This window comes from Primulina eburnea, chromosome 3, assembly GCF_022965805.1.
Source record: "Primulina eburnea isolate SZY01 chromosome 3, ASM2296580v1, whole genome shotgun sequence".
Lineage (NCBI taxonomy): Eukaryota > Viridiplantae > Streptophyta > Magnoliopsida > Lamiales > Gesneriaceae > Primulina > Primulina eburnea.
In genome coordinates, this window is record NC_133103.1 from 16,073,421 (window position 1) to 16,145,509 (window position 72,089).

The window sequence follows — 72,089 nt, forward strand, 5'->3', positions numbered from 1 at the left end:
TTATTTTAAAAGTAAAATATTATTGGAATTTTAAAAGTGATATCGGCCCAACTACATCTCGTTTCATATTATTTTAGGCCCATTCCAGTAGTCATGCTTGTAAACAATGCTGCTTACTTTGCCACACTTGATTCAATTTTAAAAAGTTATGACAGAACATAAAAATTAAAACTTTATTTTATCGACACTTTAAAAAATCAGATTCAGGATGAAATGTTATGAAACATGAGAGAATCAATCTTTTTTTTAAGCTAACAGTATGATATATTGTTAACGAAGATCAGTTACAAGTACATCAGAAGTCGATAATCTCGACCAAGCAAAGAAACAATGGTCCTAGCTAACATATGGATAACCTGATTCTTTGGTCGCTTAATCAAAAAAAGATAAAATTGAATATACTCGTTAGTAGGGGTGTCAAAATCAGATACGACCCACAAACCCGATACGATTCATCCCAAAAAAAATCAGGTATGAGTTTGAGGTTTTCGGGTTCGGTTCAGATCTGGTAACTGACTCGAAAAAAATGATCGGGTTGGGTTGACCCGAAATTTTTACTTTTTTAAAAAAAGACATTATTAATAAATATTTCCTACCTTTTTATATATTGTATGTTTGAAAAAATATTTATTTTATATTTATATAATAAATTTTCATAATTTAATATTTATTTTGAACATTTTTTTTTAAACAATTTTTTTATTTGATTTAGTAAGTATATTTTATTTTTTTACAATTAGATTTTCAAATTTAAATCATATATATGAGAGAGATTTTATTATTATGTGTTTAAATTAAAATATTAGTATTAATTTTTTTGAATTTTATTTAATTTTCATTAAAAAAATTTATAAAAAAATTAAAATCAGGTTATACGGGTTGATTCGGGTTCATGTTCGGGTTGAGAGTTTTTGGTTTGGCTCGGGTTCGGATTGGTTTCAGGTTGAACAATTTTTTAATATTACTATTGTTCAACCCGACTCAATCCACTTGACCCACCCGATTGACACCCCTACTAGCTAGGATTCTACTATCGTTTACTAACAAGCCAACTCCAACAGCACATAGGGAGCTCAGATTCGAGAATGACATCATAAACATATGGATCTTTAAACAAACCCAGTGCTTCCCGAATACCCAATTCTTCCGCAGGTAAAGTATTTGATAAACACGGATTACTCCCATGAATAGCTGCTACCATAGCGCCTTGATCATTCCGAATGAAGCATCAGATCCCGTATGACCACGGCTTGAAAAAACCATTGCGTCAACGTTACATTTCAGGTAGTCTGTTGGTGGAGTCTCCGTCGATTGGGAAATGGTTGTCTGTGGGTTACAGAATGGCTCAAGGATGAGCGATGCACTTCTTGCTATTTCACGATTGCTGAAAACGCGACGAGAAATTACGAACCTTAGCAGAGATTCTCAAGAGGTTGTATTCAATGTAGGAAAATTATTGATTTTAAATGATTTTGTAGATTTTAAAAGTCTAGATGTATTCAATTAAGACTTTTATATACTCTATAGTCTAGTGGTATTCAAAATAGACTTTCATATAATTTTAAAAAGTCAAGTGGTATTCAACGTTGACTTTTTAAAACTCTATAAAAGTCTAGAGGTATTCAACATTGACTTTTTAAACCTCTATAAAAGTCTAAAGGTATTCAAATTTTCATTAACTTTTAATAACTTCATGAAATTCATTAATATACAATCATTAAAGCCTAAAGTACAATCATAAATTGTCAAAAATTGTATTAGGTTCAACCCAAAGATTTGGATGGATTATTAAAACTTCTAACTCGTACACAAGCTATTTATTTTTCCCCTATCGTTTCACATCACATCTCTTCTTATCTTCTCTCATCTTATCTAACTTTATCACTCTCTCAAATTTTCGAAATGTGTCTCAATATATATTTTCATATTTCCTTTCAAATTTTTCTTTTTTTGCTAATTTCATTTAACAATTTTTTATTTTAATATCATGGAAATTTTGAATTGTAGCATTTGTTGAGGATCGAACTTGAGTTTAGAGGGGGGGGTGAATAAACTCTTCTCGTTTTTCGTTCTGATGAGGTACTAAAATCCTGTTAAGGATAGTAGTTGATCTTGTGCGAATACTTTCACCTGATTACAGTAGAACGTGCGGAAACAATCTGATGAAGTAGTTGAAACAACAATAAAGCAGTAGACAGCAGTTGTTTATGGAAGTTCGAAGATAAACTCTTCTACGTCTCCCCTTCTTCTGTTTCCAGAAGGTATAACTAAAAGACTTTGGATATTACAGTACAACACTTGTACACGTCCACTTCAGAAGGACTTACACCCCAGCCTACTGAAACTCTTAGTTTCTCAACTCACAAATATGCGAAACACAAAGTTCTGAAAAGACTCTTTTCAGATTACAGACTCTTCTGATAAAATATTAGTGCAGTAAAGATCGTGAAGAGTGTAAGAATTAGTAGCACAAGATGATCTACAAAAGATCAGATATAAGCTATGAAGCGTGTGCTACTTTTCTTTGTGTTGAACTTTTAAAATGCTCAAGGAAAACTGATATTCGTTTGATAAGAGAGTAGCTTTGTTCCTTGAAAATGATATTATGCGAAGTGTCACTTTAACAAGGATTTGATCCAAGTATATATAATCGACTGAGTTCAACGTTCACAATCAGAGAAGTCTTCAGATAACTTATACAATCAGCTTTATTACCGAAATGGGTTCCTGCAGAAAAGCTATAAAACAATCAGTCTTGTTTTATACTTAATTGGGTAATATGCATTAAATGACTCCGTATAGTATTTAATGCTACAATTAATGCTAGTACTAGGAACTCTTTAACGGTAACAATTAAGATAGCAACGTTAGAAGTCATTCTCTACTGGTTTGTATTGTTATCCTTTTTCTACTGGTTTAGTTTTACTAGAGCAGCAGCTACTGATAATCTATTCTGTTGTTCTGGTCTGCTGGTCTACTGGTTTTAGTTATCATCGCCACAATAAAATTCATATCTAACAATTTCCCCCTTTGTGGTGATGCCAAAACCTAAACAGTTGAAAATCGTTAAGTAAAACAGATAATCATTTAATCAAACGGATAATGTTAATAACGCATTAAAGTAAACAAATCAATCGGTTCCAATGTCCCTGTAAAAGATTTCTTCATTTTGAGGTTCTTGATCTCTTCTGTTAGAAGGTCCAGCCTCATCTTTTGTTTGCCTAACTCCCGCTTGATCTCCTCTATCTTCCCCCTTTTTGGCATCAGCGGCCACTACATGGGTAAAGAGATCATTCAGTCTGGCGGAAATATTTTGAATGCCATCGGTTAGCATCTCCAGATACGGGGTCTGAGAAGAGATGCGATTATCTAAGGCAGTGATAGATTGATTTTGAGAGTCAATCTTGGCATCCAAAAGTTCCACAGAAGTAGACAAGGATCGAAAGATATCATCATGCTCAGTAATTCGAGTGAGTATATCATTTTGAGCAAGCATGATGGCGTTGTGAGTTCTTGAGATAGCTGTTCTGAAAACAGAGGCTTCAGCATACATCTTGTCCGAGGTCTCCTTAGTGAGATAGATGTATTTCCCCATTCGCTCTCGGATTGTAGAAAACAACTCTAAGTTCGGCAGTAAAGAAGTAGTATCTGGTTCTGCTGCTTGTTGTCCTGGGGTAGGAGATCCAGAAGCCGGCAATTCTAAAGTGGTAGAGACAGTAGGGACAATTGATTCAATGACTTCCTCAACTGAAGCCAGTTCATGTACAGACAATAGTGATGAGGACTGAATGGGCCTAGTCGGAGATGCAGGAGTACTAAGAGCAGCAGCCTTTGGGGAGGCGGTAGTCCTTTCCTCAACTGTCTGATTCTGCTGAAAGATCGGGACAAGGCCAACATGATAAGCAGTAGGCTCTCCAAAGCCTTGTTCTTGAGCAAGAAGTTGCTCATTCATCTGTTTTAATCTGTCAGATAGAATTAAAATAACATTTTGATTCTGAACATCAGTAGGAACGGCAGGATCAAAATTCGATTGAAGAACTTTCAAAACTGATTCTAATTTCTGACATTTTAGTTGATCGAGGATGAAGTTCCGTCTGCGCAAGGCCTCGATGACATTCTCTGTTTTTGCCAACTGAAAAGTCTTTCTTTCTGCATTCATCAACTTGCTGTTATTCCCTCTTGTTTTGAAGTAGTCAAAAGAGTGGAACAGTCGGACAGTATGCCATTCATCAAAGAATTTTATGTCCTCGTTTACAGATGTCTCAATCTCTGCTAGATGAAGGTCAACGCCGGTAATGACAGTGGTCTGGTGACCAAAAGTAGGTGGTTCTTCAATCATTTTCCCTTTGTCAGTAGATGAAATGGGTGCAATAGGTCGGAAAGCAGAAGACCCGCTTGCCTGTTCCCGAATAACGATTCCAGATGATGGCTTAAAAGCAGTAGCAGAAGAAGGTGCTGAGATGGACGCAGTAGCGAGTGCAGTTGAGGAAACAGTCGATCGAACAGAAGGAACCGCTTCTGGAAATACCTGTCGAATAGGTACTTTCTCAATCTCAGACAGTGCTGCTGTCTTTTTCATCTTGAGAATGGTGCGCGGTTTCTTCTTGGCTGGGGTCGGTACTGTTGGTCGAACAGCAGCAGAAGATTCTTCTGATGCTGTTTTATCGGAATCCGTCGAAATAATCAATCGTTTCTTCGAAATTTTCTTCTGAGGTTTAGGAGCCTCAGAAGCAGTTTCCCCAATTTCCTTTTTCATCGCAATAAACTCCGCCACTGTTGGCTTAGGCCTTAGAGCCAAAACATTGGCTACATCAATCATGGTAACAGAGGTAGCATCGAGATCACTGGTAGATGCGAAACCAGCATCCTTGAGCAAAACACTGATCTGAACCGTGAAACCAGAACTCTTCCGAATAACCATATCCTTCATGATTCTGAAAATAAAATGACTCTAATCCACCTTAATCCCCTTGGTGATGGCAGTCATGACCTGAACTTTCTCCTTCGTCAATTTATCGAAGGTGCCAGCCTTGATCAAAATAGCTTTGGCCACAATATCGGCCAGAATCTGATACTCTATTTTGAGCAATTTCTTGTGGCAGGAAGAAGACACTTCTTCTCCAGATGCGGAGAAAGAGCTTAGAGCAACAGACATATCTGTCTTGGAAATATCAGAGAGTTCAGAAATACCCGAAGTGGAAGGAGGAAGGTTGCTCCTAGGTGTGCAGCATCAATGGAAATAGAAGCATCTCCTTGGGTATGAACAATTCTTCCTTCATGCACTGTTGCTTTGGCGTAAAATTCCAGGAGAGCATTTTTTTAGATAATTGCCGGTGCTTCCAGGAATTTCCGGAGTCCTGATTTCTCAATATCCTGAAATATTTTCAAGAGATTCTCATCCTTGATGGTGAGAACGGAAGCAAAGTTAACCTGATAAACGTTGAGAGTATATGCGCCAGCTATTTCTGTATGCAGATGAGATCAGAAAAATTTGCAGTAGTTAGTTATGATATAGAGAAAGCAGTAGCTGAATAATGATAGTTATGAAACAGTGAAGGTGAAAATGTGAAATATGAAATAGATATACAGCCGCAAATAAACATAAAGACACGTGTCAGTATGTTCTTGGTTGAGTGTTTGAAAAGCTTTGCAGAAACTGTCAGAAAGACGAATGATTTTGAAAATTTTGAAAAAGCGCGGGCTGTCCAGACGGTTACTAAAAGAAATCAGAAAAGGATTTGTCATTTTATGATAACGTCTGCCGGAAGTTTCAGAGTGCTGAAATATGCGAGCACTTTATCAAAACCAGCAGACTTGTAGATTTATCGAAAAGACAAATATCCTATCTGTTTTCTGAAAAGGTGTCAAATTCTTAGTCTGACTAAGATACTGTTCCCCCTCGGTAAATGCAATTAATAAGTAGTCATAATTGCGACAAGTGACTCTTGGCTATCTCTCAATCTGAGTCGTTGAAAATGAACAGTCGCAATCTTGTGATTCACAAGATTCTTTGTTCCCTCTATAAATACCTGCAAAGCTTGAACGAAGGTAAGCAAGAACAACGACAACTCAAGTAAAAGGAGAGTTAGAGTTAGATTCAGGAGATGAAGCAAAATTGTTCAGAGAGAAGTTTGAGGGTATCAAAAATGCCGTAATGATCCTTGAAATACACTGCTTGAGTTGTAGTTTCCACAGTTATGCAGATCTTTTGCTTCGATTGAGTTTAAAATATAGCATCGATTTCTTCCAGAAGCATGCTAATGCAATAAGAGAGTGCTGGTGGATTGATGATGCTGAAATCCTCTCTGATGCCCTGTAAGGCATCTAAAAATTACATTAGTGCTGGCAAGACCTAAGCTTGCTAGATTCTTTCTAGGCCTTTCTCTTTCGAAGAAGACCATCTTTTTCCTGTTGAAGTAGTTTGCAAGCAATTGTCAGAAAGCTCCTATTTCAGAAGACAAGCACTACATGTAACGCTACTGGTTAAATAGCAAAGAAGATCTACTGTTTTTCATTATGCATTGTGTAAAGTACTGAAATGGTTTCTAATAAAATTCCAGTTTTGCTTATCTGACTTTTCTCTTCTGCTTTTCTGCAAAAAGCTTACTGTTAGTGCAATGCGATAACAAACACGTAATAATAGAAATTTAACTAAGATATCAGAAAACAGTTAAGTTAAATCTATTAAACCAAGAGAATTACGAAAGTAAGAAAACTTATTTTCTGGTAAGAGTTTCGTGAAGATATCTGCTGTTTGTTGATCAGTAGAAACATATTCCAGACGAATGTTCTTCTTCTGCACATGATCTCTAATAAAGTGATGTCTGATGTCTATGTGCTTCGTTCTGGAATGGAGTACTGGATTTTGTGTGATTGCAATTGCACTGGTATTGTCACAGAATATAGGTGATTCGGAGGCTTGAATCCCATAGTCTCTTAACTGTTGTTGAATCCACAGTATTTGAGAGCAGCAGCTTCCAGCAGCTAGATATTCTGCTTCTGCAGTAGATGTGGCTATGGAAGTCTGTTTCTTGCTAAACCAGGATATCAGCCTATCACCAAGAAATTGACAAAAACCACTTGTGCTTTTTCGGTCTAGTTTGCAACCTGCATAATCAGCATCTGAATATCCAATAAAATTTAACGATGAATCATTGGGATACCATAAGCCGACGTTTTGAGTTCCTTTCAAGTACTTCAAAATACGCTTAGCAGCAATATAATGAGATTGTTTGGGGTTAGATTGAAATCGAGCACAAATGCAAACAGCAAACATGATATCTGGTCTACTGGCAGTTAAATATAATAAAGAACCAATAAGACCTCGATACTGAGTTACCTCTACTGAAATACCACTTTCATCTTTATCAAGCTTAATAGATGAGCTCATTGGAGTAGAAGCAGCAGAGCATGCTTCCATTCCAAACTTTTTCAGAAGCTCCTTGGTGTACTTGGCTTGATTTATAAAGATTCCAGTCTCTGATTGCTTAATCTGTAATCCTAGGAAGAATGTTAATTCTCCCATCATACTCATTTCAAATTTATCCTGCATCAATTTTCCAAACTTTGCACATAATTTGGGGTTACTTGACCCAAAAATAATATCATCAACATAGATCTGTACTAAAAGAATGTGTTTATTCTTGACTAAAGTACATAAAGTTTTATCTACTGCTCCGATGGTGAAATCATGATCAATAAGAAATTGTGATAAAGTGTCATACCAAGCTCTAGGTGCCTGTTTTAGACCATATAATGCTTTGTGTAATTTAAATACATGATGCGGAGAGAAATGATCGATAAAACCTGGAGGTTGTTCGACGTATACTTCTTCTTGTAAAAGACCATTTAGAAAAGCACTTTTCACATCCATTTGATATACTTTGAAATTCTTGAAAGCAGCAAAGGCTAAGAATATTCTGATTGCTTCGAGCCTTGCTACTGGTGCATAAGTCTCATCAAAGTCTATGCCTTCTTCTTGTCTGAAGCCTTGAGCTACCAATCTAGCTTTATTTCTCACCATTGTGCCTTCTTCATTGAGTTTGTTTCTGAATACCCACCGAGTTCCAATGACAGCTTGATGAGATGGTCTAGGTAATAGAAACCACACTTCATTACGTTTGAATTGATTCAGCTCCTCTTGCATGGCTTCAATCCAACTAGGATCCAGAAGAGCTTCTTCAATCTTCTTTGGTTCATCCTGAGATATAAAAGCAGCATGCATGTATTAATTAAGCATTTGCCTTCTGGTTCTCAACGGCGCTGCTGGATTACCAATAACCAATGATGGAGGATGAGATTTTCTCCAGATAAACGGATTTGAGTGGACATCTTCCTGATTTGATATGTTAAGATTGTCTTCTACAGAACCAGTAGTAGGTTCTTGAGCATCTTCTGCTGGTATTGGTAGATCCAGAGTCTGTGCTTCTGGTTCCACTATAGGAATGTCTGGTTCTGGATTTTGAAGATCCTTGGTATTTGCTTCTACATCATCTTCACTGTCGATTTCCAAGTGAATCATGTCTAACCTGTTACTTAAATCAGATATGTTAGAAATTTCAGCACTGCTGTCTTCATCGAAGACAACATGAATTGATTCTTCAACATTAAGAGTTCTATTGTTGAAGATTCTAAAGGCTCTGCTTACAGCAGAGTAACCAAGAAATATTCCAGCATCTGATTTTGAGTCAAATGCCGTCAAATGATTTTTGCCATTATTTAGTACAAAACATTTGCAACCAAACACATGAAAATAAGATACATTGGGCTTCTTCCCTTTCCATATTTCATACGGAGTCTGGTTGTGTCTTTTGTTGACCATAGATCTGTTTTGCGTGTAACAAGCAGTATTGATAGCTTCAGCCCAGAAGCGCTGAGAAATGTCTGCATCTGCTAGCATTGTTCTAGCTGCTTCTTTTAGAGTTCTATTTCTTCTCTCAGCCACTCCGTTTTGTTGAGGAGTTCTGGCAGCTGAATATTCATGATGAATTCCCTGCTTATTCAAATATAACTCAAGATTCTTGTTAGTAAATTCAGTACCCCGATCACTTCTGATTTTAATGATGGTAGAAGATTTTTCATTTTGAATCCTTTTCAGAAGCTTGATCAAGAGACTACTGGTTTGATCTTTTCCTGTGAGAAAGATTACCCACGTGAATCTAGAAAAATCATCAATAACAACAAGAGTATATTTCATTCCCCCTAAGCTCATGATGGGGATTGGACCAAATAGATCCATATGCAGTAGTTCCAGACATCTTGAAGTTGATTTGCTATCTTTGGTCTTGAAGCTGGATCTTATCTGTTTCCCAAGCTGACAAGCAGAACAAACGTGATTTTTAACGAAATTAATGTCAGATAATCCATCGACTATATTCTGCTTCTTGAGATAATTGATTGACTTGAAATTCAGATGATTCAGTTTCTTGTGCCATAGCCAATGTTTATTGCTAAGAGAAGCAACTAAGCATGTAGGAGTATAAACATGATTTGAGTTCCAAGAGACTCTGTAAGTATTGCCTTCTCTTTCCTGTTAACACAGTAGTTCCAGCAGAATCTCTAACTATACATGAATGCTTTTGAAAAGCCACAGAATACCCATTATCACATAGTTGGCTAATGCTGATAAGATTGTAACAAAGATTGTCAACTAATAACACATCACTAATAGTTATATTACCATGGATAATCTTACCCTTACCCATGGTTTTACTTTTTGAGTTGTCTCCAAAAGTTATCTTTGGTCCAGTACAGCTCACTATCTCGGAAAGTAGGTTTCTTTGTCCAGTCATGTGTCTGGAACAACCACTGTCCAGATACCATGTACAGTTACTGATTTCTGCTTCCTTCTGCTGTTCCTGCAAACACAAATTTTAGTAACTGGTACCCAAATCTATTTGGGTCCAAGCCTTATCAGTCCTTTGGGAACCCACATTTGTACAATTCTTGGTGACCTTGTACTTCGGGTATCCAAAGATGTGTGTGCAACAGAAGGTCTGTTATTTCTAACAGTATGCATACCAAAATGTTGTTCTTCCCTTCTGTTTCTGTTTTCCAGTCTGTATCTCTTCTGAACAGGTTTAGAGTTGTAGTACTGGTAGTTTTAACCTTCATAGGATGTTGTCTTCCAGAGTTGAATTCTTTTCTGAATCTAGAACTCTGGTCAACTTTTTCCTTAGGTTTAACGTCCCAGACCATAGTGCATTCTTCTGTTCGTCAGATTTACATTTCTTTCAACTGAAGCAGTAGGTACTTCTGGTTCCTGTACCACACTGGATTTCACAAAGTGAATGTATTTCCTTTTGCACATATTCAGTGTTGGCTTAGTATTCGTTTCAGAAGTGCCTTCATTATTACAAAAACCGAGACCACTCCTATCTCCTGATTGTTTTTGTAATTCTTGCATCTTTTCCAATGAAACAGAAGACTTGTTCCAAGCATTTACCAGTAGCGACAACTTCTGGTTTTCAGAAAGCACTTTCTGGTAATCTGCTTTGGCTCTTTCATTCTCAGTTATTAATTTACTCATCTTAACTTGTAAATCATTGAAGCTGTCTACTTGCAAGCAAGTTAACTTACTGTTCTGATTTTTTAAGTTCTGATTTTCAATTTAACTTCTTCAAATGATTGAGAAAGTCTGGAATACTCTTTTACCATTTCATGCAGTGCATCAATCAAGTCACTTCGTGTAAATTCACTAGTGTCAAAATCAAATACCTCTCCAGATGTCGAGGTTGAGTCATTGTCTGCCATTAGACATTTGACTTCTTCTGCATCACTGTCACTGGAATGACTTTCTGAGTCAGATGACTCAGAACTAGAGTCCGCCCACTTAGATTTGCTTTCTTCGGCAATCATCGCTTTTCGATCTCTTCTGGATTTTTTGTCATTCCTCTTGTAATCCTTTCTCTTTTGATCATCCTTCTTTGGTTTAGGACAATCAGCAATGAAGTGACATATCTTTCCACAGTTGAAGCATCCCATATCACCAGATGGTGAATCTTTCTTGAAGTTGCGATTGGGACCTTGATAGGTTCGATGGTTTTTCTTCATAAACCTGGAGAATTTCTTTACAAATAAGGACATAGCATCACTACTGATTTGTTCAGCAGTCTTCTCCATTGTATTGTCAATGATCACGGCAGGTGATACCTGAGGTACAACTGCAGCAGCAGTAGAGGAGGTCGAGGCAGTAGCAGTAAAAGCAGTAGCAGTAGCAGCAAGAGCCTTGGTGGGTAAGCTTGAAGGCTCTTCTCCATTTCTCACTTCCAATTCGAACTCGTAGGCCTTTAGATCTGCAAATAAGTCGTGCAGTTCCAATTTGTTCAAATCTTTGGATACTCTCATAGCCATTGTTTTAACATCCCATTCTCTGGGTAAGGCTCTCATCACCTTGAGGGCTATTTCTCTGTTGCTATGCTCTTTACCCAGAACAGCTAGCTCATTGACCAAGCTACTGAATCTTTCATCAAACTCATTTAGAGTTTCACCAGCTCTCATTTTCAGATTTTCAAACTTCTGCATTGCTACAGACAGTTTATTTTCTTTTGTTTGCTCATTTCCTTCACATATCTGGATGAGCTTTACCCAAATATCCTTTGCAGTAGAGCACATTTTTATCTTGCTGAAAGTGTTCTTGTCAAGAGTTTTATACAGTATATCCTTCGCCACATTATCAAGATTGGCCTTCTTCTTATCTTCACTGGTCCATTCACTTCTTGCCTTTTCGACCATCTGTGGTGCACCGTCAGTAACAACAACAGCTGTGTTAGGCTTTAAGATTTTCAGTGGACCATCTGTGATGACATACCACATGTCATCATCTTGTGCTGCAAGATGAGCTTGCATTCTTATCTTCCAGTCGTCAAAATCTTCCTTAGAGAACATAGGGATCTTGCTGAAGTGTGCCATTTGTTGTAGTTTTTCACAAACAAGAATAACCTGCTCTGATACCAATTGTTGAGGATCGAACTTGAGTTTAGAGGGGGGGTGAATAAACTCTTCTCGTTTTTCGTTCTGATGAGGTACTAAAATCCTGTTAAGGATAGTAGTTGATCTTGTGCGAATACTTTCACCTGATTACAGTAGAACGTGCGGAAACAATCTGATGAAGTAGTTGAAACAACAATAAAGCAGTAGACAACAGTTGTTTATGGAAGTTCGAAGATAAACTCTTCTACGTCTCCCCTTCTTCTGTTTCCAGAAGGTATAACTAAAAGACTTTGGATATTACAGTACAACACTTGTACACGCCCACTTCAGAAGGACTTACACCTCAGCCTACTGAAACTCTTAGTTTCTCAACTCACAAATATGCGAAACACAAAGTTCTGAAAAGACTCTTTTCAGATTACAGACTCTTCTGATAAAATATTAGTGCAGTAAAGATCGTGAAGAGTGTAAGAATTAGTAGCACAAGATGATCTACAAAAGATCAGATATAAGCTATGAAGCGTGTGCTACTTTTCTTTGTGTTGAACTTTTAAAATGCTCAAGGAAAACTGATATTCGTTTGATAAGAGAGTAGCTTTGTTCCTTGAAAATGATATTATGCGAAGTGTCACTTTAACAAGGATTTGATCCAAGTATATATAATCGACTGAGTTCAACGTTCACAATCAGAGAAGTCTTCAGATAACTGATACAATCAGCTTTATTACCGAAATGGGTTCCTGCAGAAAAGCTATAAAACAATCAGTCTTGTTTTATACTTAATTGGGTAATATGCATTAAATGACTCCGTATAGTATTTAATGCTACAATTAATGCTAGTACTAGGAACTCTTTAACGGTAACAATTAAGATAGCAACGTTAGAAGTCATTCTCTACTGGTTTGTACTGTTATCCTTTTTCTACTGGTTTAGTTTTACTAGAGCAGCAGCTACTGATAATCTATTCTGTTGTTCTGGTCTGCTGGTCTACTGGTTTTAGTTATCATCGCAACAATAAAATTCATATATAACAGAATTGATTTTGTGATTTTTTATTTATGATTTATACAAATTAATGTAATATTCAATAATAATAAAAGATGATGCAAAAAAAAGCCGCTTAATTCTTAATAATTGAAGCTCCTCGCAACGACCATGATTTTTTAAATTCTTTTTAGCATTTTAATTTAATATGTAAGCTATAATATTTTTATACAAAATTGTATCCACACAAAGATAAAATAATATTCTTTTCACATGTATATTATCAATTCAAAAAAAAGGGTTACATATTAATCAATTGAGGTATTTTTAAAAAGAATAAGTCTCTTGCGAGACGGTCTCACGAATTTTTATATGTGAGACGGGTCAACCCTAACGATATTCACAATAAAAAGTAATACTATTATCATAAAAAGTAATATTTTTTCATGGATGATCCAAATAAGAGATCCGTCTCAAAAAATACGACCCGTGAGACCGTCTCACACAAGTTTTTGTCTTTTAAAAATTTACAAACATGTGTACAAACCCACATATATATACATGTAAGTATTAAATGATTTTACTTTAAACAAGTGATTCTATTTATTAATATAAATATTGAAAAATTATTTCAAACTGAATATGTTATATATGTCAAATAATTATTAGTTCAAAGAAATTAATAAAAAATAATATTTTATAATTAATTACAAAATTTATAAAATCCTATAAATAAATTTCACAAAAGTCTATAAAAATCTTGTAAAAAAAAAATCTGCATGAATCCTCATAAATTTGTTTATAAATATGTGAGATTCTGTAAAAGTCAATAAAAATCTATCAAATCCATAAAAGTCTATCATTTGAAAAAGTCATTAAAAATCATCAAAACTCTGGATTGAATACACCTCACTTAATGTCCATATTATCTTCCACTGGAATTGTGTGGAATTTGAGATGGACAACAAAATATTTGGTTAAAATCGAACTGGAGTTTTTAAGATTAATTTAACCGAATTTTTTTGACAAACCATTGAACGAACTTTACTACAAAAAATCAAACCGAATTTTTAGGTTTTTCGTTTTAAAAAAATCAAGTTTTAATTAAAAATACAATATAAAATTGAATTAAATAAATTTAAATTTTATTAGAAATTTATATCTTAATAACTTTATTAGAAAATATAAGAATATATTTTTTAAAAATAAAAATTCGATTTATTTGATTAACCGAAGTTTTATATTAAAACATGAAATCGATCCAAACTGAAATAATCGATATTTAAATATCTCAAAACTTTTATAGTGTTTTAAAAAGTCAATGTTGAATATCTCTAGGCTTTAATAGAGTTTTAAAAAGTCAAGGTTGAATACCACTTGATTTTTTAAAACTCTATGAAAGTCTATTTTGAATACCACTAGACTTCTATAGAGTATGCAAAAGTCTTAATTGAATAAATCTGGTGTTTTAAAATCTACAAAAGTTATTAAAAGTCAATAATTCTCCTACATTGAATACACCCCCCTAAAATCGAACTTCCATGTAAACTGAACTTTGGCCGGATATTGTTGTTGAAAGTGAAATTTTGCTCACATCTAGATAGACTGAATTATATTTGCCTTTATCTTGAATCCCAAATGGATTTTTCAATTTTTTTGACTCTTAAGAATCAAATAATCTCAAAATCCAAACTCATTGCATAGATTTGAAATTGAAAAACATCAAATAATAAGATGTACATTAATAAGAAACAAAAATCTTGGTACATCATTCAAATAATTATATTTGAAATTCAAATAATTGATAAATCATATGATAATACATATATTATTATGATATACATCGAAATTTTGAAAATTTATTTATTTTATTTTTCTCAAAATAAATTCTTATAAATATACACTAATTCACACTAAAAATTTAAAATTCTATAAAACTTTTAGTGTTTATATAAATTAAATAAAGGTCTAATAAAATATGTAATAACTTAATATTAACTCAATGGACTAAAAAAATATCTGAAATCAAAAAGCTAATTTTAAAATTTATTTATTTTAAATCCTTCAATTTCTTGATCAAAATATGACAAATTAATACTCAAAAGTTAAAAGTATAGTTTTTTTAAAAAAAATGGGGTGAAGCCAGAACATACAAAGCTTGGGTTGGATCCAATCCGAGCATCTAAAAATGTACCACGAGGCAGGTATCGAACGAATTAGAATTAAAAATTTGAGGGAGGAATTTATATTCCATAACGCTGCCACCTTCAAGTTTCTGACCGATATTTTTGGTAAATTTCTGAGCTAACGTGATAATTTGTAAATCACATTAGTTAAATATTTAAAACACGTTAAGTAAGTTATGTGTGATAATCTTGTTCAAAAAAATAGAAAGAATCGAACTTCTAATAATTAATTAAAGAGTGAGTCTCATGTGAGACCGTCTCACGGATCATAATCCGTGAGACGGATCAACCTTACTCATATTCTCAATAAAAAGTAATATTCTCTTCATAAAAAATAATATTTTTTCATGGGTGACCCAAATAATAGATTCGTCTCACAAATACGACTCATGAGACCGTCTCACACAAGTTTTTGACTTGATTAAATGCTCACCACCTCCGTACTCCACCATTTCGAACATATCTTTGGAACCACCTTCGAGTCTTCTTTGCTAGTGTAATATGAGAAATTACATAACAATTTTCACGCGAAACAACTCGTAGAAAAATTTGATATCGTTTCACTGGTTGGGGAGAAAAATCGTTCTGATACAAATCGAGTTTCTTGGAGTCGTACTTAATCCGAGGACCCCATTTCATGATCCAAACCGGGATTTCAAGTTCAACTTGAGAAACAACCAGATCTCCGTTCAAATGCGACGGCTGCAAGGAAGTCGGGATCGGTTCTCCGTACAGGTGTGCCGCATGCGATTACCATCTCCACGCCCATTCCGCCGTCCCCTCCCCTGCCATCTCCCAACGTTTCTACACCAAGTGCTCGTTCCAGCTCCTCAGCCGGCCGCCTGGACCATGCGTGAAGTAGATGTTAGTGGAGTGCTGGCACGAAATATACGCCGGGGAGGGAATGTACACCGGGAACAGGATTCCGAGCCTAAAAGCTAGGCAGAGTCGGAAAGGGAAAGTGAGCAAGAGACGGGAAATGGCGCTGCAGTTTGTGATTTCCGCCGTTCCAGGGGATCCCACCACCCTCATTGCTAAATGCTAATTAATGTTTTATAAATTAATTACACTATGAGTCATTTTCTGTGAAAATGAAAACGTTAAACTAAAATGGGTGGATATACTCTATTCTGGATCATTAATGATGAAGTTAATTTCATTTAGACCACTCATTTTAAAATTGAGTGGGTATTGTGACTATGACGAATCGTCTCGATTTATTTAATATTTTTGATATAAAAATTAATGTTTTTTCATGAGTTAGATCGATGCTTTTTTTAACAAAAATGAGTTTTTGTATTTAAAATTTTGAGACAAGATAAAATAAACATGATGGAAAAACCAGTATTTATCTCGCGTTGCCTGACGGATAAACCAACCTTTTATGTCTAAAATATATAACAGATTATTGTTGAACACTCGTTTCAATACATCATTTTCAGCGTAAAAATAAAATGTTGAAACCAAATGCAAATCACGCATTGATTTCCTCCTTTATTTTGCGACACTTCTGATTATTCACAGCTGCAAGAAATTGACTAAATTTGTTTTAGGCTAACAATATTCAATCTTTGGAGTAGGTCTCTTCTGAGACGATCTCACGAATCTTTATCTCTGAGACGGATCAACTATACCGATATTCACAATAAAAAGTAATACTCTTAGCATAAAAAATAATATTTTTTCATGGATGACCCAAATAAGATATCCGTCTCACAAAATACGACCGTACGACCGTCTCACACAAATTTTTGTCCAATCCTTGTTACCCAAATCTTCAAATGGAATTAGGAAAAAAGAAACTATACCCCTTAAATTGTTTTTCTTTTCCAAAAAAGACGTTTCTTCAAAAAAAAAAAAAAAAAAAAAAGAAAGAAAGAAAGAAAGAAAGAAAGCAAACATACTACCGATTATTTATTTATTTTTTTCAACTAATTTTTCTTTTTGGTTGATTTACTCATATAAAAATTATTTTTAATTTAACTTTTCAAAAAATATTCTATTTTTATCGTGTATTCCAACTTAAAATATAATCATATTTTAAAGTTTCAACACTATTTTATCAAATAAATTTCGACCTGATTTGACCTTATAAAACAAAACCAATTTCAATATCTATTTCCTTTGGAAAATACCTTCCCATGAAGCTTCCAAAACAAATCCGAGCAAACCCATAATGTTGTGTGTAGGAGCGAGCGCTTATCGTTTAACAAAATATATAGGTGCAATTCAAATATTTTAAACTGTACGGCAGCTCAAGTACCACAGTTCGATCGTTCTACCAAACAGAGACAATTATTACACCCAATATTATAAATTATTATATTATTTTTTTGTGGTAAATAAGAACATTCGACTTCTGAATGGGAGAATTATTTTTTCACCTCAGAAAAAAAAATTCGAACTTCGAGTCAACAAAACACACAGACCACCCTAATATCAATGAGTCATGCTAATCAAAAACCAGATATTATACTTAATCGATTATTTTCGTATGAAATCAGACATAGAAAATCAAGCTAACTAATTTTGTACAGCTAACCTCCTAACTACTTGCTAACTATCATTAGCCAATTAATCGACTAAGCTAGTAACTGTAAAACTCCCCTCAAGGAAGGTCGATGGATTTCATGCACAACTACGTATATATCTTGAATAATAATGGGAAAAATGTCGTGGCAGCCAGTGGTTTGATGAAGATATCTGTAAGTTGGTGTTGAAATCGATCGAGTAGGCATGAGCTCGACGAATCCTTCTTTGACCTTATCTCACCTGAATGAAATGACATTCGATTTTAATATGTTTTGTTCATTCATGAATAATAAGATTAATAATACCAAAAATATTTTAACACGTAAAAATTAAATTTGTATTTATATATATTTATCATAAACATGACTTGTGATGGTTTGTTTGTGAAACCTTTATAGTAGCTTAACGTACACCATGCATTTTATAGTGGTTTTTTTTTTTTTTATTTTATATATTGTAATTTGTTCCCAATCAAAATTTATATCTAATCAATAAATTTTTAAGTAGGTCTTTTGTGAGACGGTCCTACGAATCTTTATATGTGAGACGGGTCAACCCTATCGATATTCACAATAGAAAATAATATTATTAGCATAAAAAATAATATTTTTTAATAGATGACCCAAATAAGAGATTCGTCTCACAAAATACGACCCGTGAGACCGTCTCACATAAGTTTTTACCAAAATTTTTTGTGGAGATTTTTGGATCATTTGTTACAAAATTTTATTAAACTAAAAATTTTAATATATTTTTTGATATGCATGTTTAGATATAATAATATCATAATACTTTTAAAATGAAACATGGCCTAAAACTTAATATATAGATTCAGTTACTAGAATCTAAAAGTATTAATTTTCTAAGTTCAGAAATTGAATTTGATCAAATTACCACCCAAAACATGTTCAAATATAAAAAATAAAAAACTGAAAATTGTCTTCTTCTTTTTTTTTTTTAGGAAAAAAAAAACTTACTTGCTTTCAATCTTGTTGTCACGCTCTTGACCTAATCCCGAGTAATTCGTCGTTTTTGAAAATAGTTAACTAAAATTACTATCATTATAATTAATTCATAACAAAAACTTGTGTGAGACGGTCTCGCATGTCGTATTCTGTGACACATATATCTTATTTGAGTCATCCATGAAAAAATATTACTGTTTTATGCTAAGAATATTACTTTTTATCGTGAATATCGGTATAGTTGACCCGTCTCACGAGAGACCTACTCTTAATTAATTAAAACCTCCAATTTTTATCTAACTGCATGGATGGATGATATATTAATTAAATTGTATTAATAATCGTAAAAAATTCTATCCTGTTAAAAATGTGTGGCAAGGCTATATCATCATCGTGTCCCTACATCCAATAATGATATTCCTCTGAATCTTTGGAAAGGCCATGTTTATGTTAGACGCGTGTAGCTGTTGAATATGCGCCATATATATATATATATATGAAATATCTACTTTAATTAGATATAGACTCGATGCGTTCTATATATCACGAGTTCATGCAGTCCTTATTATAGGCATTGATTTAGAATTATTAAAGTTTGAATTTTGCGACCAAATTTTGACCTCAACGTCTGTATACAGTAACCGATACTCGGGCGGGCAAAACCTCCGAAACTTTCCCTCGATATATAAATACTCCGCATTCTTCAAATATTTTATACACAAGTGATTGTTTCGGATTTAGACATAATAATAATATCATTAAAAAAATGGGAAATTGTAGGTCCTGTGAATCCAGGTCTGCTGCAACGGCGAAACTGATTCTTTTGAACGGACAGCTTCAAGAATTTCAGTACCCAGTTAAGGTTTCAAGTTTGATGCAACTTGGTACGGTTAATCTCGACAGATTCATATGCAGTTCCGATGATATGGACATCGGCGAAGCATTGGTTGCTGTCAGCGGAGACAAGGAGTTGCGGCCAGGAGACGTGTACTTTGAACTACCCTCCAAGTGGCGGAACCACCGTCTGCAGGTGGAGGACATGGCAGCTTTGGCCGTGAAGGCGAGCTTGGCTCTGGGTGGTAGTGGTAGTGGTGGTGATGATGATACGGTTAGCTGCGGTTGCTATGCATTTAAAAGGGTAGATGATCATGCGGTGGTTGAGTTATATGAGAAGGAGAGGCCGCTCTTGGTGGCGGCCGGAGGCCGAGGTTGTGGTCGTTTTAAGGGAGGTAAGTTTCTTCCCAAGTTGAGCGTCATCGTCGAAGAATTGTGAAAAAAAACTACGAAGTTTAGCAGTAGTTTTTTTTTTCGATAGTTTGATAACAAATCCACATATAAAAGTATTACACTTCAAGTTTGATGAAAGTTGTACTTTTTCGTATATTTGCTAGAAGTTAGTACTTAATATGGTCTCGTGGCCGACGACGACAAAATGTCTTTTAAGTTTAAGACGAGATCTCAATTGTAACAAATTTTCTTTTATATCAAAAAATACTTAGTATCCAAGTTCCAATCTTATTTGATATGCATAGTGATGATGTGATAACTCTTTAGTGATTTAAATTTAGAAACCACGATTAATTTGTCTATGAACTCTGTTTTATTTTCTGTTCAATTCATTTTCCTCAAACTTATATAATGTATGTATCGAGTTGCTTTCTGTTAAGATTGAAACTTGGATCTAACTCAACCTCAAAAGCTAGTTCAAGAGAGGAGGATTGTCCAAGCCTATATATACAATTCTAAGGTTATTTATCCAATCGATGTGGGATAGGGCAGAACGGGTGGCCTAATTATAGGCAGTCTAACACATGACGGTAAAACCTGAGCTCTGGTATCATATTAATATGGGAACTTGGACCTAAATCAATCCCAAAAGCTAGCTCAAGGGGGAGGATTGTCCACCCATATATACAACTCTAAGGTTATTTATCCAACCGATGTGGGACAATTAACACATTCATTCATATTTATGTTATGAACTAACAACTCATAATTTTTCCCGTATTTTTGTGTGTTTAAAATGAGATTATAATAACTAGCCATCAACGTAAAGTATAATATATATACATATATATATATATATATATATATATATATATATATATATATAATTGAATGATTAAAGGGTGTTCTATGAATAATAAATAACTTTTACCACCATATATACCAAAATTAGTTAGTAAAATAGATTTAACTTTTAATAAATATGATATATATATATATATATATATATAATATTTTAATAGTTTTTGTGAAACTTCAAAACGATGCTTTATTTTGTTTCAATGTTATAAGAATTTTCAATATTTTTTGCTAAAATTTATTAATATTTTAATATATAGTTAATACTAGGACCAACGGTGTCGTTTAATTAGCCTTTTCGAATTCGTCAGAGGAATGAATTTAAACTTTGAACCATGCATGTTAATTTGTGAATGAATTTATGTTATAATTATATAAAATTACATGTTTCCAATATATATTTCGATTCACTTATTTAAGCTATGGCTGCACCTTTTCTCTAAATTTTTAATAGTGATAATAATAAAACTTATAATATGAATAGGTCTTTTGTGAGACGGTCTCACGAATTTTTATCTGTGAGACGAGTCAATCCTACCCGTATTTCACAATAAAAAAGTAATACTTTTAGCATAAAATGTAATAATTTTTCATAAATGACCCAAATAAAAAATTCGTTTAATAAAATACGATCCGTAAAACCGTCACACACAAATTTTTTATAATATAATATTTTACAATAAATCTGAAATTTTATATTCGTAATTTAAATTTTATTATGGAAGAATTCAGAGGGCAAAATCGTCCCATGAAAACAAACAAACAAACTTTACCCCTGTCTCATTTGCACTCTGTAACCGGTACTCTGTTACATTAATAATGATTCCTCTCCGATTCCAGCTGCTGCTCGCTCCTCCTTCTACATCTCATCCTCATTTCCATTTTCGTCTCCGTCGCCGCATCCCCACCGACGATCCGAGAGGTAACTCCTTCCATCTTGGCTTACTCACTTACTGTCCACCATGGTTCGTCGAAATGGGAACGGAACGTCCGGAACGTCAGCAACCTTGACGAGGTTCCGGGGTGTGTAGGTTGATGGCTTGTATCGGCATTTCATATACCGAAAACGAGGATATAACGGTGGAAAACATGGATATAACGGTGGAACGGAACCGGAACGCAATTCGTGACGGTTTTGCTTTGAACTGTCGCTATTAGCGACTGTTTTATGTATGTAGCGACGGTTTTTATTCAACCGTTGCCGATTTAACATCGGCGATGGGTTTAATAAAACCGTTGCTAACGGTTTGAATAAAACCGTCGTCAAATTAAAATCGGCGACAGTTGAATAAAAACCGTCGCTAAATTTAGCGACGATTTTTCATAAAACCGTCGCACATTCGAATCAGCGACGGATTTAATAATGCACGTATCTTTGCTTTCTAGTACAAATAATGCAATTGTAGGTCCTATTGCACGTCGTATCTTTGCTTTATAGTACAAATAATGCAATTTTGAGCATATGCATTGTTTGGCTTTTTGGACATTTCACAATTGCATGATGCTCCAAATAGTAGCACATGCAATCATGCGTTGTTGGACCTAAAGCACGTATCTTTCCTATAGATACATTGAAATTTTCTCAAAACAATTAAAGGATTGTAGCTGGTGCCTGGTAACTTTCTCCCTTTGATAACTCTCATCTCTCCGCTAGCATAAAAGCAGCTTCGCCTCTATTGGAAGCTGCTCCGGCAGAAAAGTGCAACTGCCTAGAAAAGTTCAACTTCTCCACGTAACGTTTCGAGACGCGAACGTACAAAGGCTTCACCATTTTCATGTACTTTTTCACCACTTCTTTTGTCAATTTTCTGTTTCCTGATGTTACTGTTGAATTACAATCTTATTGATTATTTTTTCGTTCATTTGAGCTGTTATCTCTGGTAAATAAAGAGACAAAAAGCATTCTTACTAGCTCAGCTTTACACAGCAGGGACAATCTTGCATCGCCGCCGACGTACACCGCCGGTTATAGGTAAGCCAACCACTAACTTTAAATTTTTTTAGTTTATATAACTCAATTTGTTTATTTTAAATTATTTTCTGAAATTTTAGACTTCGTATTTCGTATTGTTATTGACTATCCTATTTTTCTTCACTTTGGCCGAATATATATGGTCTAGCTCATATTGAATTATGGGTTTTGTGTGTACGTGTATATATATTTGTGTGTGTGTGTTTGTTGGGCTTAATATTCATACAAAATGGTAGTGAATAAATTACTACAGTTTGATTTTGCTTAATTCGAATATATTTCGTTAGATTTGTGTGAATATATGTGATTGGACTTGAAATATATATAAATTATAGTGAATTTATTACTTAATTATGTGTACATGATTATATTTTCTAAAATATAATATAAATATTATATCATGTAAATTGACTCAACGACTTTTATTAATAATAGTTTGGTTCAAATATTAATCCAACTATAAATTTGTATTATATAATTGGTAAAAACATATTCAAACATTCCTGAAAAAGAGAAAAAAAAAAACAACCAATTTTTTTCTACTTATATTTTTGTGCATTTAAATAAATATATATTATTATATATTTGGTTTATTATTTTAAAATGCAAATCAGTTACACTTTTTTCTTGATACAATTTATCAATTTCTTTATTTTAAAGTGCAAATCAGTAAATCCTATGAACAATGGCTCCAAAACTCGATATTGGTTGGAAGTTTGGTAAATCTATCGGAGGTGATAGAAAGACAATACAATGTAAATTTTGTGGAAAAATTATAACTGGTGGAATTACAAGATTAAAGCAACATATTGCTCATGTTGCTGGAAATGTTGAGTCATGCACTAAAGCTCCAAAAGAAATATCATTGATGTTCCGGAAACATCTTCAAGATACTAAGAACGAGAGAAATTTAATCCAAAAAAAAAAGAAAGAAACTGCTATTAATGCAATTCAACAGAGCATACATGGACTCGATAATTGCAGTGACAGTGGAGATGATGATAAATTTGATAATACCTATGAAGAAACTTTACAAGATATGGAAAATAAGGCACTGCGAAAAGCAATGAAAGAAAGTCGTAGAACAAGAGCATTTGAGGAAGATATGCAAAACCGATATGGTTCAGGTAAATAAATATTTTATTTTTATAGTTGATGCATATCCGATATGGTTCAAAATTAATGTATCATTTTAAAAATTTAATTTTAATGGAGTAATATAAAAATTCTGATTAGATTAGATTATATTATTTAATTTCAGGAAATGTTGGTGGTAGTTCATCATCACCAAGTGCAAATCCCAATTTAAGAAAACAGATGACTCGTAGCTTTAGTGTACGAGATGCAGCTCAGTTACCATCGAAAGGGATTGATTCTTACATGTTTTCATCAAAACGAAAGAGTACAAAAAATTGGTTTGTTCCTGAAAAGGTCAAAGATGTTGGGAAGGCTGTTTCAAAATGGTTTATATACAATGCAATTCCATTTCATGCAGCAGATAGTGGTCCATACTACCAAGCAATGATTAATATCATCGCAGATGTTGGACTTGGAGTACAAGGTCCTTCGGGACGTCAAATAAGTGGTGTTTTCCTGGAAGAGGAGGTAGAAGATATCACTATATATTTGAATACATTAAAATCCAAATTGCCAAAATATGGATGTACAATAATATGTGATGGTTGGAGCACACGCAACAAGCATCATATCATTAATTTTATGATATACTGCGATCGCAACATGATATTTCATAGTTCAGTGGATTGCACAAACAAAAGAAAGACAGCCAATTTTCTATTATCTCTTTTGAATAATGTTATTGACGATATTGGAGAAGAAAATGTTGTACATGTGGTTACAGATAGTGAAAGTGCAAACAAAGCTGCTGGACAAAAATTGATGATTGAAAGACCTCACATGTTTTGGTCACCTTGTGCTGCACACTGCATTGATCTTATGCTTGAAGATATATATATATATATATATATATATATATATATATATATATATATATATATGTTTTTATCATATTTTTATTAATATGATAAAAAAAATTATAGTTGTATATTTGAGTTTATAATTATGTATCACAATATAATGTTTTAAAAAATAAGTTTTTTTTTTAAATTAAATAATAAAATAAATTAAATAATTTTGAAAATAAAAGTGTGTATCAAATTGAATTTATTAATGGTAGTTGGACTTAAAAGCAATTTAGATTAAGGGTAAAATTAATCATAAAATTAATGATAGGATGCTTGTTGCGTGTGCTCCAACCATCACACATTATTGTACATCCATATTTTGGCAATCTGGATTTTAATGTATTCAAATATATAGTGATATCTTCTACCTCCTCTTCCAAGAAAACACCACCTATTTGACGTCCCGAAGACCTTGTACTCCAGGTCCAACATCTGCGATGGTATTAATCATTGCTTGGTAGTATGGACCACTATCTGCTGCATGAAATGGAATTGCATTGTATATAAACCATTTTGAAACAGCCTTCCCAACATCTTTGACCTTTTCAGGAACAAACCAATTTTTTATACTCTTTCGTTTTGATGAAAACATGTAAGAATCAATCCCTTTCGATGGTAACTGAGCTGCATCTCGTACGCTAAAGCTACGAGTCATCTGTTTTCTTAAATTGGGATTTGCACTTGATGATGATGAACTACCACCAACATTTCCTGAAATTAAATAATATAATCTAATCTAATCAGAATTTTTATATTACTCCATTAAAATTAAATTTTTAAAATGATACATTAATTTTGAACCATATCGGATATGCATCAACTATAAAAATAAAATATTTATTTACCTGAACCATATCGGTTTTGCATATCTTCCTCAAATGCTCTTGTTCTACGACTTTCTTTCATTGTTTTTCGCAGTGCCCTATTTTCCATATCTTGTAAAGTTTTTTCATAGGTATTATCAAATTTATTTCAACTCCACTGTCACTGCAATTATCGAGTCCATGTATGCTATGTTGAATTGCATTAATAGCAGTTTTTTTTTTTTTTTTTTATTAAATTTCTCTCGTTCTTAGTATCTTGAAGATGTTTCCGGAACATCAATGATATTTCTTTTGGAGCTTTAGTGTAAAACTCAACATTTCGAGCAAGATGAGCAATATGTTGATTTAATCTTGTAATTCCACCAGTTATAATTTTTCCACAAAGTTTGCATTGTATTGTCTTTCTATCACCTCCGATGGATTTACCAAACTCCCAACCAATATCGAGTTTTGGAGTCATTGTTCATAGGATTTACTGATTTGCACTTTTAAAATAAAGAAATTGATAAATTGTATCAAGAAAAAAGTGTAACTGATTTGCATTTTAAAATAATAAACCAAATATATAATAATATATATTTATTTAAATGCACAAAAATATAAGTAGAAAAAAATTGGTTGTTTTTTTTTTCTCTTTTTCAGGAATGTTTGAATATGTTTTTACCAATTATATAATACAAATTTATAGTTGGATTAATATTTGAACCAAGCTATTATTAATAAAAGTCGTTGAGTCAATTTACATGATATAATATTTATATTATATTTTAGAAAATATAATCATGTACACATAATTAAGTAATAAATTCACTATAATTTATATATATTTCAAGTCCAACTACATATATTCACACAAATCTAACGGAATATATTCGAATTAAGTAATCATGCAAACAAAAAATCATTACATAACAAATATTCCGGAAACAAAAATCAGCCATCTTGCAAACAAAAAATCATTATATAACAAATATTATAATTTTCATCATCAAAATGTAACTAATCAAATTTACTAAAGTAAAATTTAAAGTAATTTTATTTGCGTATATTTTTTAAATGTAAATTAATTTTATTTTAGTATATTTTATATTTTTAAGTAATTTTATCTTAGTATATTTTTTAAATTTTAAAGTAATTTTATTTAAGATTTCATCTTCCATATCAAATTACTTTAACAACATAAATGTAAAATAATGGGTGAGATTTAATACCTATAAATCAAAATGTTTTAATTACTGTCATTAGTATTAATAATGTAATTTTTTATCACACAATTATTAATTTTTACAATAGTAATAAAGATTCTAATAAAGTTTACAGTGAGCTATTTACATCTTTTAGAAAACAATAATAATAATAATGACCCTCACTCGGTTTATTAATTTGTTTTTTCACTGTCTGTTTTTTTTACCTTTCCAAACTTCTTTAATTATACTAACATATTAATTGCTTAATTTAAAATTAAGATACGACAAAAGATTTTATTAAGATGAATTTAGTCGCTCTTCAATGGATAAGGGCCAGGAAAATACAGTACTCGTAAACCTATTATGAACACTTTTATAAATTCCTAATTTTTTTTTTTTTTTTTTAAATACTTGCATATGCTCTGTTTCGCAATAGAATAAATCAACGATCAATAATAAATATAATTAAAAAAATCAATAACGTTACCTCTTAATATTCACTAGTACGAAATAAATTATCAGATCAACGATCAAAATAATAACATGTCAATGTTAAATACAATACAAAATAACATTAATTCAATAATAATAAAATAAATTAATACCTGAATCAGAAGAAATGATTCCACTTGGGATGAAAATATGCGAAGATCGGTGGTGTTGAATTGCAATTGAATTCGGTGTGCAGATGAAAACTTGCGGAGAAAGTAAATTCGGTGTGCTAGCAAAATGCGGACATCGGTGCCATTTAAAGAGGAAGAAGAGGAGTCACGGGACTCCTCAGTGTCACTGTCGCGGTCAGAATCCGCGACAGTGTCGTCCCGTGACTCCGCCTTAATATATATTTTTTTAATTTAGAATCCGGAGTTTGAAATATCGGATTGTAATATTTGCATGTACTCAAAATTACATTTTTTGTACTACAAAGCAAAGATACGACGTGCATTAGGATCTACAATTACATTATTTGTACTAGAAAGCAAAGATACGTACAACTGATTCGAGTAAATTTAGCAACGGATTTTATTTAACCGTCACCGATTTTAATTTGGCGACGGAATAAAACCGTCGCTATGGTTTTATTAACATCGACGACGGTTGAATAAAAACCGTCGCTGCATACATAAAACCGTAGCTAGTAGCGACGGTTTAAAAAAAAACCGTCGCGAATTGCGTTCCGGTCCACTATTATAACTCTGTTTTCCACCGTTATATCCCCGTTTTCGGTATATGAAACTCAAGCCATCAACCTATACACCCCAGAATCTCGTCAAGTTGGCTGCCGTTCCCGTTTCGGCGAACCATGGACAGAATAATCATGAACCAAACGAACCCAAAGAAAGCTATCAATATTCAAATCCCCTTCTATGATTTCTTGAGATGATTCGCTTTCGTTGTCGCCATTCTTCGAATTGAATGCGACCCTTTTCCGGTGTTTTTTATGTTGCTTTTTGGATCTTCTTACTTTCATTTTCCGAGAAAAAATTTATGTTTCATTTGGTTTCCAACCTTTTCATGCCAATGTAGAAAGACTTGAGCTGATTGTGTAAAAGGCTTGGTAAATAGTCGATATAGATGTCTGCTCATTGCTTGTATTGTAAATGTTTGCTTTATAGTTTCTTGGAATCGATATAGAAGCTGTTTTTGGGCAAAGGTCGAAGAAATAGCAGTTTTTTCTATGTTCTCTTTCTTTTGTTGGAGATGATCATCAAAGGATTTCCACTGGTTGATTACTTGATTGTATTTAGAAAATAGTTCATGACTAGAATGCACGATGATCTTCTTTCTACCTAAACAAGTGATTAAGTTTAAGCTTTTCATAACAATTTCCTTGACATACTTTTCAAGTCGTGTTAGGAAATCCAAATGCAAACACCTCCATATTATGGTAAGTATAATTTTGGAGAATGATAGACCGCTCTTGGATTATGGTTCCTTGTTTATAAAAAAAAAAAAAAACTGAGAGTAAACCTATCTTGTCTATGAGTGGGTATCATGTGAGACCGTCTCACGGATCATAATCTGTGAGACGGGTCAACCATACCCATATTCACAATAAAAAAATAATATTCTTAGCATAAAAAGTAATACTTTTTTATGGGTGACCCAAATAAGAGATCCGTCTCACAAATACGACCCGTGAGACCGTCTCACACAAGTTTTTGCCCTTGTCGAGTGAGTCTCATGTGAGACTGTCTCACGGATCTTAATCCGTGAGACGGGTCAACCCTACCCATATTCACAATAAAAAGTAATACTCTTAGCATAGAAAATAATACTTTTGTATGGGTGACCCAAATAAGAGATCCGTCTCACAAATACGACCCGTGAGACCGTCTCACACAAGTTTTTGCCAATATTTTTTATATGCATCCGCAAGGGTCAGGCGAGTGTTGCTGAATAAATTTGGAATGATAAATAAGTTGTCTCAGTCCTACTTTTATACTGTGAGTTGAATAAACACTCAAACACAATATGTAAGTTTCTTCGATTAGTTTAGATGAGTTGGTAAATTATTCTCGAGTGTCTATGTCAGCTTACTAACATATAAGTGCGGAAAAAGATAGACTTGACATATTCGAACAGATCACAGAATTAATGGAAGAGGTAAACTTGAGTGTATAAAAAGACAATGTTCGCACTAAAAGACTTTGGATAATACAACTTATTTGCAAGATCCCGATTCAATCTATTCTTAAACACTATCAAACTGAAACTCTTAATATATATTAATAAGCATAATAAGATACAATTATTATATATATATATATATATATATATATATATATATAAAACATATAAATAATTTAAAAATGAAAAAGTGGTTGGTACAGTAATCATTAATAATTTCAGTCATGTATCTAAAAAAATAAGTGTAATTTGGATACATCATCAAACCATCCAAATTAAATTGTTGCAAATACTACAAATATTCAGTGCGAGAATAAAACTTGGAGTAAGAGGGAAGTGAGTTCAGACAAGGTGGAAGAAAGTTGAGGGAAAGCTTATATTATATACTTGACAGCACAACTAATATCAGCTAACACTTCACCTGATATAAAAAATTTGAACCCCAGTTGTATAAGACTGACTGACTATACATCCTTGAGCTATTAAATCTGTAAAGGACCAACTATAAAAATAAACACAGAGCGTGCCTACGAGGGGTGTAGGGGAAGAAACCTACCCATGGATAAAATGGACAGAAAAAAACTGAAAGATCTGGATCAGAACCTTCTTCCATGAACAGTAAACATAGAGTAAACCACCCATACCCAAAACGAGAGACTAAATTCATCAAGTTTGGTACAAGCTCAAGATATCTGGATGCGAACTTTATTCCATAAAAGACTGCCGATTCTTGAACCAAAAAAATCAGTTTGCCTATCCATTTGCGATCAAGTTTCCTTGAGAAATGTAATAGATCCATTCAGCCCAAATTGATTGGCTACTATGTTAAACTTAGGACAGAGAATCACTTTTAGGGATCAACTTCCTTCATGAAACTCTGCAGGCAAGTTTAGATCAAACGCACCGCCTCCAGAAGTTCCTTTCCTAGCCCGCTTCCGCAATAGCTTTCATCTCTCGCGTGAAGTCCAGACGCCGTTGCTCGCCTTGTTTCTAGTATGTATCCTGCAAAACGAACGGAAATTGTTGACCCTCCACAGCTAGTGCTGCAATTAATTATGCGGACACTGGCTAAAAATCATAACAGGAAAATACAACAATTGGGAATAGGTGTGTCGAAAGCTACAGGGAAATGTCAGAACAGAACAACGTGACAGAGATATAACCATTGTTTGTGATATTGATCATCACTAAAAGGGTGAATTCTTTTATAGTCTTTCAAATGAAAATTAATTTTGGGAACATTGATTTGGCATATTACAATATTTACTGTAAGGATCTCTCACCAAACATAATACTACAAATTCTTTCCAGAGTTTTCCTCAGACATTAAATGCAAGCAAGCAAGTTCCCAGCATTTTTACCATCCAAGTGATCCATGGTTTTATGATTATTGTAGCCACCTGCTTGAGCACTTGATACAACCATCAGCTCTTCAGCCTTCTCAATGCCTTTTGATCGGTATGGAGCTATACTCTGAATAGTGAATTCAAGAGAACCCAACAAATCATTCTCGATACATTCATACCTGCAACATAAGCGAGAGAGTAAACTTCAATGTTTCTTGTGAAATTTAGGCAGCAGTCTTCGATTCTTACATCTGTTTGCAGAGGTTATCAGTAATTGCCGAAAGATTAATGATTTGCATCCTTACACGCAGAACTCGTTTATCAGAATACTCATCAAATCGCTCCTCCAGAAGTTTCGATAATTTCTCAACATTGACTCAAGCTGCTGTTGCTGGTCCTCAAACAAATTCTTTTTAATTTCCTTTTCCTCATTGGTCATTTCATCCTTAAACAAGTCATCACCAAACATGTAGAATGCAAATGGATATGAATATGAAAGAGACCTTCTTGATCGAAAGAGCCTGTGAAGCCCATTTGTGACCCAGCTGAAATCTCTTAGTTTCGAATCCTTTGCTTCCAAATTTGGTATTTTCCCAATTATAATTTCACTCAATCTAGACTCCTGCTTAAAGGAGTCCGTATGAGCTTTATAGCGATTATGATAATGCATGTATCTGTAAAGATCTCATATTCCATACTCAGCCTTTTTCTCATCATCTTGTTTGTATCGGCCACAGCTGTGATTAGCAATCTGGGACCATGTATGCTCTCGGCCTGTAGCTCCACCACACAGCCAACTGTAGAAAGCAGAAGAATAAACTAAAATGTGAAATGGTAGCATTTTCACTAGGAAAAAAACTCTTTCCAGCCTAATATATGAAAAACATTGGCATATATCTTGTTTACAAATGAAGTAATAACACACAACAGAAAGCATCATCCCATGAGCCACAATTTGGAATTTGTTAAATCCCGCTTAAAATATGCTTCACATTCATTGACCCGCAAGATTAGCAAATTTGAAGCTAAGCCCGGATTCAAAAATGAGATATCAGTCATCATGGGGGATGTGCTGACATGATAAGTCGTGCAGCTCTTCTATTTGCTCCAGAGAAGCTAAAAGAAAGAAGAAAAGAAGGAAAACAAGGAGATTTCCTAAACTTGCCAAACAAAAAAGGGAAAATGAATACGAGGGGAATAAGAATGGAATTTAATTGCCACACTGCACATACCCCCAAAACAAAGGAGGGGTGAGACCGTCTGATGATATAAGGCAAAAGCCAAGTTAATAAAAGAACATTTCTCAGTAGCATGCCTTGTTATTGTGTTAGTACACATTAAGTAGCATATATGAGGAACGAACTCAAGCAAAAACTCTTACCAAAATGTTCCTTTATTAACGTGTTATTGTGTCAGTACACATTAAGTAGCATATATGAGGAACGAACTCTAGCAAAAACTCTTACCAAAATGCTTGCCCGCATATGCAACTAACTAAATTACATCCACTATTCTTCTCAACAAGCTTATGACACTTGGGACATGGCTTGGTATGTACAGCAATCCAATTAACTGTCTCAGATTCATCTCGGCATTTCTTTGTCCATAGTTCCCACATCAAGCATGAGCAAGGGGAATGTGCTTCTGATAAGCAACTGAAACAGAATTGTGAACCACAAGAGCATTCAACCTCACAAAATTCATCATTTTCTACCGTATTGCATTCCCACAATGTGGTATGCTGGGACACCATTTAACCATTTTATTATCTTCAATATACGACTCAAGGAGAAATCTCTCAAATTTCTCAGCCAAATCAGGGTGTTTGACGCTAACTAATTTCCTGACAATCACTTCATCACAGATAACATTGCATTTATGGGCCATACACTTGATCCGTTTGCTCTGCCCCTCATTTATTTTCACAACAAAATGCTCCGTCCAACCTGAAAAACTTAAATATAAAATACTAGATATATCAACAATTTACTATTCTGAGCACATATAAATCTGGAAACTGACAAGATGGAAAACGATGCACTGAAAAGCACAAAACTAACTACAACACAGTATTGAGGAATAGCAGGAACTATTACAGGATGTCAATTATACAATACAGACAGCCCTTGAACACAACCAATAAAAGGAAATGTGCTTACAATTGTCACAAAAGCAGTGTCCGCATTCCATTGTGGTTACCTCTTGTGCAGGGACATCATCCATACATATATTGCACTTCACTGTCGAGGAAGGCTCAAGTGGATCAAGGTTAACAAATTTGTCTGCAGTGACACCGGCTTCAGAAAACAAGAAAGCTTTTCCCTTTTCAACATACACTGCAATCAGTTTCTCAACATCCCGACGATGATGAACGAGAAGAGTTCTGGCATGCTGTTCTCTTAGTGATATCAAGTCCACTACTCTTTGCAAATCTTCCCTCTGCATGGATGAAAAACAACCACATTCTTCAGGTCATCATGACATATACTCCACCAATTTGTTCTTCTAATTTGACCTTACAGGATTAAGAAACCACACTGAGCGCATCTCCATCCTACATTTGATAAGTCGCTTATCCAACTCTTAAACAGACAAATTACATTTTGGGTTTGCATTTTAACATCAGTAAAAATTTCACCTACGTTAACATACTTAGGGGCATGACAGGTTTTACGGTGTAATTGAATAACTGAGTAAAGAAACTGTTCAGTAAAATATTGTCATGCAGAAAGTTAAAAGGTTACAAAGCATACCCAGTGTTCACACAACAGAAAAGATATAACAGTATACCTGTGCGGCCAAGAGAGACTCTTTCGTGATTACCTGCCAAAAGCACAACAAAAATCAGTAAACACCTCGCAACCATTATACCAACAAGATAAAACTCATTCCACAGCAGAAATCGACTTTTCATTGAAGTAAGAGGACACTGCAGGGCTGAAACGTGAAAAAGCACCACCAGAAATAAGAATGGAGTTTCATCGCCGTTAAATGATAGACAAAACCACGTCAAGACGATTCAGCAGGACTGCAAGTCAAGGATAAATAAACAAAGACCCAATTTTCCAAGAAAAGAAGAACACTCAGATTCTCTCATTAAAAAATAATAACACAGAATAACATCAAGAAGAAAAAGTGCAGCCTTCACTCTGATTACAAAAAAAGTACTCCGTCTTTCTACCTTCAAATGAAAATAATTGACATTCTTAACAAAGCAAAACAATTGAACTAGAAGCTGATACAAGTATACCACCGCGCGAGCTCCAGACTAATCCAACTTCAAAACTTACAGAAGCCAAAAAAAGGAAGAAACCTTAATCACATTATAGTACTCACACAATTTTTTTTTTTAAATATAAATACGTTCCTTGCAAGACGAAGCTTTTGATGGAGCACACTGAGCATCGGAGCTTCATTCTCAATCCCGTCCGACGATTCCGCCTCGCGATGGGGGGAGTAGGAATAATCCTCTTCGCTGCCACTCACAAAATCCTCCATCTCATCCAAAAGAGGTGCCTTCTGATGTTAATCTTAGTAAACTGGCTACACTTGAAAAATCGTAGGACCATGATTTGCAAGTTAAGTGTTAAATATTAGCTTCTATGTTAAACAAATTGCAAAAGGCGTTCAAGGAAATGGTGCATGTTGACATCTATCTGTAGCTACAAGAGTTGCATGGTGCATAAACTCGTTCGATGATGTATGCTACTATCAAGGAGCTTATGACTGCAAGCATGCGAGATGAGGGCCTCAATCCATGAGAATGTCATACAAATGATTCGGCTCATTGAGAAGTTGATGTGCCTGGAATTGATGATTCCAAATGAGCTCTCCACTGACATATTCTTGTTGTCATTCATTTCCTTATTCGATGGATTTGTGGTGAACTATAATATGAACAAGGCTTTGAAGACTTGGTTAACATGTTTACTACATATGAAGCTAACATAAAGAATGAAAAACATGTTTTTTTTTTGTGAGATCATCATTTGGATCGAAGAAAGGGCCCAAGAGCAATGGAAAGAAGAGTGTCACTCCTGTAAAAAAAACAAACTTGAAGCCGACAAGTTAGAGAAAATCTATTTCCACTGTGGCCAAACTGAACATTTGAAAAGTATCTGGCTCAAAAATGTTATAACAATACTAAACAATGTTCAAACATAAAAAAATTAAAGAAAAGTAAATAAGATACTCAAAACCCAACATATGATATGTTTGACTTGCAAACTCTCTACCTATTTGTGAGCCCTAAATGAAAGAAAAAAATGATCAAGGCCTTATATAAGGGAAAAGATGAACGTGCACATGACTTATTGAATTTTATCCATACAACGTGTGCAACCCACTAAGTATGATCATTCTTGCTTAATTACCTTTACCGATGACTATTCGGGGTATGATTATTTATATTTAATGAAATAAAAATCGGAATCATTTAAAAGGTTCTAAGAATTCAAAACTTAATTAGAAAAAAAACTAGGAAAAAATATCAAGCCACTTCGATCAAATCGACGTAGATATTACTTGAGTACTGGTTTAAAGACTATCTGAAAAATAATATAATTTTTTCACAATGGACTTCACCAACGACATCACAATTGAATGATGCATCTGAACATCTTAATCGAACATTAAGTGACATGATTCGATCTATGATGAGATTCAGTAAATTTATACTTTCGTTTGGGAGATATGCGAAACGACTAGAATGTTGTTAAACAATGTCCATATAAAATGCAGTGGATAAATACCTTATGTGATATGGATGAGAAAACCTCTCAAGTATTCTTATTTAAGACAACAAATATGTCATGTTTATATGAAACAGACAATAATGCATTGGAAATCCGTGAAATATATTTTTAAGTAATTCAGAAGGACCAAAAATATGTTCGTGGTGTATGAAGGTGTATAACGAAATTTGAAGACTACTCGAATTTCAACACTAAGGTAGAATACATCACAATATCAGCTGCTGTGAAAGAGGCAGTTTCAATGAAGAATTTTGTTTAAGAATTGGACGACATTCCTAATGGAGTTGATCAAGTCCTGGTTCACTGTGACAACACTGGTGTCGTTGCACAAGCAAAAGAACCAATGTCTCAACATCGATTCAAAAATATATTTAGAAAATTCCAAATAATCTGAGAGATTGTAGGAAGATGAGACATAGTGGTTGAAAGAGTCGTCTAATATTTACCGGGACCGTTGTTCAAGAAGCATTACGAAACAATGAGTTTAAGACTCATGAGTAGTTTGCTCTACGACAAGTTAGAGATTTTTAAAGTAGGTATTTCTCAAGTCAATTTTGGGCTAAAGGATTTTATTGACTCTATGTAAAAACGATCTTTATTTTAATATAATTTATGTTATTTTGGCAAAAAGCTTTATTTAGTTATCCATGTAAGATGCATATCTAAATATCTTGAATATACCATAGTACATGAAAGAAGAGGTCGTACATATGATTACCGTCATAAAAACACATATTTTAATTAAAATATATTCTAAACACGTCCATAGTCGATCGATAGGTAAGCCTAAAAAGAAGATAAAAGTCAATCAAGCTCGAGAACAACATTTGTGATTCTGTGTACCATGTTTTATTGGTAAGAATATAGAGATATTCAAACATACAAATGAGATCTCATATGGTGAGTTCATCGAACAACCCTTGCCCACAATTTCTAAGTGATTATCATTTATCGAGTTGATAAGTTCGTGGTTATGATAATACATCATTAGTCTTCATAACATGAGACAACTTTACTCTATATCCAGTGCTTTGTTTGAGTCATTTACTGACCTCATAAGGGTCATTAAGTGGCGAGATTTGATGTATTTACGACAGATATATGGGAATTCACCGCTCACCTGTATGCGTGTATATCTTATGTGATCTATTTAGATTATAGTGCATATAATCTTTGGTTAGAGTAAGATACTCGCTTTTGAAGAAAAAAGGTTTCATAGTTTCACATGTGCTGCCACTATCACTGCTCAAATATACTCCACCTGACTATCAAATTCATATACAACTCTGGGTGTACTAATGGTTGTAGATTTGTTCGCCATATATATGATGAAGAGACTTTATTGTACGCTAACCATAACTGATTGGTTATTGCAGAAACTATTAATGATACCTTGGAAATTATGGGACGGTGCTACCAAACACTATTACCATGATTCGATTGGCTATCTGTGAAATGAGTTCTGGTATTCTTATGATCAATGAGTTTATATATAGAATGATACAAATTAAGGTGAGCCATCATAAAAGACAAACGTTTTCTTGAATAAAAATAGTTGTTAACCTACAGCTAGTTGTATCTCTTAACCATTATAGATCACACAAGTATTAGTTTCACTATTCTCGTTGAGATAGTCAAACTCAAGGCATTGAATTTGGCGATACAAGTATGATAGAATAAAATATTGTAGCTTATAAAAGAGTTCATAAAAATATTTCATTTTAGGAAGTTTTGAGAGAGAGACTAATAAAAGCAGTGTAGAGAGTATGATTACTAATTTAGTGCGGAAGGATTCCAAAATTAGCAATCACTATATTTAGTATCAATGAATTGATAAATCAAACTTCACATCATAATAACAAGTTATTTATAATCGTCACATTGGTCATATTTGATTGTCAATTGGAATTATGATGATGCCACAATAATGGACTATAGCTTGTGCCCAAGCCCATGGGTGCTTAATAGAGGCACAAATAATAGAAGAACTGTTCGTTGGTGGACCACACTTGAAGAGCTAACTCCATCTGAACATCAGAAAATTTGGAGCCATACCCAAAAGTGATTCACTTAGAAGGTATTTCATTTGGCCTCTTATGTATGTTTATATTACATGTTCCATAAGAAAACCCTTTATTTGGTTTTCAAACTAAATATCAAGTCGAGTGTTGGAGAAAGTCATACGAGTTAATTAGATTAATTCATAAAAAAATTAAATTAATTCTGAGTTAATTAGGAAAAAACTGAAAACGCTATCCATCTGTTACTTTTTCTTGAAAAACTCTCGTTTTAAAAGATCATATTGATTGGATGATTAACCCGACTCCGAACCTCGACAGGATCAGGTCAAGCTCGTATGACTTTCTCCAACACTCCCCCAAACAATGTAAAATAATGCATGTAAATATTGTGACAGGGAACCTGCAGATTTGACACTAATCCACCAAATAAAGTGTCCGACAACGTAAAATTATGTGTTTCTTTGAAAGAATCGGTAGGCCACTATCTACAATAGTTGTTCTGAGCATGAGTAGGAAAATTGTTTGTATCAGAAAATTATGTATCCCATTTCACATATTTCAATAGGCTATACATAGGAATGACTCCAAACACTAAAGCAACAACATGAGACAGTAAAACAATTCTTGCTACTCTACACAATGGCATGGTCCGAAGGACACTCACATAGTACGGAAGACCGCTGGCAGTAAGTGCTTCCTCTGCTTTCATCTTCCAAATTAGGACTCCCCAAAACAAACTTTTTCGGGGAGAAGCGTATGACAATCATAAATCAGAAAAGAACCAAAGACTAGAGACTCGCAGATTTTTCTTGGACACCTCACAGCCCAAGGTAACTTGAACAAGTCATAATGGGGAACTCTTGGACTTACTTCAAGATAGAAGCAGGAAATCCAATTTTGTTTGTTCCAAGAGATGTGACAAAAATGAAATGACCAAGATTCTCGTCCTTTCTCATCGAGTGATTAAGTCAACAGGGCACCTCACAGTTCGAGATCCAACTTTTCCAGTGGCACCAGCAACAAACACAAGATTCTCGTCCTTTCCACCAGCATCACTCGAAGTAGCATTTTGTGCCTCAACTTTTAATTTGGTGGTGCCTTATATAGCAGCATAGCAGTACAGTAAATAGAATGCAGGAGATACACCATCGGTAAACATTCACACACTGGGAGAACAAGAATTAAAGAATTCGCACTAAAGAATTTCTCCACTCTATCCCCTACGTTATATTCCCCCACCACACACAATTCAGACATGACTTCAAAAGGGTTGCACTAAATCATACAAAGAATCACCGTAATACCTGACACTCGTGCTTTGTAATCAACAAATTGAAGCTTTCTGGTACTTGGGCAGTTTCTGTTATCCAACGAAAGCTTGACATTGGTGAGCCCACATAAAAATGGCTTCTCTGTAAACCCGCCATGAGACATGCAGCTCAATGCACACGGAGACTGCAGGGAACGGATGTCCATGAATGCGAGAAAATAGCTAAAATAAAAATTATCCTGTGATGGCCTATGGATGGTTCCGTGGATGGATCCTATTACTTATCGATTGGTCCCCGCCAAGAAAGCTGCGACCACATATTGAAGGTCCACGTCATTTACTTGTACAGTGATGCGTTAATAGAATAGACACAGTTATTATTTGGATTTTGAACAATTTTTTTTGTTAATTATAATTTGGTAAAAACTTGTGTGAGACGGTCTCACGGATCGCATTTGTGAGACAGATCTCTTATTTGGGTTACCCGTGAAAAAGTATTACTTTTAATTGTGAATATGGATACGGTTGACCCGTCTCACAGATTATGATCCGTGAGACGGTCTCATATGAAACCCACTCTTATAATTATTCTCGAACTTAAAAAAAAAAGACATTCACGTTAGATGATTTAAATTTATAGAAATTTACTTGTTTCAAAATTTGAAAAAATTCGATAATTAACTTTCTTTAAATGTATCTTTGTATAAATAAAGTATATGTTATATTTTTCTTGCTAATATCTGTATTAAATTATAAACTGTAATAAAAGATAAAAATAGTGAATTTCACACAATAGTCCACGACAGTTATATTTCAATAACCATTTTAATTATGCATCCGCTCATCCACGCTTTTACGTAAAATATGAATCACAAAATCACGACTTCCCTAGTTCCCTATCGATATAACCCAATGTAATTCATATTCGTATGGCTCAAAATTTTATATGTTCAATTTTTTTTTTTCTTTTACAAACTAAACAGCCCAAGGCATCCAACCTGTGGTAACCAGAAGGGGCATCAGAAATACAAGCACTGCACCTCACGATACATTCACTACATTACAATTCACTCAATATAATCTGATAATGTTAGGGAGAGAATTTGAAATCGCTAATCTCTTAAAAATTGAGATGAGAATCGAAGAAGAAAGACAGAAAGAAAGGTAGATTGAAATTCAGAGAGAATTCATTCTAAGAATAGAGTATAATTACAGGTATTTTCTATCTCCTCTCGTATCTTACTTTTCATATTTATACTCTCAGTTACAACTCTACTAATTCCACCAACTAACTTGCTTAGCCTTCAAATCCTCTTATTCTTGACCCATTTGCTCCACGCTCGTATTAGATAACTTTTAAATCGAGGTGAACCTAAGGAGTATACTTGTGATGCCCATTGCGACACAGTCTAGATATATTGTAATGCTTCCTCTCGCTTCATGTCAAACACCTTTACAAGGACATCCTCCACAACCTGGCCGATATCATAAGAACCAAATGAATAGAAAGTCGTTGCAGGCAACACTGATAACATTGAAAGCTGTAAGATGAATGCTGGATTGATGCCGGGTAAAAATTAGGCTAAACAAAATATAAGATTTTAAAAGTGACTGAATATGCTTAAAGATATTTATCTAGTAGTGGTTTTCAGATATCTACTTTCCTTTGATCTCGATAGAGATCATCTATTATTACCATGTGGTACAAACAAAAATAGCACAGATTAAGACATTGCTATAAGATGTTGGGAGACCTAAATATCACAGCTAAAATTTACATAGATAGCAATTATAATCAAGTTCTTAGGTAAATTATGGCGTTATCTGCTCATTTCCTCTAAGTTATGATACACCTCTATTAGATCATTTTTAGTCCATTTAGAAACACTTGCATTCATCCTCAAACAGAAAATAAAACACCATTTCGGAGAAGAGATCTGGACTGCTGAAGAAATATATACCCAAGTGAAAAACTAGAGAGAATTCATCCAGAATTACCTTATCAGGAGTGGATGCACCAGAAGTTATACCAACTGTGATAGGACCCTCTGGTAGCCAGTTCTCTTTCTCGACCAACTCTCCATGCTGTAATACACAATCATATCATGTTTGCAAGACTAGCATTTCCAATTGCAAGATAGAACAAGTAGAAGGCATGTACCATCAACTTGTAACTTATTCTGTTTCCAGGTCCGATTCTTTTCTCACTGTCAATCCAGTATGATGGAATTCCCCGATCCTCGGCAATTTCTTGCAAGTGTGATGTATTGCTTGAGTTCCATCCACCGACAACTAAAATGAGATCCACTTGTTGATCCACCAGCTTATACATGGCATCTTGCCGCTCCTTAATATAACAAAAAAGGGCTTAAAGATGAGAAGGTCCATATTGAAAATGGCCACAAAAGACAATAGTTAAGTTTGTGGCTCTTGCATCTTACAAGTTCGTATCAGGTGATGATATACACAGAAAATTGATGGAATAAAAATTACCTGAGTTGCGTCGCAAATAGTGTTGAAACTCATGAAGTGGTCATTTATATTTTCCACTCCATATTTGCGCATCATGGTTCTCTCAAGTAATTTCCCTGCAGAACAAAGAATAAGCATAAGTGTTACAAGTTGCATATTCAAGCATCTTGAGAAAATATGATTCTTTACTAACCAATCTCCTCTGTCTCTCCTTTTAACATAGTAGTTTGATTTGCAATACCAAGTTTCACAAGATCCTTGTCTGGATCAAACCCTTTCGACACGGCAGATTTGAATTTCTGCGACCAAACAAATTAGATGAAATTCAATGGTAAGAGAAAATGTTCAAGAGTAAGATACTCATCCTACCTCAAGAAATGCCTCTTTGGTCGAGCTAGATCCATCAAGTTTACCACCAAGAACGTAATCACATACATATGTTGCCTGTGATTTAAGTAAAACCATTCTATAAATAGTCTGACATGATGATTACCAATGCTATATTTTTCACGCATGCTGAATGGATGAACAGTATAGGTAAGAAGCAAGAAACACCTCTATCAAGTTATTCACAATGAGATGCTTCCCAGCAAAGGAGGCAGTTGCAATAGTCTCTTCATGAGCATATTTCCCATGTATTATTGAAGTATAGTCTCCTCTCTTGTGCTTTTCAACTACGTTCCAAACCTGCGAGTATAATAATAGAATGGGCAAATTACAAAGAGATTCAGATCAAGAAAGTGAGAGACAAAATTCTTGTTTGTTAAAACTTATCATCATGACATAATACCTTGGTTACCCATGGGCAAGTTGTATCGACTATCTGAACGCTTTTGTCACTCAAAATCAGCATCTCATCTACAGCAGCTCCAAAAGCCGGCAGCACAACAACATCACCCTTGTCAACTAGGTCAAATTGTTTGTTGCCATCCTCAAGAGGAATAGTTTTTACTTCCATCTCTTCAAGTCTCTGGTGGGATAGGATTGAATCGCTTAATTGCATCCATTAAAGTGGGTCTCCTCGCTTGATTCATGAGTAAGATTTACATTCTCAATGAACAATATGCATAGTAAGGGTACCAGAAACAAGATTATTTATTCAAAGGTGCACAACCAGAGCATTCAAACCCGTTGATGTGTTTCGGTGAGCATCAAGAGCAGAGTCATGAATCATGATCCTGGGTGAGGAAGCAGCGGGCGAGGAGTCCATTTAATATGATTGGGGGTGGATTTTGGATTTTGGGAACAATTAAGGAGAAAAAATATTCAAATTGGTGGAAGATTTCCACGATCCAAAGGGATCATACACAATTCAGTTGTACAAACTGATGGAAGGAGTTAGTGCATATCTCGAAATATAAATCATACATAGAAGGGGCCGACCGACGCAGTACAAATTATACCTCTTAAAGGTGATCGTAATCAATCAAATAGTTAAATCGCAAGTGACAAGTTCATCATTTTACCATGTTATTCAGACAAAATTATAGAGAAAGGGCCCAGCAAACAAAAAAATCAACATTTAACTGAAAGGAAAATCAGCCAAAAATTTTATGGATTCACACAGAACCATGAAGCTAGTATTGAATTCTTGTTTTTTTCCTCACCTATCATCCATATCCAGAAACATTGAATTTCTGAGCAAACAGTCAACATTGAAAGAAATTGGAACCTGATTAACGGTGGGATTATGGATGATTTCATTAGTTATCCAAATCCTCTCCGTTGGAAATTGTTTTCTGGCTTCATAAGCAATCTGGACAGCTCGCTCAACCCCCCAGCAGAATCCATAAGCTTCAGCGAGCTTCACAGTTACATTTCCCCATGTATACTCATATCCGTTCTCCTTCAGTTTCTTTATAATGTCACCTGAAAACTCAGAAAACAAGCATATCCGCAGTTAAAACAAATTAAACTATTCCAAATAAACTTAATAGGAACCTCTCAGAATTTCATCAAACCAGCGAGAACAAAATCGAATATTACTAGTGTATTCGCGGTTCATTAGCTCCATAGTCTCTTCCTTATGCCCAAACCCCTTGCGGTTGTAATTCTTGCTCCTCGTCAAGTTGCGGTGGAACGCCTTCGCATTAAAGTCCAACTCCGCGGAGGCGGTAGACGAATAATCAGCTTCTCTGGCTGCTTCACATCGTACGGAGGAGGTTATCCGGCGACGGGGATCTCTACTTTGCGGCAAGCCGAAGTCCAGGCTAGCGGGGACACGAGAGAACTGCAGAGCGATCGCCATGTGGCTGAAATTCTCAGTGCGCACGTTAGTACAGGTGCTTATGTTAAAAGTTGCAGCGTCTGCGTGTATGGTGCGGAATTTATCTTTAAACGTGCCGTGAATATTCGCCAATGATAATGTACCACGTGTCACGACAAGCATTGGCCAATGATTTTTCTGTGTTTTTTTATTTCTGCGGAAATTTTATTAGCGGCCGATGTTAAATGGGTGACCAACAAAATTGGCATTTAATTTTAACCACAGATTGAGTTCGCACTATCTTGATACCACACTATCGAATATGGGTCAGGCATAACATATGTAAGGATCTAAACGAACCAAATCATTTGTGAGCTATTCGAAGTTTGATTCGATAAAAGTTTGTTAGAGCTCGTTTAATGAGGTTCGTTAAGATAAACAAACCAAACTCAAACTTTACAGTATTCGGCTCGTTAGCTCGTAAACATGTTCGTTGGTAAGTTCATTAGCAATCTTTTAGATGAAAAAAATAATAGTTTTGATATTTGATTTATTGATTTTTCATATTATTTATGAAATATATAAAAAAATCTATTAAATTTATTTATTATAATAAATTTACAAATTTTTATAAGAATAATATATCATTTACTTTTTAATTAATTTAATGAAAATTTAAATGTATAATTCATATTTATTAAGCTTGTTTAGGTTCAATAAAGGCTTGAATAAGCTCGTGAGCCATGCATATATTCGTTAAATAAAACTCGAGCTCGGCTCGATTATAAACAAATCAAACTCAAACATTCAAGAGTTCGGCTCGGCTCGGCTCGATTACATCTCTAGACGGAAGTATGTCTATTGTGAGACGATCTCATAAATCTTTATCTATGAGACGGATCAATATTACCGATATGCACAATAAAAAATAATATTCTTAGCATAAAAGTAATATTTTTCATGTATGACCTAATAAGAGATCCGTCTCACAAAATACGACTAGTGAAACTGTCTCACATAAATTTTTGTCATTTGACGAAGGGCCGGCTGGGTGCAGCCGTCTCTTCTCATTTTTTTTTTTTTTTTTTATCAATGAGAGGTCTAAAAATAATTTTATTTTTTTATCTTGTTCTTTAATATTTGTTCTTGTCCCCCTCTCCCTAAAATTTTTAAAAAAGTTTCAGTCCCAACTTCTATTTTCTGGTTTCGTCCTTGACATTAACCAAACATGTTTCGACTATTGTATTCGTTAGATATAGAGTAAAGATACTTATTGTAGAATCTTTTAATAATGTTTCATGAGTTATGATAGCTGGAAAAAAAACATTCTATAAGAAATTTATAACATTTTATGGTGATGGGGGGTACTTAAAACTTATGTGTAAGGCCTCTTTTTATTAAATTGATTAAAATTTAATAAATCTTGACCAGTTAATTTTTTTAAAACTATTCTATATATTTAACTTGATTTAGTTAAGTTGTTTTATTTCCAAACAATGAGTCGTTTCAGGTAAAAGAGTTGAGAAGATGTCTCAAATGACTATTTCATGTGGTTACAGTTTTTTATACCACATATTAATCTATCTGTTTAATAATGCACTCCGAAGAAACTAACTTGGTCGTCTATTCTATTTTATAAAAGGTGAAGACATGATAGTAATTATCTAGGAAGGACATCGGTTTTTCTTCCAACTTTATCCATACTAATATTACATTTTTTTTTTTTTACTTTCAACACACATTTTTTTTTCAACAATTCAAATATCAATTTAGTCCCTCTATAAATTTTTCAAATTTCACTTTAGTCCATCGATAATGATAAAAAAAGACGGTACATACATGTATCGCGTGTATAGATTAACTAGTTTTAATGAATAGACAAAAATACCTAACATCTTCTTTAATTCAATAAAAATGATTATATAAACTTATTTAGTTATTTCTACAAATAACTAACTGATTTGTTAAAACGGGAAATTAGCCTCAGTCCTCAGCTGTCGATTTTTTATGTGTTCAGTTCCTAAGTACTTTTTTAGTACCACATTTCCACACGAAGTATACCACATTTTGTATGGCATAGTACCATAGTTTTGTGGGTAGAGAGTGAACCCAAAAAAATGTTTTGATCGAAGATTTTTCACCAACTTCTCCTTGTTAAAAATCTTAAAAAATAATTAATTATGTTAAAAATATGTAATCGACTAGTACTAATGGTATTTGTCATGGTCCAGATTATTTATCACAAGCCATGGAGTGTCATATAGATGTTGTCAACTTAAAGCCCACTGGGCTTCTTGATGATTCTCAAGTCCAACCTAAGTATTTATATAAAAGCCATTCGTTTCACTTCACCTTCACGCCGTCTCGTCTATGTAGCCTTTTCTTTTTTCCATCGATTTTTGGTCATTTTCTCTCCAGTTTTCCGAATATGGCGTCGATTTCTCAAGTTTTGATTGATTGGCCTTCATAATCCCAGATAAGTTACATTGATTCTTGTCTGATTCATGGGAGGCCCAAATGGATGTTGCGGAAGTTTCGCTGATAACGCCGTCGTTTCATAGTTTTATCTATGGTGAGAGATGGTGTTTACTAGTAGCTTTGCCGTATATCGCATCTGAAAAATCCTATCTCGTCTATTATCTTCGTTTTCCTGACTTAAACAAATCACGTTCTCTGCAACAATTTAATCCAGTAGCTTTGATTTTGAGCCCCGGTGAATTATTTAAAACACGGCTAAAAACCCATGTAAAATGTATTTGAAATTTTTTATCTATCATTTTTCTTAGTTTTTATTTTATTCATTAAAATAAATCTGAACTTATTTGTTAATGAAATCATTTTAAATTCGATCTTCAAAATCAAATCAGTTTACACACACTATAAACAGAAGAAAATGTTTTTATGTTTCTAAAATTTTACGATGTTCTTTTTTTTTGGAGCAATCTTTTTTCTGGATGATTTAATATACAGATGCATTAACATTTTGTGCAACATATCGATATTTATGGAAAAAAATTAACCGATCAGAGTTTCAAAAATTTTCATGAATATTTTAGACTTTCCAAAATAATAAAAAAGTCTCAACTCTCAAGTACAATTCACCCTCGATTTGAGCAGCTACGTGCACACACTAACGAATTTTTTAGAAACTTCGTCATGATCATAAAGGCAAACCAAGCTGAGTGTTTAATTCGAACCAAAAATATTATCATGAAACAAGATTTTCTAAGATTGTTGTGAGAGTTGAATGTGCGAGCTTTGAACTCAAACTCTATTACTTTACACCGTACAGCAGTTTATACCCCAACCTCGGAACTAATGAGCATGAAATGACTCCGCCACTGATCAGACTTTTTAGCCACCAGAAACGGACGTAACCACTTTTCCAAAAAATGCGAAACATTTTATTCTTAAAAAATGCTTTACAACGAGGTAAGCAGCCCATAATTTCATTCTTTTTCTTTCTATATTGAGGCAGGTTTGATGGCTGATTAAGAATGGCGAATTTATCTTACCATACTTTGTGAATACATAGATTTAAAATACATAGATCGACAAAGCGAAAAAGGCTGCTTACACTAACGCTCTCATTGTTCTTCAATATTCCAGGAACAAGAATTTGAGGTTCATAAGCAAACGGCCCCTGATAAGAGAGTAAAAACTAAAAACAATGGACAGATAGCAAGATTAAAAACAGCCGTTCAAATAGAATTTGGCCTATTGACGTAAATGTAAAAATGGCAATTCTCATCTTATATATGTGTCTTCTCTATGGTTTCACATGAATCGATTAGAATCAGGCTCAAGATACCAGCCGTTGGCTGAACTACTTTATGTCGTTCCCAGCTGCTTCAAAGATAGAAAATTTGCCGTCTTCATCAAAGAATTTTGCAGCTATTTTGTGTAAAGATACGCCATTGTGAAAATAAAGAAACCAGCCATCTGAATCATTAAACAGATTCATAAGAGAGTGTTTAGCATTATGCAATATGTAGTTTAACATCACAACGGATACAAAGACAATAAAATATACTTCTGTCGCCCTCAAGACCGTATGCTGCATATGGGCTTGCAATGGGTCAATTTTTCCTAGTCAAAACTAATATTTGTGTCCGTTACAAAAAGAATAAAATTAAGCTCCACCAACTTATCCAAGTACCAATAAAACTACAGGCGCGGAGAATTGGTAGAAGACATCTACTACTGAGAAATCAATTTAACACAAGACAACATTGAACTTTAACTACCACTCAAGTTCTAGAATACACAAAAGAGGCAGCGAATAATAAAAGAGGAAGGTACCATTGAAAATGATGCTCCATAATATGGATAAGCAGCTGGAATGAATCTCTCATATTCGTTATGCCTGAATGGTCGAACTGGAATCTGTAAATCACAACATTTCAAGCGAGTAGTTCATGAGAATTGAAACATTAGTCAGAAATGCTGCTGGTTGTCAACTACATGAAAAGTCATAGGACCCAAAAAATAGACATTCATAAAAAAGCTACATAATATTTACCACAAACACCACTTATTAGTACAATTCAAAGAGAGTGCAATGGAAAGTGTTTGGCCTGAAACATCTACATATATGTAACTCGATAAAATACTAAATAAAAAGACGGTTGCGGTGACAATAATTTTCTAATACTTGGAACTAAATCAATTTCTAAGTCAATTAGCATCGAATTAGATAAAAAGTAGCAAAACTATGAACTCGTAGGGTTTTATCACAATAAACATGGACATGCTACGAGAAAGGGAAACAATACCTGTTTTGATAAACTTAAGCTTGTATATCCAAGTCTTCGGTACTCGACCTTAAATTGGAAGACACCATATACATCGGGAACCCTGAATGATGAATGATAAAGACCCTGTAGCAAATGACAGAAAATAACAATGAGACATGCATCTTACCCATTGGAGCAGCTACAAAAAAAATTGTTCGGAAGGTTTGACTACTATAATCAACTCACCTTCTGATTGGTTGACATGGTTTTCAAAACATAAGGACTCATCATATAAAACTGAAGCTGCACATCATCAGCAACATATGGTTCCCAATTTGCGCCGGACCACTCATAAATCTCCACTGAATATTCCTTTAATCAAATTGAAATGTCAATTATCAGCTCATAGCAGACATTTCAGGCTTCTTAACATTCAGTGCACAAAAAGTTACCAGGTCATCTTTGATTCTGTAGAATGAAGGTTCAACAACTTCACCAACTTTATGATGCCTTACAGTAACTGCCTACAAAAACACCGACATTTTGAAACATAAAACAAGGACAACATGGTTTTACAAAAAAAATCATGTGTGTATGCATGTGTGGATAAATATATATAATAAGACAATATATGCAAAAGAAGAAAAAACGAACACAATTTTCTTTTTGCAGAGATACAAACACATATTTGAAGAAACGAGCTCTGGGGATCAATACTTGTCGGGAAAATGAAAAACAACAGAGTGGTCACAACTTGAGACAAGAGCACACCTTCAGGTGACCTCTTTCATGGAAAATCCACTTGCTGAGTTCAGTCAAAAATTGCTCATTCCCAGATTTCTCATGCCTGTTGACATGATATTAGGCACAATCATTTCATGTTCTCCAAAAGAAAAAGAGCCAAGGTATAGACTTATTGAACACATCACAATGTAAAATTAACTGATACTAGCGCATTTCTAAAAATGTGCGCTCCCACTTTCTTATTAAGTTGCATCTTTCCATTATCACTTGCCAACACAAAAACTTACATCTTGTAATGCCGATAAATTTTTAGAAGAGGGTCTCATCTTCAAGGGGGTTCACCTTCTGGTATGGGACTTGGCAAAGAAACTTACATGCTAGCAAGGAACATTACAGTAACTAGAACTATCACCCAAACATTAAAAATAAGATTGCTGTCTCAAGTCAGCATGTCAAATCACTCACTTGATAGAGCTTCCAGCTTTTTGTACTCGAGATTGAAAGAACCTGAATACAAAGCCAAATCTTTCAACCCTCTAAATGAAGACAGGACGAATATTACATTATATACTAACCGGTTGCTGAACACGCTTAATGAGCCAGATATCAAAATCCGGGCATTGTTTCTTGCCTGAATGTAAACAGTATCCGTGTTACTAAAGAAAAGAATTGTAAAATAACTTCACTGTCTTGAAAATTGATGGAACTCAAGCAATTTTTTTGAATACAGACAATTTGAAATCAGTTTGCCATCTATTGAAGAAAATATATCCCCACAAAGCACCTGGAAACACATACATAAAGGCTACTTACTACATAAGAACAGACATACCTGCACTACAGAAACTAAAGATATGGAAGAACCAATCAAAGAGGGAGGGTTTGACAACTTGGAATGTGGATTGGCTGAATACGCTGCAGGTGAAGCCGAGAGAACTTTTAACACCTGAGTAAAAGTCAGATAAGATCTAAGTTGTATGGTTAAGATATAACTTGAATCACAACGTAATGTTTTCTATAAAGTGCGTCAAGAGATCTTACCATACTGTTGGCAGGATTTACTGAGTGGCCAATACCCTTATAAAGTACAGGAGCCTATTGCAGAGTAAATAGCGAAAAATGGAGATCAGACTATAATGGTTGGGCAAAATGACAAATGATCTTTTCAGTTTTGCTTTCAACAGGAAAATTCAATGGAAGAAACAAATAGAAAATGATGATAAAAACTGCTTTTTACAAGCATATTGCTTGTATGATTACCTACGTGTTTGACATTTGTTTACATGTTAGCTTGGAATAATACAAACAACTTTACCTCAATTTTCTTGCTTCCCAAAATCACTTCGGATTGAATAAAATCATCACTGGCAAGAAGAGTATGATGCCCCTCGATTTCTGAAACTGCATAGCTTGTATGATCAATGACCAAAGCTTCTGGATCCTATTATCCAACTACATGTTATCAACCTCTGCTGAAATGTATTTCCATAATTATAAACCTATTCTCTTCTAGTTTTCTACGAAAAAACAAGCTACCAATAACATTTCCATAAAATGGAGCCAAAAAACAAGAAAAAAGAAAAAACTACCTCATCAAAGTCAACACCACACTCAAAGGCAATGTCTCGAATCAATTCCGAAGCCGATTGATCAGCAGCAATGATCAAATCATTGCCAGAATCAACGAATTCCAATATCGATGCTGTATCAATCGACCCTCCAAAACCTAATTTCACTCAAACAATAAACAATTCAATTAATCCTCTAATTTTCATATGCATAAAACAGGTCTCTGTACGAACAAAAATGGATAAAATTTTCACAAATTTCGCGTGATTACTTACGGTCGACGGTGGGGCTGAAGAGAATAAGTCCGTCATATAAATACTTTCCATATCTCTGCAAGGAGATTTTGGGATCATCGGCGAGCTTAAAATCGAGGTCAAATCCTCTGGTTTGGAGCGACTTGAAGAAGAGCGAGTGTGAAGATTTGAGTGCAAAATCCTCGAGCAAGACCAAAATTCGCCCATCTGTGGGGCTCTCGGGGGAAAATGAACTGCAGAGAGTAGCGAAGATGGGAACGAGAATCAAAAGCGTCCGAAACATAGCCATGAAGCTCTCTTGCTAAGGTTTACGCCACAGAAGTTTTTGCCTTTGTTCTACTGTGACAACAGCCAAACGCTCACTCCTCTTGCATGAGAATCTCTTTTCTAATTTATAAAAAGCTAAAATATTGTTCAATGAGAAAAAACCTCGTATAAATATTATTAGGAAATGTGACACACCATTTTAGGTGAAAATACACACAATTGGAGATGACAATGGAGCAAGAAGAGTTTGTCATCTCTATTTCCGTCTCCCAATTTCATCCTCATTCGTACGGGGGTTCCGATCCTCATTTTTTTTGATTCAGGAACAGATTCAGGGAATTCTTAAACCCAAATCCGCGAAGCCTCTCGTCTCGTTTCAAAAATATTAATGAGACAAGACTGAAATTTTCGTACCAAAAATTATTATTGTCTATTATGATTAGTGATATTAATAATAATATTATTTCATTATTAATATTATTTTCAGGACGGATTCGAATATAGAGATAATATCCTCGTACCCATCTCGAACTATTTCGAAGATTTTAAAAAATTTCTGAATCTGAAAAAATCGAAAATCTCCGTCTCTATTTTGGGTTTTTCTCATGAGGCTCCAAACTACACACTATATCGAATTTGCTTTCAAATTGAATAGACTGAACTGCCCTAAAGTTTCATGAGAAAAAAACTAAACTACTTTTACCAAAAAGGGAAAATCGAAATAATCAAAACTGAAATAGCCAAAATAATCAGCATACTCAAACTAAAATATGCATATAAAAGAGGAATTATCATCGTTCATTTTACACACTTAGTCATGACTATAAATCAAAGACCATAAATTCCCGTGCATGGTTGTACTTAAACGAAGCGCTAACCATACCAATAGTCCAATACCAAGAACATTGCGTCACTCAGCTCCACGTTGTGCAAGAGCTAGAAATTTATAACGTGGAAAACGAAATCAAACTCCAAATTAAAGACGCCAAATAATTCTTTACCCTCATATTATAAAAATAAATATATATTAAAGTAAAGAAAAAAATATACAACAGGAACTGGCAACCATCCCTCAAGCCTTCCTCATCTATCGCCTGCTGAGGCTTCCTCTAAAAATGCCGCAACAGCTATGACTGCATGGCTACTTGCAGTTTCTGTATCCATACAACAGTCGTTCTTGCCCCCAGTGTATTTCTGAAACCACATTGGATATTTGCTGCGTTCTTCGCCATGTGTAAGCTTTGCAAAGGTTTCCATATGTAAGAGAAGGTATTACGTAGAAGTTCAGATCAATCTTGTACTTCCAAGCATCGCCCATTCAAATTTCATTCTTTGCCTGTTTAAACAAGGGACAACACACAACATAAAAAAACTAGCAAGTCGAAATCAATTCAAGCCTGAGATAAATGTCATCTAACTTGGTTAGCAAATAAATTGGTAGTGGATAATGCAGATCAAGAGCTACACAAAGATCAGAAACAAAGCTTTTGGAAGGGAAGAATATGAGAATTAATAATGCTGTCCATGCAATTCACCACTTTCCTCCTTTGCCTCTAAGCTCAGCTTTGGGCGTAAGTAACTGTCGCAGAGGTTTTTAATGGTCGAAAAAAATGGATTTTGTATCGACTAAAACACACAGAAGTGAATATGCCGTTGCTGGAAACGTGGTCTGATAGATGAGAAGGCACCATTCCCACACATTATGTGTGCATCACGCAATAGCCACTATCAAGATGATAGGTAACAGTGATCTGAAGTCCAAGAGAACTAAATATTCAAGATAGCGATTCTGCACAAGGGTATGAGCTAAGTTTACCTGTTTTAAAGAGAAACCTCAATCTACATCAAGGACAGAAGAATCCTAGGTTGGCAGCAAAAGAGCGTCTATCATCAAGTGTTCGAACCATCGGTAAAAAAGATGAATCATGCACTTGGCACAGAACATTATGTAAACTGTAAAAGGAGGCTACTTCAATTGCGAAAATGGCTAATCAGGTAGAGATCAAGGCATAGTAAAAATAAATTTGCACTTTAGTAAAGCAACATAGTGCCAAATGAGAAATGTATATATAAAATGCTCATGAAAGTATGGCATGGGTACATACCCGGACTATAACTACAATTCTGAGCTTCAAACAGCACACAACTGTGGGACTTCGTTTCACATGTCAATAAACCATCTTCAAGGGGAACACCAACCACAGAGAAAAAGCCTAGAAAAGGAAGTGCTGCATCAACCAAACGAACCCAAGACGCATTATCTAGAAGTGGTGGGAGAGCAACTTCCTCAGACTGATCCGCACTGTTGAAGGCAACAAACAAGTCGCCACTTGGATTTGGAAAAGCTAAAGTTGGTTGGCTTAACTTTGTGTCAACCTTCAAAGTCACAGCTACAAATTTGCATGATGGATCATCCCAATTTGGTGGAGAAAGATCGGTTTCATGCCACTCAATGTAATCTTCCGTCAAGAAGCTTCGCCTCTGAAGAAGATCATGTCGTCTCATTTACAATTAGCACAAAAATGAAATAAACTGTGTGACCTGAATACTAAAGCCAGATTTCAAGGAATTCCAATCCAAAGGTTTTTGGTAGACATATGCCAGTGATCCTGCACAAGATTGACAGGATTCGTTTCCCATGTTGAGAATTGGCACGCCTAAAGAAGTAAACAAAATGAAAAGGAAATTACGGATCTGTTTAAGCCTCCTCCCTAGAACAGGAGTCTTATTTGTGGGCCCTTCTTCCCCGCAATTCCAACTCAACTGAGATGCAACTTCTTCGCTACTAAAGCTAACTAAATCTGTTAGAGTGAGTTTTCTGGTAATAAATTGAAAGAGAATGCTGGGCCTCGATCACCTAAAAAGATATCTCCACTTCCACAAAGTTGTGTTGCTAAACTGCTTATAGAACCTCGACCCCTTATAAAGTTTCTCGCATCAACACAAAATTTTCTGTTCGTTTCTGCCCAACGTTTCCAGTGAGGGAACGGTAATTCTTTTGTCTCCATGTCAAGTGGATCCCAAGAATCTGCTATTATTTTGATCATCGAAAGTAATGGATCAAAATTAATAGCTTCAACCAAAGGAGGGCGTGAAAGGAACTCACCTCTCAAGAGTGAAGAGGCATTGATGAAACAGAACCCATCAATGTGATACTCAATCACCCAATGCCGGAGATTCTCTAAGGTCACTTGTTGGACAACAGTGTAGTCACAATTCAGCATATTTTTAGATTTCAAGTCCTCTTTGACGTGATAATATGAATCATCAATTCCTCTCAGTGTTACATCCTCTCCGTTATGGGTGAAAACAACTTCGAGCAAAACCTCAATTCCAGTAGCATGCAGCTTCTTAATCATCTCTTTCATGGAGTTTGCAATAAACTTCGGGTCACCAGAAGATGCACATGACCTTCCAGGAGAAAAGAAATGCCAGGGAAAATAGGGTCCTTTCTGGTCATCAGAAGGAAAGATCGGCTCCAATAAGATGGCATTGATGCCGAGATCTTTGAAATGGTGCAATTTATCATAAACACCATAGAAAGTTCCAGCAGCAAAGCCAGGTAACTCACTTGACTCATCCTTCGTAAAACGGATAACATTTAATTGACAAACAATCAATTTCTCCAAAGGTAAGCTTGGATGGGACTCACCACTCCAATCAAATGCAGGTTCCTCTAGGGGGCGGGGATGCGAAAGGCCCCAATTAACATCCTTAAGTTATCCCCGACCCAAACTCTATTTTATAGCAACTCTGTTTTAAAATAGTGCAATTTATGCACCAAATACAATATTCACCTCCAACCATCTACTTCAAATCTTACTCGAAAAAAGAATATTCTCGGTCATACCAATGCTAATATTTTGGGCCATATTAAAGTTCAGTAAGTAAATTTTGTATCTATTTCTTGATTATTTTTATAAGTTTGGGCATACATTTTATTATTCCCAATTGAGCTATAAAAATGTCATCTTAGTTAATGTATTTAAATAATGCTATATTAACTAAATAAATGAAATCAAAATTTCAATATACAATTATTTTTAACCAGCACCTTCCTTAAAATAAAAATATCTATATTGCCACAATTTTAATTTTTAACTGATACATTCCTCATAAAATAATATTAGACAGTTAAAGATGTATGAAATATTTGGTGGTAAATCTAAAAAAGTGGTATACATCATGTTAAATTAATCACATTGAATACTATGTATTATTATACTAAAATATAAAATTTACCCGTAGATTATATTATATACTTCATCTTAATTACTAAACTTTTGTGCTTATAAGCATCAATCAATGAGATAGATTTGCATATTGAAATTTCGAAATAAACTTTAAAGATAAAATAATCGACAAGATTTAGTATTAATTTTAGTTAAAGTAATATGTTTCTTCATACTGTTCAGACAATTAACTAATTAAAAATCAGAATATATATAATAAAATTCATTAATTTTATTTGAATATGATACTAATATTTTATTCATATGATTTCACGTTTATTTACTTACCAAATCTATTAATCTACTCTCATTACCTGGAAATTAGTTCATAATTAAAGCTGTCACATGTATGTTTGAAGAGTGTAGACCTGCCAAGTCGAATCCTGAGGCACTTATCAAGTAAGGCTTTGCTCCCAGTTTTAGCGACATTTCTTGCTACACCACTTAATGCACAGCGGACCTGAATAGATAAATCCCAAATCATACACAAATATAACAAGGAATCAACACCACTAAGGGACAAGTCGAGATTAAAATAAAATAAATGATTTTCAATGAGCTGCGGAGATGCAAATAGCAAATCATTTTATGCATTTGTATGTATACATACACCTCCATAGAATAGTAGTCTTAGTCTTGATTTAGTTCTGACAGAGTGACTAGGTTTTTGAGTAATCTCTATGATACAAAAATTCATCAATATTCTTTATTTTATTTTTTTCCTAAAGGAACATGATGAGCACGAATTATATAGCATTTTAGGGACTTTATTTTGTCGTATTCGTGCTTATCTGGCGTTTTTATTCCGATTTTCGCGCTTCTTTCGTCTCATCATGGGTATTTGCAGGTTTGACCAAAAGATGATAAAAACCAAAGAAATGGAAAGAAGTCAAACTTCGCAATGCCACATCAGAAATACCAGGAAAAATAGGGAAAAAACACGAAGGCCAAACACAGACCCTTACACGGACCCCGCGTAAGGGTCCGTGTACATCAACCTCCAAAGAAGAGAAATCCAGAGACTACACGGACCTCATGCCGGACCTGTACCCGGGGTCCGTGTACATCAACCTCCAAAGAAGAAAAATCCAGAGACTACACGGACCCCAAGACGAACCTATACATGGGGTCCGTGTCCAGCAATCCGGAAGAAATGTTGGACAGAGTCTACACGGACCCTTTCCCTGACGTATGCACGGGGTCCGTGTACATGATATTAGATCGAGATTTTGGCGAAGATTTGCCCGTGATTTGGAAGGAAAATAAAAGGGAAAAACCTAGAAAAAAGGGTTGTTGAATTTTTTACAGAGAGCCGACTTTGAGAGGAAGAAAAGGGAGAACGTTCGCATCTTCGAAGGCAGAGCGACAGCTTGGGAAAAAGGAGAGAAATTCGTGTACTTCTCACGCAAGAACCGCGCACCATCACTGAGATTTTCTCTTCTCTTTCGTTTTCTTATTTTCAGTCATGAATTCGAATATTAAATTTGATTTTTGTGTTGAATTTATGGAGTAATTCTCTCTTGTGATCGGGACCACGATAGGGACAAACGATTGATTTTGTTTATTCGTTGGATTATTTGATTTATAAAATTATTCTATGTTATTGATTAATGGTTGCGTAATTTTCGTGCTTTTAATCTGGCCAATTATCTGCATGTTTGTTGTTCGATCTTGACTCGAAAGGGAATAGATTGGATTTAGCTTCAAAAATATTAATCAACACACAGTTAAACCGACTAGAAATAGTATTCGGTTTCAGTGTGCGATTCTAGGCAACAGCTGTAATTCTATCGTCGATAAATGCGTTTTTGTTTAATTAAATACAATTAGAAATAATTGGACTGTTAAATGAAAATAGGATTATAAATTCTAGAAATAGGTTTATAATTAAATTAGAGGATTACATCGTGACTTCGAATAATATGTAGTTAAATAATTCCAGTGCATGATAATAATCGGAGTTTGTTACCCTCGTGTGTTCCCGGTCATTTTATTTAAATTTGAAAACCCCAAGTTCCAAGCTTTTCTGCCAATTTGATTTCGGTCATTAAATTAGCATAAATTAGTTTAAAATTTACTTAGTTTAAATAATAATCAAATCGCTCGTTATTATTTGCCTAGATTAAATAGAATAATTCAATCTTAGTAATTAAATAATAGTCTCTGTGGGATCGATACTTGGACGTTCTGTTCATTTACTATAACTTGACCTAGTCCGCTTGCTATAATTAATCTCAACCGAAATCGTCGGTCAAGTTTTTGGCGCCGTTGCCGGGGACTATTTATTTGATATTAGGATAAATTATTTGTTTGAGATTAGGCTTTTATTCTTAGTTTTAAATTTTTCATTTTTCTTTAGCATTTTAATTAATTTTGTTTCAGATTTTTATACTCTTTTGGAGCTTAAATCGTGCATTTAAATTTTTGATTTCAGGGGTTAGCTCGTGTTATATGAGCCGTGCTCAAGACGTCAGGAATCTAGTTCCACTTTATCTTGAGATTGAAAGCACTCTCCGCAGTATCCGCAGAGCTCGAAGGAACAACAACTTGACTCTGGAATTTGAATCTGAAGCAAAATCTGAAATAGACCGTAGACCAGAATTTGAAGACATGGCCGGAGAAGAGGATAATCGTACCTTAATGGAGCTTCATAGGCCCCCTTTTGGAGGTTATGGTTCTAGTATTGTCCGCCCTACAATTCAGGCAAACACATTCGAACTTAAGCCAGACATCATCCAAATGATTCAACTCCAAGTCAAATTTGGAGGATCACCGTCTGAAGATCCTAATGCACATCTGGAGAACTTTCTGTCAATCTGTGACACAATCAAGTGCAATGGGGTGAGTACTGATGCCATTCGACTCAGATTATTTCCATTTTCCCTACAAGGAGAGGCTATGGAGTGGCTTCGAGACCTTCCAGCTGGTTCTATCACGACATGGGATGGATTAGTCGAGGTCTTTATGCACAGGTATTTTCCCCCAACCAAGATTACACAGTTGAGAAATGAAATTACATCATTTAGACAGAAAGATGGGGAATCATTAAATTCAGCATGGGCAAGGTTTAAAAAGATGTTGAGGATGTGCCCACGACATGGTTTTTCGATAGGCCAGCAGGTTGAGACGTTCTACTATGGGGTGGATCCATCTGTTAGGTCTATGCTTGATGCGGCAGCAAACGGAAGCTTGTACAGGAAAACGCCAACCGCAGCGTTCGAAATCATATCTAATATGGCAGAGAGCAATGTGGGTTGGCAAGACAACCGCAGGGAGAAGAAAGTCGGATTTCTTGAGATGGACGCTTTGACAGCGATCACAACAAAGCTTGATGGGTCGACACATCAGATGGCACAGTTACAGGCAAATAAATCAATACCAGCCAAACCAGTGCATCAAATTCACGGAAATGCTGAGACAGTTGGTGGATCATCTAGTGACATGCCGTTCTTGCCAGATATGTCTTGTGAGAGAATACAATGTCTTGGGGAGATTCAGTGAATTATGTGGGAAACCAGGGTCGGCAACCATATAACCCATACAGTTTCTCATATAATCCAGGCTGGAGGAATCATCCGAATTTTGGGTGGAGACCGTCAGAAAATTCTGTTGAGCAACTACAGTTTAATCCTCCGCAGCATCCCACACAACAAAAGCCTCCTCAACAACCACCTAAACCTCCGCAAGGTGCTGGACCTTCGATGCCACCCGGTTTCAAGCCACAGGATAGCAAGTCAAATCTTGAAGATATGCTTGCCAAGTACATAGCCGGGAATGAGATGAGATGGCAGAATCATGACGCCATGATGCAAAGGGTAGAGACTCAACTAAGGCAGTTGGCGACACAGATGTCTACACGAGCTCCGGGTTCACTACCTAGTGACACGGAAAAAAATCCGAAAGGTATCAATGCAGTCATGGTGACATCTCCCATAAAGCAAGAGGTAGTTGATGTTGAGGAAAATGTAAAGGAGAAGTGATCATCCAAGCAGAGGACGGAGGACGCAAGGGAGAAAGGTAAATCTCTAAACTCAAATCCCACTGTTGATATTAATTCACTCCCCTTTCCCCAAAGAGCAAAGCAACTGCAACTGGATACTCAATTTTCAAAATTTCTTGAGATTTTCAAAAAGCTGCACATAAATATCCCGTTTGCAGAAGCTTTAGCTCAAATGCCTTCCTATGCTAAATTTCTTAAAGAAATCTTATCGAACAAGAGGAAACTAGTGGATTTTGAGACAGTGAAGCTTTCGGAGGAATGCTCTGCAATTCTACAAAATAAATTACCTCCAAAAGCTAAGGACCCAGGTAGCTTCTCTATCCCTTGTACCATAGGAACTTCATTCTTTGGTAAAGCTTTGTGTGATTTAGGAGCAAGCATTAATTTAATGCCTTATTCATGTTTTGAGAAGTTAGGGATCGGTGAAGTTAAACCCACTACAATTTCTCTACAATTAGCTGATAGATCAATTAAATATCCTAGAGGAGTTGTAGAGAATGTGTTGGTGAAAGTTGACAAGTTTATTTTCCCAGTGGACTTTGTTGTGTTAGATATGGAAGAGGATCGTGAGATTCCTCTTATTTTAGGAAGACCATTTCTAACCACTGGGAAAGCTCTGATAGATGTACACAAATGTGAGTTGGTGTTGAGATTGAATGATGAGAGTGTAGTGTTTAATGTCTTCCAATCTATCAAATACCCTCATTACGCATCTGATTGTTTTAGAGTTGATGCTACTGATGAGTTTGTTGAGTGTGGCTTGCGAAAATTGATAGGTGAAGATCCTTTGGAAGTCTGTTTGACCCATACATGTCCGGAAGATTTGGGAAATGAAGATATCGAGGAATCCATACAATATTTGGAAGCAGACAGGCCGATTTCCGAAATGGTAAACTCTAGGATTGGGGAGCTTGGGCATGTCCCAAGACCTTTAAAGTCATCCATCGAAGAAGCCCCAATCCTAGAGATGAAACCTCTTCCTTCGCACTTAAAATACCTATTTTTGCTTGATAATGTTAAATTGCCAGTAATTGTTTTAGAAAAGCTGCTGCGAGTTCTGAGAGTAATATCAAAGCCATAGGGTGGAGTATCGCAGACATAAAGGGAATCAGCTCCTCCATGTGCATGCACAAAATTCTGATAGAGGCTGATCGCAAGACATCTACCCAACCTCAAAGACGTCTGAACCCAGCTATGCAAGAGGTGGTCAAGAAGGAGGTGATAAAACTACTGGACGCAGGTATTATTTACCCGATTTCTGATAGTAAATGGGTAAGTCCAGTACAAGTTGTTCCGAAAAAGGGTGGGATCACTGTTGTGAAAAATGAAAATAATGAATTAATTCCCACCAGAACTGTTACGGGGTGGCATGTTTGTATTGACTATAGAAAGCTTAATGACGTCACCCGTAAAGACCACTTTCCCCTCTCCTTTATTGATCAAATGTTGGAAAGGTTAGCTGGACACTCTTTTTACTGTTTCCTGGATGGTTATTCGAGTTATATGCAAATTCCTATTTACCCTGAAGATCAGGAGAAAACCACTTTTACATGTCCTTACGGGACATTTGCATATAGACGAATGTCATTCTGTCTATGTAATACTTTACACTTTCCTCCTTTTTCTTTTTCTCTTTTTTTTTTTGATTTTGATTTTTCATGAATAAAAATTCATCGACTCCTTCACACATATTTCTTCAATCCATTAGAGTAATTCAAACATTTCAGTGTGCACAGGAGGTTTATTTCTCACATGTAGGTAGGAAAAAGTGTATAAGCTAAGATTCAGGTAGTTGATGTGGGACATTGAATAATTACGAACGGGGGCTAATTGTGTGTCATTGACACACACCATTCGATTTTTACAGGCTCAAAAAGGGTTATCAGAGACAATAAATGATGTATCGGTTAGACTTGAAAGGCTCAAAAGGTCCAAAGATCGCCTAAATCATCCCTAAGTCACCATCGTTCGTATTTTCGCTTCGAGGGCTAATCAGACGAGTTCTAAGGATCGTTGTTCGATCTTTTTTTTTTATAGGTTCACATTTCACCAATTCATTATCAATGAGTAAAATTTTGACCACGTGTATTGAAAGAAATGTTGATACAGAACTGGTTCATGTCTGGCCCTCTCCTCGAAACTACGACTCCTCTCATTCAATACTAGGCATGAAACTATTTCCCGGGTGATCCAAAATCTAACAAATTAATCCGATTATTAAGTGAAACAAGAGTTCTTTGTCTATCAATAGTCTCATCCTACGTTAAAAGTGTTGTTAAGTGTGTGTGCAACGACGTGAAACAAAACTGACCCACCCCCACACTTTGATAACGACACTGCCCTCTGTGTAAAGCAATATAGAATGAACGATCAAGACAGTTAAAGCAAAAACACTTCCCTGGTCAAATGTCGAGTAAGTGGTAAAATGTGGTAGAAATCAGCAACTCCTGAAAAGCACGACATTGAATACACAAGGAAACGTAAAAAGGAACATGAAAAACACACAAACGCACGATTAAATCCAAAAGAGAATAATCATAACTAATCATGTCTCATAGCATCAGCAACATCATAGGAATGAAATGATCAAAGCTAGAAAACAATAAACTCCTCCACAAGTCTTAAAATAACGAAGCTAACTACTCTTCATCGGAGCCCACATCCAAATCCTCCAAGTCGTCAAGCCCAGATCTGTCACAGGGGGAGCAAAGATATCGTCCGAAGAGGACTGAATCCCAAGATGGTGCTCGATGCGGGCCAATCTAGTGCGGATGTCGTCCATGGAATCAAACAATGACGAGTAAACCTGACGTCGACCTCTCGGCGCGCGCTGACGTGGTGGCACATGAACCTGAGGTCCGGCCCTGGCATCCAATGCTGCGTCTTCGGCCACTCGATCATCCCATACCTGCTCATCGAGTGTAGGTGGAGGCACCGGCGGGTCACGGGGATGAGGATGATATGGCGACTCCCGGGGTTCCGATACCAAGCACCCTGTCTGAAAATGAAATACATCCCCTGCATGGCCTGGGGTGACAGCATCTGAGTGGAGGTCGGGAGGAAAGAGGTCTCACCCGTGAAATCGACACCATGGGCCGCCAAAATGCGAGAAATGATGATCGGGAAAGGGGCGTATGGTGTTTTATTCTTCGTAGGATCCACATGGGCGACGGAGCGCATATGAGAAATGATGATAGACGCCACTGGGATTGCAGGAATTGCCCCTAAGCCATTCAGCATCTTATCTATGATGTAAAGGTTCATATGACGCACCTCGTTGTTACCGGACTTCCGCGGGATAATGTTCGCTCCCATGAAGTAACAAATCAAGCGATCAAGTAGCGGGAGGATACTGGAGCGGGAGCCAGTAGTAGATGTGTGGTACTGGAGCCGGCGCCGGGATTCCGAGATCCGAAAGGTGAGGTCCGAAAAGAAGATATCTAACTGATTGAAGGACACCGGCGGCCCTTCATTTGGGACACTTAAAATCGCAGCCAAGTATGTGCTGGTCACCTCAATCGGCACGCCTTTGACGTACGTGCGCAAATGTTGCAGCCCCTCTCCTCAACATTTGCGTAGAATTGCCACACCAGATCGGGATAATATGGGCCGGAGATGTCCAAGAGAGGTCCCCAACCAAACTTATCAAATTCCGCCCTTAGTGGCACCTCGGCGTTGATCCTTGGATGAATAGATCGCTCAATGATGACCGAGTTCCCGTGGAGAGCCGAGTACCACTCGAAATCATCTCGGCTAGTGAACTTAGAAGCATCAAATGACACCCTGGCTGACCCAAAGGACGAAGAAGCACCGCTTCGTGCACGCTTGCCTGTTAGTCGGCTGTTGTCCTATTTCATTGCGTTGGGATCCGTTGGATCGAGTCGTACTATTCGTAGTAAATTATGGAAATGGTGTGTTTTGTTTGTCGGGGTATTTGAGATTGGTTGATTGGATTATTGATATTGAATTGTTGGGGTATTTGCTTGCACTAGAATGCCTCCTCGCCGACTAATAGGCAATCGTGCACGAAGCGGTGCTTCTTCGTCCTCTGGGTCAGCCAGGGTGTCATTTGATGCTTCTAAGTTCACTAGCCGAGATGATTTCGAGTGGTACTCGGCTCTCCACGGGAACTCGATCATCGTTGAGCGATCTATTCATCCAAGGATCGACGCCGAGGTGCCACTGAGGGCGGAATTTGATAAGTTTGGTTGGGGACCTCTCTTGGACATCTCCGGCCCATATTATCCCGATCTGGTGTGGCAATTCTAAACAAATGTTCAGGAGAGGGGCATGACAAGACTGCAACATTTGCACACGTACGTCAAAGGCGTGCCGATTGATGTGACCAGCACATACTTGGCTGCGATTTTAAGTGTCCCAAATGAAGGGCCGCCGGTGTCCTTCAATCAGTTAGATATCTTCTTTCGGACCTCATCTTTCGGATCTCGGAAGCCCGGCGCCGGCTCCAGTACCACACATCTACTACTGGCTCCCGCTCCAGTATCCTCCCGCTACTTGATCGCTTGATTTGTTACTTCACGGGAGCGAACATTATCCCGCAGAAGTCCGGTAACAACGAGGTACGTCATATGAACCTTTACATCATAGATAAGATGCTGAATGGCTTAGGGGCAATTCCTGCAATCCAGTGGTGTCTATCATCATTTCTCATATGCGCTTCGTCGCCCATATGGATCCTACGAAGAATAAAACACCATACGCCCCTTTCCCGATCATCATTTCTCGCATTTTGGCGGCCCATGGTGTCGATTTCACGGGTGAGACCTCTTTCCTCCCGACCTCCACTCAGATGCTGTCACCCCAGGCCATGCAGGGGATGTATTTCATTTTCAGACAGGGTGCTTGGTATCGGAACCCCGGGAGTTGCCATATCAGTCCTCATCCCCGTGTCCCGCCGGTGCCTCCACCTACACTCGATGAGCAGGTATGGGATGATCGAGTGGCCGAAGACGCAGCATTGGATGCCAGGGCCGGACCTCAGGTTCATGTGCCACCACGTCAGCGCGCGCCGAGAGGTCGACGTCAGGTTTACTCGTCATTGTTTGATTCCATGGACGACATCCGCACTAGATTGGCCCGCATCGAGCACCATCTTGGGATTCAGTCCTCTTCGGACGATATCTTTGCTCCCCCTGTGACAGATCTGGGCTTGACGACTTGGAGGATTTGGATGTGGGCTCCGATGAAGAGTAGTTAGCTTCGTTATTTTAAGACTTGTGGAGGAGTTTATTGTTTTCTAGCTTTGATCATTTCATTCCTATGCTGTTGCTGATGCTATGAGACATGATTAGTTATGATTATTCTCTTTTGGATTTAATCGTGCGTTTGTGTGTTTTTCATGTTCCTTTTTACGTTTCCTTGTGTATTCAATGTCGTGCTTTTCAGGAGTTGCTGATTTCTACCACATTTTACCACTTACTCGACATTTGACCAGGAAGTGTTTTTGCTTTAACTGTCTTGATCGTTCATTCTATATTGCTTTACACAGAGGGCAGTGTCGTTATTAAAGTGTGGGGGTGGGTCAGTTTTGTTTCACGTCGTTGCACACACTTAACAACACTTTTAACGTAGGATGAGACTATTGATAGACAAAGAACTCTTGTTTCACTTAATAATCGGATTAATTTGTTAGATTTTGGATCACCCGGGAAATAGTTTCATGCCTAGTATTGAATGAGAGGAGTCGTAGTTTCGAGGAGAGGGCCAGACATGAACCAGTTCTGTATCAACATTTCTTTCAATACACGTGGTCAAAATTTTACTCATTGATAATGAATTGGTGAAATGTTAACCTATAAAAAAAAAAAAAAAAAGAGGATCGAACAACGATCTTTAGAACTCGTCTGATTAGCCCTCGAAGCGAAAATACGAACGATGGTGACTTAGGGATGATTTAGGCGATCTTTGGACCTTTTGAGCCTTTCAAGCCTAACCGATACATCATTTATTGTCTCTGGTAACCCTTTTTGAGCCTGTAAAAATCGAATGGTGTGTGTCAATGACACACAATTAGCCCCCGTTCGTAATTTATTCAATGTCCCACATCAACTACCTGAATCTTAGCTTATACACTTTTTCCTACCTACATGTGAGAGAAATAAACCTCCTGTGCACATTGAAATATTTGAATTATTCTAATGGATTGAAGAAATATGTGTGAAGGAGTCGATGAATTTTTATTCATGAAAAATCAAAATAAAAAAAAAGAGAAAAAAAAAAAGGAGGAAAGTGTATAGTATTGAAAACACCCGAAAAATCTGTGGGTGAAAGTTGAAGGACAAGGAGAAAGAAAGGAGACTATAGAGCTCAAAGAATGATGAAAATACAGTGATCGTTGACGAGTCAAAAGTTGGATGAATGTGCTGCAGGATTATTTTTTATTTCCTCTCACTTTTGATTCCCATACCTTCCATTGTAACCGTGAACCTTGGCATTACGTTATAAGCTTGAAAAGACCTATTAACCAAGTCATCGTCGTTCAAAATTTAGTAGAGAGGGGTATGAAAGTCAAGCATATGGGGCGTCTCGATAACAAATGAAAATAAGTGATCATGAAACCAAGTAGCTAGTAATGAGTACGAGTCTGACCTGCGCACTACACACATCTTGTTCTGTAGATCTTTACTGGGTAAATGTTTGAATCTTAAATTGCGACGAAACGAATCTTGTGATATGCGAAGCGTGATCTTTTGACCGGAGGTGAAAGAGTTTGCCAAATTGAGAAGTTTTGATTGTGGTACTTGAGTTCTGATTCTGAGATATTTCTCAGCTTTATTTTCTATCTGATTTGTTCGATAACGAACAAGGGTTAAGTGTGGGGGAGTTGATGAGCACGAATTATATAGCATTTTAGGGACTTTATTTTGTCGTATTCATGCTTATCTGGCGTTTTTATTCCGAGTTTCGCGCTTATTTCGTCTCATCATGGGTATTTGCAGGTTTGACCAAAAGATGATAAAAGCCAAAGAAATGGAAAGAAGTCAAACTTCGCAATGCCACATCAGAAATACCCGGAAAAATAGGGAAAAAACACGAAGGCCTAACACAGACCCTTACACGGACCCCGCGTAAGGGTCCGTGTACATCAACCTCCAAAGAAGAGAAATCCAGAGACTACACGGACCTCATGCCGGACCAGTACCCGGGGTCCGTGTACATCAACCTCCAAAGAAGAAAAATCCAGAGACTACACGGACCCCAAGACGGACCTATACACGAGGTCCGTGTCCAGCAATCCGGAAGAAATGTTGGGCAGAGTCTACACGGACCCTTTCCCTGACGTATGCACGGGGTCCGTGTACATGATATCAGATCGAGATTTTGGCGAAGATTTGCCCGTGATTTGGAAGGAAAATAAAAAGGAAAAACCTAGAAAAAAGGGTTGTTGAATTTTTTACACAGAGCCAACTTTGAGAGGAAGAAAAGAGAGAACGTTCGCATCTTCGAAGGCGGAGCGACGGCTTGGGAAAAATGAGAGAAATTCGTGTACTTCTCACGCAAGAACCGCGCACCATCACTGAGATTTTCTCTTCTCTTTCGTTTTCTTATTTTCACTCATGAATTCGAATATTAAATTTGATTTTTGTGTTGAATTTATGGAGTAATTCTCTCTTGTGATCGGGACCACGATAGGGACAAACGATTGATTTTGTTTATTCGTTGGATTATTTGATTTATAAAATTATTCTATGTTATTGATTAATGGTTGCTTAATTTTCGTGCTTTTAATCTGGCCAATTATCTGCATGTTTGTTGTTCGATCTTGACTCGAAAGGGAATAGATTGGATTTAGCTTCAAAAATATTAATCAACACACAGTTAAACCGACTAGAAATAGTATTCGGTTTCAGTGTGCGATTCTAGGCAACAGCTGTAATTCTATCGTCGATAAATGCGTTTTTGTTTAATTAAATACAATTAGAAATAATTGGACTGTTAAATGAAAATAGGATTATAAATTCTAGAAATAGGTTTATAATTAAATTAGAGGATTACATCGTGACTTCGAATAATCTGTAGTTAAATAATTCCAGTGCATGATAATAATCGGAGTTTGTTACCCTCGTGTGTTCCCGGTCATTTTATTTAAATTTGAAAACCCCAAGTTCCAAGCTTTTCTGCCAATTTGATTTCGGTCATTAAATTAGCATAAATTAGTTTAAAATTTACTTAGTTTAAATAATAATCAAATCGCTCGTTATTATTTGCCTAGATTAAATAGAATAATTCAATCTTAATAATTAAATAATAGTCTATGTGGGATCGATACTTGGACGTTTTCATTTACTATAACTTGACCTAGTCCGCTTGCTAGAATTAATCTCAACCAAAATCGTCGGTCAGAACACAAAGTTATCTTCTGAAGAAAAAATAACTTCCCACAAAACCTTGAATCAAACAAACAGTTGATTACACCCAGAGCATTTTATACACCAATTTCCTTACAGCGGAAACATTACATTTCAAAGACTAATAATATTAAAAGAACTAGGACAAGGATAACATCAAAAGCTGCAACATGGATATCAATTTACACAGTATCGGTATACATACGATACCTTTCCAGGAGTGGTGGTCCTGGGATTTTCAGGCACAGAAGGGGTGGAATTTATGTCCAATAGCATTCCTCCTCTCACAACTGGCTCTGCTTCATCACCTAAAAATTCCCCTTTTTATCCAATTCCTGGAATAAACTCGCGCAAACACAGCTACTGTATAATCAATCGAAAGCTTGTAAACTCATAACATCGAGAACAAGAGTTACTGATTCATATACGAAAACACCCAGAAGGGAAACTCCTCAAGAACTCACCATGTGAACGAATACTGTGATTGGATTCCCGTCTCTGAAATTTGATCAGCTGCGTGTCTGCTCTGTTCATGCATCGGGTAAAACGGAAAAAATTTGATGGATAATGTTGTAGTTGGGCTTTTTCCCATATATTTTGGGCTAAGAAGTTTGTAATGTCTCTGTTAATGGGCTAAACTTTGAAGGTTGGCCCGTGAAAAAGGATTTTAAATACCGGTCGCTTATTTTAATTATATATACCATGTTAACCTCGGCCCCTTGGATTTATTTTAAAATTTAAATTTTTTATATTTTGATATATATTATTAATTTCGATTACATAAAAATAATAAATCTTATTAGCTGAATTATTAAAAATATTTATATAATGTTTAAAATTTTCAAATTTAAAAAATATAAATCTTACTATATGCTTTTTTTTTTAAATTTTTGAATTCAAATAGAAACTAAACTCTATTGAAAACATATACTATATTAAAAATTTTGCATTGATTACATCAATCAATTTAATTAAAAATTGTATAAATAAATTTAAAATACAAATGATTGAAATGTTCAGTATAACTCATGAGGTGAATTATTCAAAAATAACATTTTGCTATTTTAAGTAATTATCTACCCAAATTAATTACTAAAATAATACAATAATAATTAGTTTATTTAATTTTTCTAAAAATAACATTGGTTGAGTGTTAAAAGTTATCACTACAATAAGGTTTTATCATTTAATAATCATAATTTTTTAATCTCAAATACATATTATTTCGAAATTACCTTAATTTGAAAGAATTAATGCATTGTAGTTTTCTTCCAAAACCATTTTTATATTTTTTATCTTTAATTGTATTATTAAAAATTCAAATAAGATAGCACAAGAAAATTAAAAGAGATAGATTCAAAAGACTTTCAAATGAACATTAAATTACTCTCAATAATCATAAATGTTTAACGCTCTGCATGCAATTCGAGATTTATATAATTTGAAAGAGTTAATGTACGATATAATTATGTCAAAAGCATCCAATGTATAATTTTTGTCCCTTAAGATGTCTTATTTGAATTTTAAATTATAAATAATGCAATATTGCATATTATATTAGAAACCAATTTTATTATATTTGTATTGCTAAATTTATCCACTTTAAAATTGAATTCTTAAATGACTACTCTTTTCATCACCATATATGAGTTGAATCATTCCAAGATGTAATGTTCGTTTAAATCTAGTTTGTTATTTGTCATGAACTACCTACATATGGAAACAATGACAATAACGAGATATTAAGTTTGAAATATGTCTTTCATGATCGATAAATAAAAAATATTATTCTTCTATTCGAACAAAAATTTAATTATGACGTATTACTAATGTGATAATTTTCTTCTATATTACAAAGTTCACGGATATATGATAATAAAAAATGTCCCGTGATGGAAATTATTAAACCAATTATAAAGAAAGTATGCATCTTATAGAAAACACATTATAAAATTTATTGACATTGTTATGGAATACACATAGTGAATGTTAATAAAATAACTTTTTCTGATTTATACATACTTTACTTATGATCACATGTTTCATTTTTCTTTCGAAATAATAGGCTGTTGTATATATTATGAAGTGATTTTGTAGATAAAATCATAACTCAAATATTGAAGAACACAGTTATTATTATAATTCAAATGTGTCAAACATGTGTCATGTCACAAAATTGTTTGTGAATGTGGATTTAGACTAATTTATGAATTTTTTAAAATTATTTTTAATTGAATGTAATTTAAAAATATTTTTCTATCACATATTAAAAAATAATAATATATAGCTTCTCGAAAATCAAAGAATTAAATATGTATTAAGGTTGGTGGTCGACATCTATACACTAAACACGATAAGCATCATGTCATTGCCTTATGTTAACAAAATATAAAATTTTGATATATGATAGTGATTATTAGCAAAAAATATCAATCGACATGCGTTATATTTAAAAAAAAATTAAAATTTGTAAAAATTAGTTTTTTTTTTTATTTTTTATAATTATATATTTTTTCCAATTTAAATATCTATTAATTTTTCACTAATTTTTAATAATATCATCGTGCACATCGCACGGGTTAAATACTAGTAATTTTGTAAAATTAGACATGAAAATAATTCAGCTAAACAAAATTGATCGAGCAGATCGATTTAATTTGAATATTAAAGTAAACAATTTTTTTTTTTTTTTTGAAACAAAAGATATTCATTTATCGATCATTGTTCCCACAATCGTGGTTGATGGAATTAAAAATAATATCTGGAGGATGATACGTAATAATAAAATTGATTATTTTGATTTATATACGGAAGTAACCAAATTTTGGGAAACAATTTTTAAAAATAGATTTAATAAAGGTAAGTATAAAAAATTGAACCTCAGCATTATTCGATTTAACCAATTTTTTTAGATAAATTAACAAAAGCCAAACTGAATACTTCGATTTGCTTTCTTTTTCTTTTTTTTTTTTTTCACCGCACGTGGGTGTGAAATTGACCGAAAATGCCATTGTCCATTTGTCATGCTACTGAGATAATTGTAAAACCTCTTTTTTAAAAAAAATAAATAAATAATAATAATCATCATAATAAATACTTGAAAAATCAATAATTAGAGATATTTCTTTATAAAAAATATTATATTTACATGGATATGAATACAAAGACCATATACTAATATGATACATGCAATTGTAGAATACGATAATTTTTTAAAATATATATAAAAATAAATACTTGGGCCATATATTTAGAAATTCACAATCACAATTACCATATATATATATATATATATATTTGTGCATAAATTAAAATTAAAATATTGCCAAATCATTTCTCTAATAAACGAGATAAAGTTGCATTTTCTGCTTTCTTGGAAAAGCTTCACTCATCAACCATAATATCAAATTACATCATGCAAATTTTTTTTTCTTTCTTTTTTTAAAATCCAAAAGATGATCCCAGAGATACAGAACAGCTCCTTCTGATACTTTTCTGTTCTACTAAAAATGCACATACTCCCTTCCTACAGAAAACAAACAACGCCTAATCTTTCCTTTTTTTTTTCCTCTCAATTCCTCCAACTCCTCGACGCTAACATAAAAAGAATGAAAACTAAAAGAAACTAAATATACAAATCTCGGAAATCAATTAACATGTTACCTCATTTTTCGATGCCCTGTTGCAAATACTGTATCAAATCGTAACCAGCAGTGGTCCACTTATTGTAGGCATCGGTGCAGGTACGAATCATAAAATTGGCTGCTTCACGCTCAGTCATTTCTGGATGAAATCTCTTGCGAAGATTACCAATAGGATCACCCCTGCTAAAGCAAGGCAATCCACTGTCTATCATCAGTAACACTGTGTTTATGATTCCATCCATGTAGCGACGTGCAGCAAGGTAACCTTTAACGCACAGGCTGCACACAACCATTAGAATCTTAAAGTAAATATCACCCAAAAAAAAAAACTCATAAGATCGGAAGAAGCACAAAAGCTGAGAAAATAAGTAAATACTTGACTTCCGATTTTACCTTACAAATTGGTGCCATGTGTCACTTTTCATAACTCCGGAAGGGTCAAGTAATTGAGTCATCTCATGACTCAATTTGAAGTGTGCGCTCTCAAAACGCATATTTCCACCAGGTGAAGTTTCCAGAATGAAACCAAAATCAATATGAACAAGCCGCCCCAGGCTGCATTTCATGATAAATGAGGGAGTTTAAAATATTGTTCCCGTTAAAGGGAATGGACAACAACAAATGCTGAGAATCAATGAGCAGACAGTCGAGTAATCTATTGCCCAAACAAATAGCATAGAGATTTGTTTGATTAATTTTAAGATTTAAACTAAAAAAATCAAGTTAACACTGTTCGAACCCAGAAATATATATACAACAAATCAGCAAAAAACTCATCAACTTAGAAATGGAAAAGAATTTACAAATGATGCTTGGCATGCCTATGACCCATGAACACATGGATCAAAGAATCAAAAATGCTATGGATAAACTAGTTCACTCCCCCGAGGTCAACAACTAATCCTGTCCAATTTTAAACATTC

General features: G+C 35.2%; 6 protein-coding genes, 1 non-coding gene and 2 pseudogenes across 7 annotated transcripts in view; 3 read left to right on the plus strand and 6 right to left on the minus strand.

Annotated features, from left to right (window-relative positions):
• The first annotated feature begins 19,303 nt into the window (after window positions 1-19,303).
• LOC140828333 (uncharacterized) lies at window positions 19,304-20,077 on the plus strand. The gene has a single exon (XM_073191324.1). It carries the CDS (start codon window positions 19,365-19,367, stop codon window positions 19,869-19,871), a length of 507 nt encoding a protein of 168 aa, XP_073047425.1. The 5' UTR covers window positions 19,304-19,364; the 3' UTR covers window positions 19,872-20,077.
• A 3,178-nt stretch (window positions 20,078-23,255) lies between these two features.
• On the plus strand, window positions 23,256-24,695 carry LOC140826878 (uncharacterized). Its single transcript, XM_073189402.1, has 2 exons — window positions 23,256-23,782; window positions 23,917-24,695. The coding sequence occupies exons 1-2, from the start codon at window positions 23,341-23,343 to the stop codon at window positions 24,693-24,695; spliced, it is 1,221 nt and encodes a 406-aa protein (XP_073045503.1). The 5' UTR covers window positions 23,256-23,340.
• A 238-nt stretch (window positions 24,696-24,933) lies between these two features.
• LOC140828334 (uncharacterized) lies at window positions 24,934-27,565 on the minus strand. Its single transcript, XM_073191325.1, has 3 exons — window positions 27,257-27,565; window positions 25,486-25,627; window positions 24,934-25,351 (listed from the first exon to the last, which is right to left on the minus strand). Exons 2-3 carry the CDS (start codon window positions 25,571-25,573, stop codon window positions 25,032-25,034), a joined length of 408 nt encoding a protein of 135 aa, XP_073047426.1. The 5' UTR covers window positions 25,574-25,627; window positions 27,257-27,565; the 3' UTR covers window positions 24,934-25,031.
• Window positions 27,566-29,490: 1,925 nt separating this feature from the next.
• LOC140826986 (probable E3 ubiquitin-protein ligase ARI2) lies at window positions 29,491-33,950 on the minus strand (annotated as a pseudogene).
• A 5,871-nt stretch (window positions 33,951-39,821) lies between these two features.
• Window positions 39,822-43,545, minus strand: LOC140826987 (4-hydroxy-3-methylbut-2-enyl diphosphate reductase, chloroplastic-like). The gene is made up of 10 exons (XM_073189552.1): window positions 43,132-43,545; window positions 42,818-43,014; window positions 41,936-42,115; window positions 41,701-41,832; window positions 41,515-41,589; window positions 41,339-41,444; window positions 41,167-41,261; window positions 40,835-41,020; window positions 40,672-40,758; window positions 39,822-40,148 (listed from the first exon to the last, which is right to left on the minus strand). The coding sequence occupies exons 1-10, from the start codon at window positions 43,532-43,534 to the stop codon at window positions 40,083-40,085; spliced, it is 1,527 nt and encodes a 508-aa protein (XP_073045653.1). The 5' UTR covers window positions 43,535-43,545; the 3' UTR covers window positions 39,822-40,082.
• A 2,275-nt stretch (window positions 43,546-45,820) lies between these two features.
• Window positions 45,821-45,962, plus strand: LOC140828774 (small nucleolar RNA snoR83). The gene has a single exon (XR_012117339.1). It is a non-coding gene; the product is annotated as a small nucleolar RNA snoR83 (small nucleolar RNA).
• A 312-nt stretch (window positions 45,963-46,274) lies between these two features.
• Window positions 46,275-51,166, minus strand: LOC140826988 (dolichyl-diphosphooligosaccharide--protein glycosyltransferase 48 kDa subunit-like). Its single transcript, XM_073189553.1, has 13 exons — window positions 50,676-51,166; window positions 50,421-50,557; window positions 50,147-50,272; window positions 49,873-49,926; window positions 49,664-49,777; window positions 49,407-49,462; window positions 49,297-49,338; window positions 48,859-48,934; window positions 48,540-48,611; window positions 48,334-48,459; window positions 48,127-48,231; window positions 47,654-47,737; window positions 46,275-47,293 (listed from the first exon to the last, which is right to left on the minus strand). Exons 1-13 carry the CDS (start codon window positions 50,941-50,943, stop codon window positions 47,246-47,248), a joined length of 1,308 nt encoding a protein of 435 aa, XP_073045654.1. The 5' UTR covers window positions 50,944-51,166; the 3' UTR covers window positions 46,275-47,245.
• Window positions 51,167-51,660: 494 nt separating this feature from the next.
• LOC140826879 (isoamylase 2, chloroplastic-like) lies at window positions 51,661-54,640 on the minus strand (annotated as a pseudogene).
• A 16,285-nt stretch (window positions 54,641-70,925) lies between these two features.
• The window catches only part of LOC140826990 (phosphatidylinositol 4-kinase alpha 1-like), a 21,799-nt gene continuing 20,635 nt past the window's right edge, over window positions 70,926-72,089 (minus strand). Inside the window, exons 25-26 of the mRNA XM_073189556.1 lie at window positions 71,560-71,721; window positions 70,926-71,445 (exon numbers count right to left, since the gene is read on the minus strand). Of these exons, the coding sequence (XP_073045657.1) occupies window positions 71,187-71,445; window positions 71,560-71,721 (421 nt within the window). The 3' untranslated portion in view covers window positions 70,926-71,186. The remainder of the gene's footprint in view (window positions 71,446-71,559; window positions 71,722-72,089) is intronic.

Coding starts and splice junctions, on each gene's coding strand:
- LOC140828333 (XM_073191324.1), top strand. CDS start 19,365: ATGGGAAATTGTAGGTCCTGTGAATCCAGGTCTGCTGCAACGGCGAAA.
- LOC140826878 (XM_073189402.1), top strand. CDS start 23,341: ATGGCTCCAAAACTCGATATTGGTTGGAAGTTTGGTAAATCTATCGGA. Junction 23,783..23,916: donor GCAAAACCGATATGGTTCAG/GTAAATAAATAT, acceptor ATTTAATTTCAG/GAAATGTTGGTGGTAGTTCA.
- LOC140828334 (XM_073191325.1), bottom strand. CDS start 25,573: ATGGAAAATAGGGCACTGCGAAAAACAATGAAAGAAAGTCGTAGAACA. Junction 25,352..25,485: donor GCAAAACCGATATGGTTCAG/GTAAATAAATAT, acceptor ATTTAATTTCAG/GAAATGTTGGTGGTAGTTCA.
- LOC140826987 (XM_073189552.1), bottom strand. CDS start 43,534: ATGCTTGTCGTGACACGTGGTACATTATCATTGGCGAATATTCACGGC. Junction 41,590..41,700: donor TTGTGAATAACTTGATAGAG/GTGTTTCTTGCT, acceptor CTTAAATCACAG/GCAACATATGTATGTGATTA. Junction 41,021..41,166: donor CTATTTGCGACGCAACTCAG/GTAATTTTTATT, acceptor TGTTATATTAAG/GAGCGGCAAGATGCCATGTA.
- LOC140826988 (XM_073189553.1), bottom strand. CDS start 50,943: ATGGCTATGTTTCGGACGCTTTTGATTCTCGTTCCCATCTTCGCTACT. Junction 48,612..48,858: donor ATGAAAGAGGTCACCTGAAG/GTGTGCTCTTGT, acceptor GTGTTTTTGTAG/GCAGTTACTGTAAGGCATCA. Junction 48,232..48,333: donor CCATGTCAACCAATCAGAAG/GTGAGTTGATTA, acceptor CATTTGCTACAG/GGTCTTTATCATTCATCATT.